Raw genomic sequence first — 72,089 nt, 5'->3', positions numbered from 1 at the left:
GCGTGTGCAAACAAGGAGGTAAGGCAATAAATAGGCCATAGTGATGAAATAATTACAATTTAGCAATTAAACACTGGAGTGATAGAGACTGGAGTGACAGATTAGCAGAAGATGAATGTGCAAGTAGAGATACTGGGGTGTAAAGGAGCAAAAAAATAACAGTATGGGGATGAGGTCGTTTGATGGGCTATTTACAGATGGGCTATGTACAGGTGTGTCACGCCTTGGTCTTAGAATTTTGTGTTTTCTTTAATTATTTGTTCAGGCCAGGGTGTGACATGGGGTTATTGTATTGTCTTATTGGGGTTTTTGTAGGCATTGGGATTGTGGTTGATTAGGGGTGTGTCTAGTATAGGCTTGGCTGCCTGAGGCGGTTCTCAATCAGAGTCAGGTGATTCTCGTTGTCTCGGATTGGGAACCGTATTTAGGTAGCCTGAGTTTCACTTTGTATTTCGTGGGTGATTGTTCCTGTCTCTGTGTAGTTTCACCAGATAGGCTGTAATTAGGTTTCACGTTCCGTTTGTTGTTTTGTATTTATCAGTTATTTCATGTATCGTTCCGTTTTTCTTCATTAAAGATCATGATTAACCACCACGCTGCATTTCGGTCCGACTCTCTTTCGACAAACGAAGAACGCCGTTACAGAATCACCCACCACACACGGACCGAGTGGCGTGGTTACAGGCAGCGACAACAGGAGCGAAAGGAGGTACTTACGAGACGCTGTTATGAGGACGTTATGGACAGCAGAAGCATGGAGTATATGACGTGGGATGAAATAGACAGGTGGGCGGCCGACCCAGAGAGAGTGCCTGAGCCCGCCTGGGATTCGCTAGAGCAGTGCGAAGAGGGCTATAGGCGAATGGAGTTGGAGAAACAGACACGGCGGCGCAGAGCGAAACCCGAAAGTCACCCCAAAAAATGTATTGGGGGGGGGGCTCAGAGGGAGAGTGGCTGAGTCAGGAGATAGACCTGAGCCAACTCTCCTTGTTTATCGTGAGGAGCCAAGGAGGAGACCAGAACCAGAGCCGGTGTTAGAGGTGAGCGAAGCAGAGACTGTGAAGGAGTTAATGGGGAAAGTGGAGTGGAGAGTAATGAGGGAGTTGCTAGCTTGGTGCTATAGATACCATATTCGTCCGACGGATCGTGTCGGGGATTTGATGGCACCTGAGTTAGCGCTCCATACTCGTCCTGAGGTGCGTGTTAGTCGGCTGGTGAAGTTGGTGCCAGCCTCACGCACCAGGCCTCCTGTGCACATCCCTAGCCTTGCACGTCCTGTGCCAACACTACTCTCAAGATCTCCAGTACGCCTTCACGGTCTAGCCCATCCTGAGCCACCTCCACACTCCAGTCCTCCAGTGGCAGCTCCCCGCACCAGGCTTCCTGTGCGTGTCCTCGATCCAGTATCACCAGTGCCAGCACCACGCATCAGGCCTACAGTGCGCCTCGCCTCTCCTGCGCTGTCGGAGTCTCCCGCCTGTTCAGCGCTATCAGAGCCTTCCTCCTCTACAGCGCTGCCGGAGCCTCCTGCCTGTTCGGAGCAGCCTGTGCTGTCAGTCTGCAAGGAGCTGCCAGTCTGCAAGGTGCTGCCAGCCTGCATGGAGCAATCAGAGCTGTCAGCCTGCATGGAGCAGTCAGAGCTGTCAGTCTGCATGAAGCAGCCTGAGCTGCCAGTCTGCAGGGAGCTGTCAGTATGCATGAAGCAGCCAGAGCTGTCAGTCTGCAAAGAGCTGTCAGTCTGCAAGGAGCTGTCAGTCTGCAAGGAGCTGCCAGTCTGCAGGGTGCTGTCAGCCTGCATGGAGCAGTCAGAGCTGTCAGTCTGCATGAAGCAGCCAGAGATGTCAGTCTGCAAAGAGCAGCCAGTCTGCAAGGAGCTGTCAGTCTGCAAGGAACTGTCAGCCTGCATGGAGCAGTCAGAGCTGTCAGTCTGCAAGGAGCTGCCAGTCTGCAGGGAGCTGTCAGTCTGCAAGGAGCTGTCAGTCTGCAAGGAGCTGCCAGTCTGCAGGGTGCTGTCAGCCTGCATGGAGCAGTCAGAGCTGTCAGTCTGCATAGAGCAGCTAGATCCGCCAGTCAACCAGAATCTTCCAGATCTGCTAGTCAACCAGAATCTTCCAGATCTGCTAGTCAACCTGAATCTTCCAGATCCGCCAGCCAGCCAGGATCTACCGGAGCCTACTACCTACCTGAGCTTCATCTCAGTACTGGGCTTCCTCTCAGTACTGGGCTTCCTCTCAGTACTGGGCTTCCTCTCAGTACTGGGCTGCCCCTCAGTTCCGGGCTGCCCCTCAGTCCCGAGCTGCCCCTCAGTCCCGAGCTGCCCCTCAGTCCCGAGATGCCCCTCAGTCACGAGCTGCTCCTCAGTTCTGTGGGGTTCTGGGTGAGGACTATTAGGCCATGGTCGGCGGCGAGGGTGGATTATCCCAGGACGCGAAGGGGAGGAACTATGACATTTATGGAGTGGGGTCCACGTCCCGAGCCGGAGTCGCCACCATGGACAGACGCCCACCCGGACCCTCCCTATGGTTTTGAGGTGCGTCCGGGAGTCCGCACCTTGGGGGGGGGGGGGGTTCTGTCACGCCTTGGTCTTAGTATTTTGTGTTTTCTTTAATTATTTGTTCAGGCCAGGGTGTGACATGGGCTTATTGTATTGTCTTATTGGGGTTTTTGTAGGCATTGGGATTGTGGTTGATTAGGGATGTGTCTAGTATAGGCTTGGCTGCCTGAGGCGGTTCTCAATCAGAGTCAGGTGATTCTCGTTGTCTCGGATTGGGAACCGTATTTAGGTAGCCTGAGTTTCACTTTGTATTTCGTGGGTGATTGTTCCTGTCTCTGTGTAGTTTCACCAGATAGGCTGTAATTAGGTTTCACGTTCCGTTTGTTGTTTTGTATTTATCAGTTATTTCATGTATCGTTCCGTTTTTCTTCATTAAAGATCATGATTAACCACCACGCTGCATTTCGGTCCGACTCTCTTTCGACAAACGAAGAACGCCGTTACAGAATCACCCACCACACACGGACCGAGTGGCGTGGTTACAGGCAGCGACAACAGGAGCGAAAGGAGGTACTTACGAGACGCTGTTATGAGGACGTTATGGACAGCAGAAGCATGGAGTATATGACGTGGGATGAAATAGACAGGTGGGCGGCCGACCCAGAGAGAGTGCCTGAGCCCGCCTGGGATTCGCTAGAGCAGTGCGAAGAGGGCTATAGGCGAATGGAGTTGGAGAAACAGACACGGCGGCGCAGAGCGAAACCCGAAAGTCACCCCAAAAAATGTATTGGGGGGGGGGGCTCAGAGGGAGAGTGGCTGAGTCAGGAGATAGACCTGAGCCAACTCTCCTTGTTTATCGTGAGGAGCCAAGGAGGAGACCAGAACCAGAGCCGGTGTTAGAGGTGAGCGAAGCAGAGACTGTGAAGGAGTTAATGGGGAAAGTGGAGTGGAGAGTAATGAGGGAGTTGCTAGCTTGGTGCTATAGAGACCATATTCGTCCGACGGATCGTGTCGGGGATTTGATGGCACCTGAGTTAGCGCTCCATACTCGTCCTGAGGTGCGTGTTAGTCGGCTGGTGAAGTTGGTGCCAGCCTCACGCACCAGGCCTCCTGTGCACATCCCTAGCCTTGCACGTCCTGTGCCAACACTACTCTCAAGATCTCCAGTACGCCTTCACGGTCTAGCCCATCCTGAGCCACCTCCACACTCCAGTCCTCCAGTGGCAGCTCCCCGCACCAGGCTTCCTGTGCGTGTCCTCGATCCAGTATCACCAGTGCCAGCACCACGCATCAGGCCTACAGTGCGCCTCGCCTCTCCTGCGCTGTCGGAGTCTCCCGCCTCTCCAGCGCTGTCGGAGCCTTTCTCCTCTCCTGCGCTACCGGAGTCTCCTGTCTGTTCAGCGCTATCAGGGCCTTCCTTCCCTCCTGCGCTGTCGGAGTCTCCCGCCTGTTTAGCGCAGCCGGAGCCTTTCTCCTCTCCTGCGCTACCGGAGTCTCCTGTCTGTTCAGCGCTATCAGAGCCTTCCTTCCCTCCTGCGCTGTCGGAGTCTCCCGCCTGTTCAGCGCTATCAGAGCCTTCCTCCTCTACAGCGCTGCCGGAGCCTCCTGCCTGTTCGGAGCAGCCTGTGCTGTCAGTCTGCAAGGAGCTGCCAGTCTGCAAGGTGCTGCCAGCCTGCATGGAGCAATCAGAGCTGTCAGCCTGCATGGAGCAGTCAGAGCTGTCAGTCTGCATGAAGCAGCCTGAGCTGCCAGTCTGTAGGGAGCTGTCAGTATGCATGAAGCAGCCAGAGCTGTCAGTCTGCAAAGAGCTGTCAGTCTGCAAGGAGCTGTCAGTCTGCAAGGAGCTGCCAGTCTGCAGGGTGCTGTCAGCCTGCATGGAGCAGTCAGAGCTGTCAGTCTGCATGAAGCAGCCAGAGATGTCAGTCTGCAAAGAGCAGCCAGTCTGCAAGGAGCTGTCAGTCTGCAAGGAACTGTCAGCCTGCATGGAGCAGTCAGAGCTGTCAGTCTGCAAGGAGCTGCCAGTCTGCAGGGAGCTGTCAGTCTGCAAGGAGCTGTCAGTCTGCAAGGAGCTGCCAGTCTGCAGGGTGCTGTCAGCCTGCATGGAGCAGTCAGAGCTGTCAGTCTGCATAGAGCAGCTAGATCCGCCAGTCAACCAGAATCTTCCAGATCTGCTAGTCAACCAGAATCTTCCAGATCTGCTAGTCAACCTGAATCTTCCAGATCCGCCAGCCAGCCAGGATCTACCGGAGCCTACTACCTACCTGAGCTTCATCTCAGTACTGGGCTTCCTCTCAGTACTGGGCTTCCTCTCAGTACTGGGCTTCCTCTCAGTACTGGGCTGCCCCTCAGTTCCGGGCTGCCCCTCAGTCCCGAGCTGCCCCTCAGTCCCGAGCTGCCCCTCAGTCCCGAGCTGCCCCTCAGTCCCGAGATGCCCCTCAGTCACGAGCTGCTCCTCAGTTCTGTGGGGTTCTGGGTGAGGACTATTAGGCCATGGTCGGCGGCGAGGGTGGATTATCCCAGGACGCGAAGGGGAGGAACTATGACATTTATGGAGTGGGGTCCACGTCCCGAGCCGGAGTCGCCACCATGGACAGACGCCCACCCGGACCCTCCCTATGGTTTTGAGGTGCGTCCGGGAGTCCGCACCTTGGGGGGGGGGGGTTCTGTCACGCCTTGGTCTTAGTATTTTGTGTTTTCTTTAATTATTTGTTCAGGCCAGGGTGTGACATGGGCTTATTGTATTGTCTTATTGGGGTTTTTGTAGGCATTGGGATTGTGGTTGATTAGGGATGTGTCTAGTATAGGCTTGGCTGCCTGAGGCGGTTCTCAATCAGAGTCAGGTGATTCTCGTTGTCTCGGATTGGGAACCGTATTTAGGTAGCCTGAGTTTCACTTTGTATTTCGTGGGTGATTGTTCCTGTCTCTGTGTAGTTTCACCAGATAGGCTGTAATTAGGTTTCACGTTCCGTTTGTTGTTTTGTATTTATCAGTTATTTCATGTATCGTTCCGTTTTTCTTCATTAAAGATCATGATTAACCACCACGCTGCATTTCGGTCCGACTCTCTTTCGACAAACGAAGAACGCCGTTACAGAATCACCCACCACACACGGACCGAGTGGCGTGGTTACAGGCAGCGACAACAGGAGCGAAAGGAGGTACTTACGAGACGCTGTTATGAGGACGTTATGGACAGCAGAAGCATGGAGTATATGACGTGGGATGAAATAGACAGGTGGGCGGCCGACCCAGAGAGAGTGCCTGAGCCCGCCTGGGATTCGCTAGAGCAGTGCGAAGAGGGCTATAGGCGAATGGAGTTGGAGAAACAGACACGGCGGCGCAGAGCGAAACCCGAAAGTCACCCCAAAAAATGTATTGGGGGGGGGGGGGCTCAGAGGGAGAGTGGCTGAGTCAGGAGATAGACCTGAGCCAACTCTCCTTGTTTATCGTGAGGAGCCAAGGAGGAGACCAGAACCAGAGCCGGTGTTAGAGGTGAGCGAAGCAGAGACTGTGAAGGAGTTAATGGGGAAAGTGGAGTGGAGAGTAATGAGGGAGTTGCTAGCTTGGTGCTATAGATACCATATTCGTCCGACGGATCGTGTCGGGGATTTGATGGCACCTGAGTTAGCGCTCCATACTCGTCCTGAGGTGCGTGTTAGTCGGCTGGTGAAGTTGGTGCCAGCCTCACGCACCAGGCCTCCTGTGCACATCCCTAGCCTTGCACGTCCTGTGCCAACACTACTCTCAAGATCTCCAGTACGCCTTCACGGTCTAGCCCATCCTGAGCCACCTCCACACTCCAGTCCTCCAGTGGCAGCTCCCCGCACCAGGCTTCCTGTGCGTGTCCTCGATCCAGTATCACCAGTGCCAGCACCACGCATCAGGCCTACAGTGCGCCTCGCCTCTCCTGCGCTGTCGGAGTCTCCCGCCTCTCCAGCGCTGTCGGAGCCTTTCTCCTCTCCTGCGCTACCGGAGTCTCCTGTCTGTTCAGCGCTATCAGGGCCTTCCTTCCCTCCTGCGCTGTCGGAGTCTCCCGCCTGTTTAGCGCAGCCGGAGCCTTTCTCCTCTCCTGCGCTACCGGAGTCTCCTGTCTGTTCAGCGCTATCAGAGCCTTCCTTCCCTCCTGCGCTGTCGGAGTCTCCCGCCTGTTCAGCGCTATCAGAGCCTTCCTCCTCTACAGCGCTGCCGGAGCCTCCTGCCTGTTCGGAGCAGCCTGTGCTGTCAGTCTGCAAGGAGCTGCCAGTCTGCAAGGTGCTGCCAGCCTGCATGGAGCAATCAGAGCTGTCAGCCTGCATGGAGCAGTCAGAGCTGTCAGTCTGCATGAAGCAGCCTGAGCTGCCAGTCTGCAGGGAGCTGTCAGTATGCATGAAGCAGCCAGAGCTGTCAGTCTGCAAAGAGCTGTCAGTCTGCAAGGAGCTGTCAGTCTGCAAGGAGCTGCCAGTCTGCAGGGTGCTGTCAGCCTGCATGGAGCAGTCAGAGCTGTCAGTCTGCATGAAGCAGCCAGAGATGTCAGTCTGCAAAGAGCAGCCAGTCTGCAAGGAGCTGTCAGTCTGCAAGGAACTGTCAGCCTGCATGGAGCAGTCAGAGCTGTCAGTCTGCAAGGAGCTGCCAGTCTGCAGGGAGCTGTCAGTCTGCAAGGAGCTGTCAGTCTGCAAGGAGCTGCCAGTCTGCAGGGTGCTGTCAGCCTGCATGGAGCAGTCAGAGCTGTCAGTCTGCATAGAGCAGCTAGATCCACCAGTCAACCAGAATCTTCCAGATCTGCTAGTCAACCAGAATCTTCCAGATCTGCTAGTCAACCTGAATCTTACTGGGCTTCCTCTCAGTACTGGGCTGCCCCTCAGTTCCGGGCTGCCCCTCAGTCCCGAGCTGCCCCTCAGTCCCGAGCTGCCCCTCAGTCCCGAGCTGCCCCTCAGTCCCGAGCTGCCCCTCAGTCCCGAGATGCCCCTCAGTCACGAGCTGCTCCTCAGTTCTGTGGGGTTCTGGGTGAGGACTATTAGGCCATGGTCGGCGGCGAGGGTGGATTATCCCAGGACGCGAAGGGGAGGAACTATGACATTTATGGAGTGGGGTCCACGTCCCGAGCCGGAGTCGCCACCATGGACAGACGCCCACCCGGACCCTCCCTATGGTTTTGAGGTGCGTCCGGGAGTCCGCACCTTGGGGGGGGGGGGGGTTCTGTCACGCCTTGGTCTTAGTATTTTGTGTTTTCTTTAATTATTTGTTCAGGCCAGGGTGTGACATGGGCTTATTGTATTGTCTTATTGGGGTTTTTGTAGGCATTGGGATTGTGGTTGATTAGGGATGTGTCTAGTATAGGCTTGGCTGCCTGAGGCGGTTCTCAATCAGAGTCAGGTGATTCTCGTTGTCTCGGATTGGGAACCGTATTTAGGTAGCCTGAGTTTCACTTTGTATTTCGTGGGTGATTGTTCCTGTCTCTGTGTAGTTTCACCAGATAGGCTGTAATTAGGTTTCACGTTCCGTTTGTTGTTTTGTATTTATCAGTTATTTCATGTATCGTTCCGTTTTTCTTCATTAAAGATCATGATTAACCACCACGCTGCATTTCGGTCCGACTCTCTTTCGACAAACGAAGAACGCCGTTACAGAATCACCCACCACACACGGACCGAGTGGCGTGGTTACAGGCAGCGACAACAGGAGCGAAAGGAGGTACTTACGAGACGCTGTTATGAGGACGTTATGGACAGCAGAAGCATGGAGTATATGACGTGGGATGAAATAGACAGGTGGGCGGCCGACCCAGAGAGAGTGCCTGAGCCCGCCTGGGATTCGCTAGAGCAGTGCGAAGAGGGCTATAGGCGAATGGAGTTGGAGAAACAGACACGGCGGCGCAGAGCGAAACCCGAAAGTCACCCCAAAAAATGTATTGGGGGGGGGGGCTCAGAGGGAGAGTGGCTGAGTCAGGAGATAGACCTGAGCCAACTCTCCTTGTTTATCGTGAGGAGCCAAGGAGGAGACCAGAACCAGAGCCGGTGTTAGAGGTGAGCGAAGCAGAGACTGTGAAGGAGTTAATGGGGAAAGTGGAGTGGAGAGTAATGAGGGAGTTGCTAGCTTGGTGCTATAGAGACCATATTCGTCCGACGGATCGTGTCGGGGATTTGATGGCACCTGAGTTAGCGCTCCATACTCGTCCTGAGGTGCGTGTTAGTCGGCTGGTGAAGTTGGTGCCAGCCTCACGCACCAGGCCTCCTGTGCACATCCCTAGCCTTGCACGTCCTGTGCCAACACTACTCTCAAGATCTCCAGTACGCCTTCACGGTCTAGCCCATCCTGAGCCACCTCCACACTCCAGTCCTCCAGTGGCAGCTCCCCGCACCAGGCTTCCTGTGCGTGTCCTCGATCCAGTATCACCAGTGCCAGCACCACGCATCAGGCCTACAGTGCGCCTCGCCTCTCCTGCGCTGTCGGAGTCTCCCGCCTCTCCAGCGCTGTCGGAGCCTTTCTCCTCTCCTGCGCTACCGGAGTCTCCTGTCTGTTCAGCGCTATCAGGGCCTTCCTTCCCTCCTGCGCTGTCGGAGTCTCCCGCCTGTTTAGCGCAGCCGGAGCCTTTCTCCTCTCCTGCGCTACCGGAGTCTCCTGTCTGTTCAGCGCTATCAGAGCCTTCCTTCCCTCCTGCGCTGTCGGAGTCTCCCGCCTGTTCAGCGCTATCAGAGCCTTCCTCCTCTACAGCGCTGCCGGAGCCTCCTGCCTGTTCGGAGCAGCCTGTGCTGTCAGTCTGCAAGGAGCTGCCAGTCTGCAAGGTGCTGCCAGCCTGCATGGAGCAATCAGAGCTGTCAGCCTGCATGGAGCAGTCAGAGCTGTCAGTCTGCATGAAGCAGCCTGAGCTGCCAGTCTGTAGGGAGCTGTCAGTATGCATGAAGCAGCCAGAGCTGTCAGTCTGCAAAGAGCTGTCAGTCTGCAAGGAGCTGTCAGTCTGCAAGGAGCTGCCAGTCTGCAGGGTGCTGTCAGCCTGCATGGAGCAGTCAGAGCTGTCAGTCTGCATGAAGCAGCCAGAGATGTCAGTCTGCAAAGAGCAGCCAGTCTGCAAGGAGCTGTCAGTCTGCAAGGAACTGTCAGCCTGCATGGAGCAGTCAGAGCTGTCAGTCTGCAAGGAGCTGCCAGTCTGCAGGGAGCTGTCAGTCTGCAAGGAGCTGTCAGTCTGCAAGGAGCTGCCAGTCTGCAGGGTGCTGTCAGCCTGCATGGAGCAGTCAGAGCTGTCAGTCTGCATAGAGCAGCTAGATCCGCCAGTCAACCAGAATCTTCCAGATCTGCTAGTCAACCAGAATCTTCCAGATCTGCTAGTCAACCTGAATCTTCCAGATCCGCCAGCCAGCCAGGATCTACCGGAGCCTACTACCTACCTGAGCTTCATCTCAGTACTGGGCTTCCTCTCAGTACTGGGCTTCCTCTCAGTACTGGGCTTCCTCTCAGTACTGGGCTGCCCCTCAGTTCCGGGCTGCCCCTCAGTCCCGAGCTGCCCCTCAGTCCCGAGCTGCCCCTCAGTCCCGAGCTGCCCCTCAGTCCCGAGCTGCCCCTCAGTCCCGAGATGCCCCTCAGTCACGAGCTGCTCCTCAGTTCTGTGGGGTTCTGGGTGAGGACTATTAGGCCATGGTCGGCGGCGAGGGTGGATTATCCCAGGACGCGAAGGGGAGGAACTATGACATTTATGGAGTGGGGTCCACGTCCCGAGCCGGAGTCGCCACCATGGACAGACGCCCACCCGGACCCTCCCTATGGTTTTGAGGTGCGTCCGGGAGTCCGCACCTTGGGGGGGGGGGTTCTGTCACGCCTTGGTCTTAGTATTTTGTGTTTTCTTTAATTATTTGTTCAGGCCAGGGTGTGACATGGGCTTATTGTATTGTCTTATTGGGGTTTTTGTAGGCATTGGGATTGTGGTTGATTAGGGATGTGTCTAGTATAGGCTTGGCTGCCTGAGGCGGTTCTCAATCAGAGTCAGGTGATTCTCGTTGTCTCGGATTGGGAACCGTATTTAGGTAGCCTGAGTTTCACTTTGTATTTCGTGGGTGATTGTTCCTGTCTCTGTGTAGTTTCACCAGATAGGCTGTAATTAGGTTTCACGTTCCGTTTGTTGTTTTGTATTTATCAGTTATTTCATGTATCGTTCCGTTTTTCTTCATTAAAGATCATGATTAACCACCACGCTGCATTTCGGTCCGACTCTCTTTCGACAAACGAAGAACGCCGTTACAGAATCACCCACCACACACGGACCGAGTGGCGTGGTTACAGGCAGCGACAACAGGAGCGAAAGGAGGTACTTACGAGACGCTGTTATGAGGACGTTATGGACAGCAGAAGCATGGAGTATATGACGTGGGATGAAATAGACAGGTGGGCGGCCGACCCAGAGAGAGTGCCTGAGCCCGCCTGGGATTCGCTAGAGCAGTGCGAAGAGGGCTATAGGCGAATGGAGTTGGAGAAACAGACACGGCGGCGCAGAGCGAAACCCGAAAGTCACCCCAAAAAATGTATTGGGGGGGGGGGGGCTCAGAGGGAGAGTGGCTGAGTCAGGAGATAGACCTGAGCCAACTCTCCTTGTTTATCGTGAGGAGCCAAGGAGGAGACCAGAACCAGAGCCGGTGTTAGAGGTGAGCGAAGCAGAGACTGTGAAGGAGTTAATGGGGAAAGTGGAGTGGAGAGTAATGAGGGAGTTGCTAGCTTGGTGCTATAGATACCATATTCGTCCGACGGATCGTGTCGGGGATTTGATGGCACCTGAGTTAGCGCTCCATACTCGTCCTGAGGTGCGTGTTAGTCGGCTGGTGAAGTTGGTGCCAGCCTCACGCACCAGGCCTCCTGTGCACATCCCTAGCCTTGCACGTCCTGTGCCAACACTACTCTCAAGATCTCCAGTACGCCTTCACGGTCTAGCCCATCCTGAGCCACCTCCACACTCCAGTCCTCCAGTGGCAGCTCCCCGCACCAGGCTTCCTGTGCGTGTCCTCGATCCAGTATCACCAGTGCCAGCACCACGCATCAGGCCTACAGTGCGCCTCGCCTCTCCTGCGCTGTCGGAGTCTCCCGCCTCTCCAGCGCTGTCGGAGCCTTTCTCCTCTCCTGCGCTACCGGAGTCTCCTGTCTGTTCAGCGCTATCAGGGCCTTCCTTCCCTCCTGCGCTGTCGGAGTCTCCCGCCTGTTTAGCGCAGCCGGAGCCTTTCTCCTCTCCTGCGCTACCGGAGTCTCCTGTCTGTTCAGCGCTATCAGAGCCTTCCTTCCCTCCTGCGCTGTCGGAGTCTCCCGCCTGTTCAGCGCTATCAGAGCCTTCCTCCTCTACAGCGCTGCCGGAGCCTCCTGCCTGTTCGGAGCAGCCTGTGCTGTCAGTCTGCAAGGAGCTGCCAGTCTGCAAGGTGCTGCCAGCCTGCATGGAGCAATCAGAGCTGTCAGCCTGCATGGAGCAGTCAGAGCTGTCAGTCTGCATGAAGCAGCCTGAGCTGCCAGTCTGCAGGGAGCTGTCAGTATGCATGAAGCAGCCAGAGCTGTCAGTCTGCAAAGAGCTGTCAGTCTGCAAGGAGCTGTCAGTCTGCAAGGAGCTGCCAGTCTGCAGGGTGCTGTCAGCCTGCATGGAGCAGTCAGAGCTGTCAGTCTGCATGAAGCAGCCAGAGATGTCAGTCTGCAAAGAGCAGCCAGTCTGCAAGGAGCTGTCAGTCTGCAAGGAACTGTCAGCCTGCATGGAGCAGTCAGAGCTGTCAGTCTGCAAGGAGCTGCCAGTCTGCAGGGAGCTGTCAGTCTGCAAGGAGCTGTCAGTCTGCAAGGAGCTGCCAGTCTGCAGGGTGCTGTCAGCCTGCATGGAGCAGTCAGAGCTGTCAGTCTGCATAGAGCAGCTAGATCCACCAGTCAACCAGAATCTTCCAGATCTGCTAGTCAACCAGAATCTTCCAGATCTGCTAGTCAACCTGAATCTTACTGGGCTTCCTCTCAGTACTGGGCTGCCCCTCAGTTCCGGGCTGCCCCTCAGTCCCGAGCTGCCCCTCAGTCCCGAGCTGCCCCTCAGTCCCGAGCTGCCCCTCAGTCCCGAGCTGCCCCTCAGTCCCGAGATGCCCCTCAGTCACGAGCTGCTCCTCAGTTCTGTGGGGTTCTGGGTGAGGACTATTAGGCCATGGTCGGCGGCGAGGGTGGATTATCCCAGGACGCGAAGGGGAGGAACTATGACATTTATGGAGTGGGGTCCACGTCCCGAGCCGGAGTCGCCACCATGGACAGACGCCCACCCGGACCCTCCCTATGGTTTTGAGGTGCGTCCGGGAGTCCGCACCTTGGGGGGGGGGGGGGTTCTGTCACGCCTTGGTCTTAGTATTTTGTGTTTTCTTTAATTATTTGTTCAGGCCAGGGTGTGACATGGGCTTATTGTATTGTCTTATTGGGGTTTTTGTAGGCATTGGGATTGTGGTTGATTAGGGATGTGTCTAGTATAGGCTTGGCTGCCTGAGGCGGTTCTCAATCAGAGTCAGGTGATTCTCGTTGTCTCGGATTGGGAACCGTATTTAGGTAGCCTGAGTTTCACTTTGTATTTCGTGGGTGATTGTTCCTGTCTCTGTGTAGTTTCACCAGATAGGCTGTAATTAGGTTTCACGTTCCGTTTGTTGTTTTGTATTTATCAGTTATTTCATGTATCGTTCCGTTTTTCTTCATTAAAGATCATGATTAACCACCACGCTGCATTTCGGTCCGACTCTCTTTCGACAAACGAAGAACGCCGTTACAAGGTGCAGTGATCGGTAAGCTGCTCTGACAGCTAGTGCTTAAAGTTAGTGAGGGAGATATGAGTCTCCAGCTTCTGTGATTTTTGAAATTCATTCCAGTCATTGGCAGCAGAGAACTGGAAGGAAAGGTGGGAAAAGTAGGAATTGGCTTTGGGGGTGACCAGTGAAATGTACCTGCTGGAAAGCGTGCTACGGGTGGGTGCTGCTATGGTGACCAGTGAGCTGAGATAAGGCGGGGCTTTACCTAGCAAAGACTTATAGATGACCTGGAGCCAGTTTGGCGACAAATATGAAGCGAGGGCCAGCCAACGAGAGCATACAGGTCCCAGTGGTGGGTAGTATATGGGGTTTTGGTGACAAAATGGATGGCTCTCGCTTCATATAGCTGTGATAGACTGCATCCAATTTGCTGAGTAGAGTGTTGGAGGCTATTATTTAAATGACATCGCTAAAGTCAAGAATCGGTAGTGTTACGAGGGTATGTTTGGTGGCATGAGTGAAGTATGCTTTATTGCGAAATAGGAAGCCGATTCTAGATTTAATTTTGGAATGTAGATGCTTAATATGAGTCTGGAAGGAGAGTTTAGTCTAACCAGACACCTAGGTATTTGCAGTTGTCCACATATTCTAGGTCAGAACTGTCCAGAGTAGTGATGCTGGACGGGCGGGCAGGTGATGGTAGCGATCGGTTAAAATTTTAATTGCATTTAAGAGCAGTTGGAGGCCACGGAAGGAGAGTTGTACAGCATTGAAGCTTGTCTGGAGGTTAGTTAACACAGTGTCCAAAGGGCCAGAAGTATACAGAATGGTGTCTGAATAGAGGTGGATCATAGAATCCCCAGCAGCAAGACGACATCATTGATGTATACAGAGAAAAGAGTCGGCCCGAGAATTGAACCCTGCGGCACACCAATAGAGACTGCCAGAGGTCCGGACAACAGGCCTTCCGATTTGACACACTGAACTCTGTCTGAGAAGTAGTTGGTGAACCAGGCGAGGCAGTCATTTGAGAAACCAAGGCTGTTGAGTCTGCCGATAAGAATGTAGTGATTGACAGAGTCTAAAGCCTTGGCCAGGTCTTTGAATACAGCTGCACAGTACTGTCTCTTATCGATGGAGGTTATATCGTTTAGGACCTTGAGCGTGTCTGCGGTGCACCCATGACCATCTCAGAAACCAGATTGCATAGCTGAAATGGTTGGTGATCTGTTTGTTAACTTGGCTTTCGAAGACCTTAGAAAAGCAGGGTAGGATATCTATAGGTCTGTAGCAGTTTGGGTCTAGAGTGTATCCCCCTTTGAAGAGGGGGATGCCCACGGAAGCTTTCCAATCTTTGGGGATCTCAGACGATACAAAAGAGAGGTTGAACAGGCTAGTAATAGGGGTTGCAACAATTTTGGCTGATAATTTTAGAAAGAGAGGGTCCAGAATATGTGCTAAATTTCCACATGATTTATTACACGATTTAGTGGATGTTTAGGGTTTAGTGAATGATTTGTCCCAAAAACAATGCTTTTAGTTTTAAAAATACGACCAACCTATTCCTTGCCACCCACTCTGTAACTAACTGCAGCTCTTTGTTAAGTTTTGCATTCATTTCAGTCGCTGTAGTAGCTGACATGTATAGTGTTGCAGTCATTTCAGTCGCTGTAGTAGCTGACATGTATAGTGTTGCAGTCATTTCAGTCGCTTTAGTAGCTGACATGTACAGTGTTGCAATCATTTCAGTCGCTGTAGTAGCTGACATGTATAGTGTTGCAGTCATTTCAGTCGCTGTAGTAGCTGACATGTATAGTGTTGCAATCATTTCAGTCGCTGTAGTAGCTGACATGTATAGTGTTGCAGTCATTTCAGTCGCTGTAGTAGCTGACATGTATAGTGTTATCATGACCGTCCTTTGGGGAGGATCATCCTCTCTCTCTCCACAGTTTTATCACTTAGCGACAGGTTGTAAAGTCCTTGCAGAGTCCCTCTCCCCCTTTGGACATGCAGTATGGGGAGAGAGGACTTCCCAGTGAGACAAAGGATCTTCTGTCAAATCCCCCAAAAACAAATAAACAATTAACTAACAACGAACCGTGACTTTAGAGATGCTACGTGCACTAACTCAAAACAATATCCAATAAAACAAGTGGGAAAAACGCTACTTAAATATGATCCCCAATTAGAGACAACGATTACCAGCTGCCTCTAACTGGGAATCATACCAATCACCAACATAGAAAACAAAACTAGAACCCCACATAGAAAATATAAACTAGACTAACCCCCCAGTCACGCCCTGACCTACTCTACCATAGAAAATAAAGGCTCTCTATGGTCATGACGTGACAGTGGAACCAGTCCGTGGACACTTAAGGAACAGTCATGTCGGGTTTGTTTCATTTGGTGACTTCATGAAGGACAGGAAACACACATTACTGTATCTTTGTTTGCATACACTTCTCAATTATGGGGTTTGCATCTGAATGTTGTATAAAATGAGTGATTAAGCAGAAGAATACTTTTGGTTAGGATAATGTGATCTTAGTCTTCTGAAGGAGAATACTTTTAATTTGAGGTCTTGACCAAGTCAGTGGCCATGCACACGTGAGCAGAGACATTACATCAGGCGTCATGGAGCTCCCTTTTCCCATAAGTGCATCAAACCACTCGTGACAAAATGTACATTAGACCAGAAAGCATGGAGCTGTGTTACGCTCGTTGATTGAATGATCGGACCAAGGTGCAGCGTGGTAGGCGAACATCTTACATTTATTAAAATGAACACCGAAAAAACTACAAAATACAAAACTAACGTAACATTCTGCAGGCTATACAGCAACTATACAAAGTCAAGATCCCACAATCTAAGGTTGGAAAAAGGGCTGCCTAGGTATGATCCCAATCAGAGACAATGATAGACAGCTGCCTCTGATTTTGGAACCATACCAGGCCAACAAATAAATAGAAAAACTAGAATGCCCAAATCACACCCTGACCAAACTAAATAGAGAAATAAAAAGGCTCTAAGGTCAGGGTGTGACAAGCTGGTGCTACATGTTGAAGTGGTTTGCTATTTATGATAATCCAGCCAATCTCAATTGATTGGATATCATCGTCTCATTCAATTTAACTCGAGTTAAAATTGCCAGTTACCTTTTTCAAATAGGCATTTTGAATAATATCCAAATTGATTGGCTTCTACAAATGAGACAATTTCAACATTAACCTTGATACTGCTACGCTTTCAGGTTAATCAAAGTTTAATTCCCAAATAGCCTATACAGGTTTGATTTATCATTAACATTGATTAATCAGTCAAATTTGCTTTTGCAAAGCTCATTGAGTACAACACCCAGTACTGACGGAAGCCCCGCCTTCACGGGAATCCCATGTAGCTTCAGCCTTCGGGATAAGTGACCCTGGTGGTGAATGTACCCTCACATTTGATTTACTGGTTACACTTATGATAATCCAGCCAATCTCAATTGATTGGATATCATCTCAATCAATTTAATAAGAAATTGTCTAACATACCTTTCAGGTTCTTCCAATTAAAATGAGATATTTTAAACTTTCCCATATTAACCTTGATCAGTGGTTCCCAACCTTTTTACTGTCCCGTACCCCTTCAAACATTCAACCTCCAGCTGCATACCCCCCTCTAACACCAGGGTCAGCTCACTCTCAAATGTTATTTTTTCCCATTATTGGAAGCCTGCCACACACTATACGATACATTTATAATACATAACGAGTGTGAGTTGTCACAACCCAGCTTGTGGGAAGTGACAGAGCTCTTATAGGACCAGGGCACAAATAATAATCAATACATTTGCTATTCATTTAACCATCTTACATATAAAACCTTATTTGTACATTGAAAATTGTGAATAACTCATGTTAATGAGAAGGGTGTGCTTGAAAGGATGCACATAACTCTGTAATGTTGGGTTGTATTGGACAGAGTCCGTCTTAAATCATTTTCCACACAGTCTGTGCTTGTATTTAGTTTTCCTGCTAGTGAGGGCTGAGAATCCATTCTCACATAGGTACCTGGTTGCAAAGGGCATCAGTGTCTTAACAGCATGATTTGCCAAGGCAGGATACTCGGAGCACAGCCCGATTCAGAAATCTGGCAGTGGCTACTGATTACATTCAATTTTCACAGAACCACTTCTTGCAATTTCAATGAGCCTCTCTTGTTCAGATATCTGTAAGTGGACTGGAGGCAGTGCATGAAAGGGATAACGAATCCAGTTGTTTGTATTATCGGTTTTGGAAAAGTACCTGCATAATTGCGTACCCAACTCACTCAGGTGCTACGCTATATTCCATTTGACATCGTCCGTAAGCTTGAGTTCATTTGCGCACAACAACAAAAAAAATCATACAATGATGGAAAGACCTGCGTGTTGTCCTTGTTAATGCAGACATAGAAGAGCTCCAACTTCTTAATCATAGCCTAATTCTTGTCCCGCACATCAAATATAATTGCGGAGAGCGCCTGTAATCCTAGATTCAGATCATTCAGGTAGGCCAGTCGTGTGATTAACTCGTTATCATGGAAGCGGTCAGACAAGTGAAAATTATGGTCAGTAAAGACAAATTTAAGCTCGTCTCTCAATTATAAAAAAAAACATGTCAATACTTTGCCCCTTCGTAACCAGCGCACTTCTGTATGTTGTAAAAGCGTTACATGGGGCAATGTTCTAAGGCACTGCATCGCAGTGCAGCTGTGTCACTAGAGATTCTGGGTTTGAGTCCAGGCTCTGTTGCAGCCGTCCGTGGCACCCAAGGGGTGGTGCACAATTGGCCCAGCATCGTCCGGGGTTAGGGGATTGTTTGGCCGGCAGGGATGTCCTTGGGGATGTCCATCGTGCACTAGCAACTCCTGTGGCGGGTTTATGCAGTGCACCCAATCACCAGTCAGTCGCCAGGAGAATCCTCCGAAACTTTGGTGTGGCTGGCTTCCGGGTTAAGTGGGCATTGTGTCAAGAAGCAGTTGGGTTGTGTTTCGGACTGTCGCCTCTCCGGAGTATGTACGGGAGTTGCAGTGATGGGACAAGACTAACTACCAATTGGATACTGTTACATACACTTCCTGGAGGGGGGAACGCAACATCCTGCTACAACTCAATCAACTCCCCGTGGAGTGAAAAAAAAGGTATGATTGTAGGTGCAGGTAATGATGACAAAGGCAGAGAATATTACCGTTTACAGATCATTTATTCTTCCTTCACACGGTAAGGTGGGGAAAAGGGGCTGGACAGAACCAAAGCAAAGAAAGTCAAAGTTAAAGTTCCCCCTCGTCTACCTTACCTGCCTACCCAGTGGTTACCTATTCTTAATGCCACCTGGCGCGCTGACCAAAATACAAGGGGTGGTCCGCCCAGGTCTTACCTAGTCTGCATAGACAGTAATTACTACGGGTGTATGTATGCCTGCAGCCCTCTTGCCTAAACTCTCCCAAGGTGCCGTCCCCTGGGAACAAATGAAACAGAATAATTTAATCTTAGTGAACAATTTGAATAAACCAAAAACACTAGGTACTATGGTATACACATACCTTTTGCAGGAGCAGCTATAAAATACTTTACAAATTTACCAGACCAACAACCAACACAGGACATACAAAGAAACTCCCTCTCCTAACAAAGGAACACTTGCATTTCAAGCTGCAGAAGGAGTCGGTAATTGCAGACAGCTGTATCCCCTGACGAGAGGGCGGGGTCAGTGCTCTAATTAGTAATGGGCCGACCAATCAGCTGCTTTGGAATCCAGGAAGCCATCCTGAAATACACACATACAAACCCACAACAACACCGAAACTGTGGACCGTAACAGATACCACGAAATTGAGGAGAAAAAAGTGCTAAAGAAATGTATATATACATTAAAAAAATATATAATAATATATATTTTTTGAAAGCATTACATGGTCGCTGCCCATGTCTTTGCATAGTGCAGAAAATACATGAGAGTTCAGGGGCCTTGCTTTAGCAAAGTGAACCATTTTCACTGTAGTGTCCAAAATGTCTTTCAAGCTATGAGGCATCCCCTTGGCAGCAAGAGCCTCTCGGTGGACACTGCAGTGTACCCAAGTGGCATCGGGAGCAACTGCTTGCACGCGCGTTACCACTCCACTATGTCTCCCTGTCATGGCTTTTGCGCCATCAGTACAGATACCAACATGAGCAGCAGCAACGTTTGGTTACATGCGGAACGTTAGTGGATTTCCCATGAGATGGTTAATGTGATTGGATGAGTAACGGTTAATGTGATTGAATGAGTAACGGTTAATGTGATTGGATGAGTAACGGTTAATGTGATTGGATGAGTAACGGTTAATGTGATTGGATGTTAATTATTTGACTAGGCTACCTGTATGTGACGTGTTGTTATTTCTCTTCCTGTATTTGACTTTTTCTAGATGGTATAATTGTATTTTTGGCAGTGAAACGAGGCTACTAAAACTTGTTGAAACGAGGCTACTAAAACTCACCCAAATGTAAAGCCCCGTTGGAAAATATAAATGGACTGAGTAATCTTGTTTTTATTTTTATGTGAATCACGATTTTATTTTGCAAATTCATTCACGTCCAACTCCCGCATTGCTGATAGTATTGATGGTTTATTAACGTCTATAAATAGATAAAAATTGTTTTTGCAGCTTTCAATAAATCCAAACCCAAACTTTGAAATCATAGGGACATTTTTCCTCTCAAATGTTCTAAGAATGTGCAAGCTATCAGAAGGGGTGGTCCATACTCCCCCGCTAATTAGTGACCCTCACCACTAAAAGGATTGATCACTGACCTCAGCAGCAATTCAAACCCTAATTATGACATTAGCGGAACAATAGCAGGAATTGCGAACAACGCTCTCCAAAATCAACCAACGAACACAGGCTTTGTACGGTTCTCTCCACTTTAGCCCTGATGTATCACCATCAAAGATTGGCATCGGTCCAGTACCGCAGTGCTCAGCAGAAGCAGGTGCAAGACATGGCTGACATGAAGGGACAGGTGGAGACAAAAGCAGGAAATGAAAACATTCTGCTAGCCGAGGAACTGTGTTTCAAATCTGAACAATTAAAAGTAATTGCAAATACTTATGATGATGAATGAGCACAAACGCTAAAACAAAATAAATAGTTTTCTACAGGAACAACTCGATTTAGCCAAAACTAATACGATGTAGTCCACTTCAAACGTGCAATTTGATAACATGCAAGCAGTTTTGTTGAATGTTTCTCAAAGTAACATTGCTGCAGACCAAAGACGATCAGTTAATGAACACAATGACGAAGTTGATGACAAATCAGCAGAACTTTGTTGTTGACCTAATGAATGATGAGAGAACTCAAGTGATGAAGATGGAAGTATTGATTTTCTAAGCAAGTGGAGGGAATCTCATCACTGAATCTCTCACTCCATACTGAAGACCTCTATCTGCAAACCATGACAGATAAGTATGATACCGAACGGAGCAAGTGCAACACTCACATGTCCAAAATCAGTTCTCTAAGCACTCAAGTTGACTCTGCTAGGCAGCAGAATATCACCCTTAGGTACCATCTGAAGGAATTTCAGAACGGTCATGCGCTACAGCGTGACTACCCAACCAAGCAACTGGAGCTCGGTACTCAAAGGAGTAAAGACGATAGAAGGTTTCAGACTTTGTCTCCCTCATGTGTCCCTCAGTCTTATCCTCTTGGACTTTCGGCCTCAATTTCCCCACATGATGAAGCCAATCCTCTCCGCCCACTTGACACGGAGCGTCTTGACAAACTTGTCAAAAATGTCCCCACCTTTGACCCCATTCCAGGTCAGCCAAATGATACTGAGGCGTTCCTAGCTGACATAGAGGACGCATTGGATGGCTACCCGAACGCTATGGATTCTGACAGGGTTACCTGTTGAAACGAACTTCAAATAGACAGGTGACAAGGTTAATTGTCTACAACAGCAACACATGCTAAACAACAACTGTCACAGGCGTCGTAAGTAGCGGACCAAAGTGCAGCGTTGTGAGCGTACATATTCCTTTTATTTATAGAAAATGTAGCCAACAAAACAAGACACGACCGTGATGCTTAACTTCGGCTATAATAACTCTAACAAAGTCAACTACCCACAAAACAACAGGGAAAGAAGGCTGCCTAAGTTTGATTCCCAATCAGAGACAACAATAGACAGCTGTCCCTGATTGAGAACCATGCCCGGCCAAAACATAGAAGCACAAACCTAGAAAACAAAACATAGAATGCCCACCCAAATCACACCCTGACCAAACCAAAATAGACAATAAAAGGCTCTCTCAGGTCAGGGCGTGACAACAACGCTAAACTTGCAACAGCTTTGATATTAGAATTCAGTGGTTCTGCGACTTGCACACACATCAGCTCACTGGCTAACAATGTCAAATAAGCTCAGAATGAACACAAATGAGATTACTTACATAGCCTTCGTTCATCTTACTGTGGCCTACTCACTGAGGAATGGAAGAGCTGTTACCATTCAAAGAAATGTTTCTGTCGAACATGTATCCCAATTTCATTATCCTACTTGAGACCTACAGCCCATGTTGGCTTGCCTATCTTACAACTCAGAGAGCTTGCAAGCACAGCTTTTGAAGCATCAAAAGCACACAACTCTAAGAGCCCTGACGTCTCAGTTTTGAAGTTTGACCAGGAGCACTCACTCCAGTTAGAGGGTGCATTATCAGGTATTGGAGTGTTGAGAGATGACGCACAACAGCGGTTTCTACCACGGAATCACGACTCCAATAACCACAGCGGTCGAAATAACTGTAAAGTACGTCGCCATCAACATGACTACCGCTACACTTGACCTGTTCACTACGTTCCTGCACCCAACCCACACAAAGGGTCAGAGCACAAGGGTAACAAAACGTTAAAGGATGATCAAAACATAGACCTATGTTCTCTAGAAGTTCCACTACGTGAAGAACTAAAGCGAGAAAATGTGAGAAAAGGTTCAAAGATAAGTCACAAGGACTAGACGGGGAATTGCCGGACATCAGGTCTGCAGGAATTAACACCCTTAGCAAGGACGTTAAAAGTCAAATTTCTCCCTCTCTCACTCGAGACCCTATCCAGGGCCCGCTCGATCAAGAAACAAGCCCACAGGCTTTGTCTATAGACTCTGATACAAACGTTGTGAAGAAAAAGGTCTAAAGCTTCACTAAAGCCAAGCCCACTCAGCATCCGAAAAGTTGATCTGCTTTCATCTTGAACAGATATGGCACATCACATCGTTGCGAACGACCACTCCACTTTGTGGGGAATATGTTCACTAAATGCAACTCTAAATGGCCATACCTGGAAACAGTCCTGGAGGACTGCTTAACCTCTCTAGGATAGGGGACAAAAGCCAGGGGAAAAGCCAGGGGAAATGCAGCGTGGCAAATTCAAATAAAATGATCTAAAAATCAAACTTTCATTAAATCACACATGTAAGATACTCAATTAAAGCTACACTTGTTGTGAATCCAGCCAACATGTCAGATTTTAAAAAGGCTTTTCGGCAGAAAGTATAAGAAGCTATTATCTGATGATAGCACAACAGTAAACAAAGATAGTAGCATATTTCAACCCTGCAGGCACTACACAAAACGCAGAAGTAAATATAAATCATGCCTTACCTTTGACGAGCTTCTTTTGTTGGCACTCCAATATGTCCCATAAACATCACAATTGGTCCTTTTGTTTGATTAATTCCGTCCATATAAAATGTTAATTTATTTGGCGCGTTTGATCCAGAAAAAAACAGCTTCCAATTAACTCAAATGTTACCTGTAAACTTTGCCAAAACATTTCAAACGACTTTTGTAATACAACTTTAGGTATTTTTAAATGTTAATAATCGATTAAATTGAAGACGGGTCTATCTGTGTTCAATACAGGAAGACAACAAACCAACACTACTTTTCAAGTCTTGTGCAACTCTCAACAGTGTTACCCAGTTCCTAGATGGCCGTACTTCTTCATTGCACAAAGGAATAACCTCAACCAAATTCCAAAGACTGGTGACATCCAGTGGAAGCGGTAGGAACAGCAAACAAGTGCCTAAGAAATATCGTTTCCCAATGAGAACTCACTGAACAGACAGACCTCAAAAAAAGAAAAGCTGAATGGTTAGTCCTCTGGGTTTTGCCTGCTACATAAGTTCTGTTATACACAGACATGATTCAAACAGTTTTAGAAACTTCAGAGTGTTTTCTATCCAAATCTACTAATAATATGCATATCTTATATTTTTGGCATGAGTAGCAGGAAGTTGAAATTGGGCACGCTATTTATCCAAAAGTGAAAATGCTGCCCCCTATACCTTAAGAAGTTAACTTGTCATGCGCTAATTAATTCGGGCACAAAAATATTGGTCATCTCTCAAACATTGTTTAACGATCTCAAAATGAACTCAATTCTCTATGTAATTTAATTATGCTATTAAACTAATCATGTAACGTGAATTAACAAAGAAGTTGGGGTACCACAGGAAAATGTTTAAAAAGTTTCTATTTCCGAACTAACTTTCCAGATATTTTCATATCTTATCGATTACAGTCACTTATGAATGTAATATTACCTCATCGGTCAAATTCTGAATGTCGCAAACCCTTAGATATCTGCACGAACCCATAGATCATGAATCAGCAAAATATACAAATATACAGATCTATTGTGATATATTCTACTACATTCCTTTCACATTTCCATAAACATCAAAGTGTTTCCTTTCAAATGGTACCAACAATGTGCATATCCTTGCTTCAGGGCCTGAGCTACAGGCAGTCACATTTGGGTATGTCATTGTAGGCAAAAATGTTTGTTTTTTTAAAGGGCTAATCCTTATTAAGGAACAAAATATAAAACTCACTTTGAGAATGCACTCCATTCCACAAGTCCAGAGATAGGAGTGAGTCCAGTTGTTGATGGGCAGAGACGTTGCTCTCTGCCACTGCTTGAGGGACATTGACTATTGTAGAGACAAAGACGTTGCTCTCTGACACTCCTTGAGGGACATTGACTATTGTAGAGACAAAGACGTTGCTCTCTGCCACTCCTTGAGGGACATTGACTATTGTAGAGACAAAGATGTTGCTCTCAGCCACTGCTTGAGGGACATTGACTATTGTAGAGACAAAGATGTTGCTCTCTGCCACTCCTTGAGGGACATTGACTATTGTAGAGACAAAGACGTTGCTCTCTGCCACTCCTTGAGGGACATTGAATATTGTAGAGACAAAGATGTTGCTCTCAGTCACTCCTTGAGGGACATTGACTATTGTAGAGACAAAGATGTTGCTCTCAGTCACTCCTTGAGGGACATTGACTATTGTAGAGACAAAGATGTTGCTCTCAGTCACTCCTTGAGGGACATTGACTATTGTAGAGACAAAGATGTTGCTCTCAGTCACTCCTTGAGGGACATTGACTATTGTAGAGACAAAGATGTTGCTCTCAGTCACTCCTTGAGGGACACTGACACTATTGTAGAGACAAAGATGTTGCTCTCAGTCACTCCTTGAGGGACACTGACACTATTGTAGAGACAAAGATGTTGCCCTCAGTCACTCCTTGAGGGACATTGACTATTGTAGAGACAAAGATGTTGCTCTCAGTCACTCCTTGAGGGACACTGACACTATTGAAGAGACAGATGTTGCTCTCTGCCCTGCTTGAGGGACATTGACTATTGTAGAGACAAAGATGTTGCTCTCAGTCACTCCTTGAGGGACACTGACACTATTGAAGAGACAGATGTTGCTCTCTGCCCTGCTTGAGGGACACTGACAGTATTGTGTGACCTGTATGTTCCAGAGGATGGGCAGATGTCCGGCCCCCTAGTAACACCCCTAGCAACCTATCGGGGCACAGGTGACACAGGTCAGAGTTTGAGAGGCAGGTTTATAGTACCCCTAGACTCTCAGGCTCCAGTCGTGGGGTATGGGGAGTGGAGTGTGCAGCTCAGGTTTGTGAGGTGCTGATAACAATAACCGGCAGGGAATTTGTGACAGGGAGGGTCACCTCGAGGTGAAAATGGATCTTGTTCACAATGGATATTTAAGCGCTGGTACATCTCACACCAGGCAAAGATATTTGTCCTATGCTAAGCAAGAGATTTAGACCAAAACATTCCCCTCGTCTGTAGTTACCAGTTAAATAACATGTTACTACTGTATAGATACAGGCACACACACACACATCCAATCATCATATAAGCTGCTGCTACTCCTGAGGCCGAGGTCACCTTACCCCTATACATATTTAGCCCTTCCTCTCCAGTACCCCTGCACATTGTAAATATGGTTTTGGAACGGACCCTGTATTTAGCTTACTTACATTCTCATGTTCTTCTTATTTCTATTTCCCATGTGTTTTTCTTCTACTTTACTTTATAGTACTATACTGTATATTGATATTTATACTGTTACTGGGAAAAGAGCTGATGTCACAACTTCCACCGAAGTTGGTCCCTCTCCTTGTTCGGGCGGCGTTCGGCGGTCGAAGTTGCCGACCTTCTAGCCATCGCTGATCCTCTTTTCATTTTCCTTTGGTTTTGTCAAGTCTTGTATCACACCTGGTTCCAATCCCATTCATTACATGTTGTGTATTTAACCCTCTGTTCCCCCTCATTGTCCTTGTCGGGGATTGTTTGTTTGTAAGCATTGTGTAAGATGTTCTGGTGTGCGACGGGTTTTGTACCCACTTTATTATTTTGTATTATTTTGGTTTTCAGAGTTTTTGAGCACTTATTAAACTGCTCCGTTTTATACCAAGTTCGATCTCCTGCGCCTGACTTCCCTGCCACCAGCACGCACCCTTACAGCTGACAAGAAAGGCATTGCACTGTACTGGTGCACGTGACAATAGAAACTTGATACCTGAAAATATTTGCATGTGGAAACAGTGCCAGAAACTAAACCAAAGCATGAATTGCTGTCATACCTTGTCCATAGACTACTTACAGGGTAAGGAAACCAATGTGTCATTTTGTAATTTGAGTGAACTATCCTTTTACCTGGTCTACCAATGGCACTGCTCTTGAAGAGTGTAACTAGGCTTACTGCTAAGGAATAACATTCACATACCAACACAAAACCGGAATGGGCACATTACTCTGTGACTAACTGGATTTGGCTAAGAGCGACAACACAGCTACTAGCTGGAATTCGTATCCACAACGATAACACTGTGGTCTGGTCTCTGTGGAGATGGCCTGGGGACTGTTTTCCATGACATTAAGGGGTCTGTTGTCTGGGGTCTGTTGTCTGGTGATTCTGCTGTGGACTGTCACATCCACAGATGGGGGAGGTGAGTAACAACCATCATCATTCTGTCTTAGTTCTTCTGTCTTTACCTTCTGTTTGTCTCAAAATATTACAGTGCAGACTCCAGACTCCATATCATATGATACCATATAACTGTAAAACAAGCTTCTCAGACACATGAATTACTTTAGATCATAAACATGTTGGTCATTACCGAAGACTGACAAATTAATTCAAGAGCAGAGTTTTCCTGTTGCGTGTAGTGATCTTTGGTCACTTCTACCCTAAGGCAAAGTGTTATACACTGATTATACCAATTTGGGCAGTAAACCACCATTTTGCCCTCAGGACAGCCTCAATTCATCGGGTCATGGACTCTACAAGGTGTCGACAGCATTCCAAAGGGATGCTGGCCCATGTTGAATCCAATGCCCACAATTCTGTCAAGTTGGCTGGATGTCCTTTGGGTGGTGGAAACCCAGCAGCTTTGCAATTCTTGACACAAACCGGTGCGCTTGGCACAAGTAGAACAAGTATTTGATACACTGCCGATTTTGCAGGTTTTCCTACTTGCAAAGCATGTAGAGGTCTGCAATTTTTATCATAGGTACACTTCAACTGTGAGAGACGGAATCTAAAACAAAAATCCAGAAAATCACATTCTATGATTTTTAAGTAATTAATTTGCATTTTATTAACAAGTGACATCAGTAAAGGATCAATAAGATTTCATCAATAAGCTCTCACCTGTACTCACCTGGTAAGTCTGTGACATGGAAAGAGCCAGTGTCTTTAATGTTTTGTGTAGTCAGTGTTGATGAATCTGTGTTCTGTGTTTATTCTCTTCCAGACGTCCATGTAACCTGTGTGTTCTCAGAGGATTGTGTCCTGCCCTGCAGCTTCCTACCTGGCAGTGAGGAAGTCATCCATTGGATGAAACCAGAAGACAAGGACCTGTCCGTCCACTCCTACTACTACAGTACAGATCAGCTCAAACAGCATAGCCAGCGTTTCAGAGGGAGAACAGCCCTGTTCAATGACCAGATCCCCAAAGGAAACGCTTCACTACTGCTGAGAGGGATCACACTCCAGGACCAGGGCAGATACAAGTGTTACACCAGCACTATTAAAGGCAACAAGGAGTCCTTCATTAACATAGCAGTGGAAGGTACGGAATGTCTATCTGTCTGTCTATGATGATCACTTCATCATAGATGAATAGATGCTCCATGTGTAATGTCTACTTTGTTGCAGCTCCAGTCCACTTGGTGGACATTCAGTTATCAGATGACATCATCACCTGCAGGTCTACAGGTATCTACCCTGAGCCTAAACTCACCTGGTCCACTGACCCCCCCTCTGACCTTTCATTTGACCCTGGAACCATCCAGAACTCCACCAGCATCAAGGTGGATGACCAGGGACTCTATGACATCACCAGCACAAAACAGTTTAGCGGAGACCGAACCAACATCTGTACCGTGACCTCTGGGACAGTAGAAAGGACAGCAACCCTGAAACAGCAAGGTAATCAATCAATTCATAAATCAATGAATAAATTCCTCAATATATTTATCTGGCTGAAAACTGTACAAACACAACACATCAATGTGAGACAGAATATGCAAAAACCATCCTAAAAAGGCTCTTTCTCATGACCTCATCTCAGCTCCTGTCCAGGGTTCTCTAAGCAGTGAGGTGTCCATCCCCTGCAGTGTTTCTCAGTCTGACATCCTGACCTTTAACCTCACCTGGAGGTTCAACCAGATAGACACCATCCTCACCTCCACCTACACCAACGGTACAGCTCAGATGTATATTGATGACCAGTGGAAGGAGCAGGTTCAGAGTTTATCTGACTCTGGCAGCCTTCAGCTCCACAAGTTAACCATGGTCCACCAGGGGACCTACAGCTGTGAACTCTCTACTGCCAGAGACACACACCTGATCCTCACCTACCTGCAGATCACACCTGATAAACTATCTGATGGTACAAAGTTTACTCTTACTGTTTCCCCTCACTGTAAGTCACAGGATCACATTCAACAATAAAACTGATACTCTGTATTTTCTCCTTCAGTTTCAGATGGACTGAGTCCAGGTTTAATCACTGGTATAATAATAGCTGCAGTGATTATAGCAGCAGTGATATGTTACCTGCTGAGAGGTAAGTTATGATGATGATGACATCATAATCTGTTGAACCATTTAACACAACCACCTCCTGATGAACCGAGAGGAGGGTTACATTGGTGGCTTTTGATGAACAGCTTTCAGTTTCTGCTATTTTTATGTCTCCTGTCTCAAGTTTTTCTGTGCAAATCCAAAAAGCCCACAAGGTCTCAAGAGATGAACACCATCTCACCTGAAGAGGAAGAGTCACTCTCTGCCGCAGGTAGACCTTCATGGAATATTCATATCCTTATGGTTACATGCAATTACTCATACTAGCTGTTTGTGTGTCTGAATCCTGCTAACTCACCCTAAACTCACCTATCCCCCTCCAGCAAATACAAATGATCCAAATGAAAATGATCAGAGTGGAAAACCACTTCAGAATGAAGAAGGAAGAGAGGAAGACAGAGAAAGACAACAACAAGGTCAAGAAGAAGAGGGATCAGTCACAGCAGACATACCAGTGCCTCAGACAGAGGGGGAGGATATTGATCCTGGGTAAGACAAAAAGGACATTCTAGAACTCTCTATGGTGTGTAAGCCAAAAGTCAAGAAGAATATGATAAGTAATGTGTCAGTGTTCTACAGGATGTGGTCATGGTGTCTCTTAATGGCTATTATTGATTAGCTAACACATTGATGACAAAACCACTACTGGTTTAGACACTAGAATCTTGTAGAGACTTGAATGAATTCAGTAACTATAACTATAAGCAATTTTGAAAATGTTTCCTACAGAAGACAAGGTGAATTTATAATCATAATCATTTAGGATCCATATGGAGTGGAAAGCAGGAGGGTAGCAGCTAGGGGTTATTTCTGGACCAGCACCATATTTGATTACAAAAAGCACTTTATATTTGCAAAACAAAATGTGCATTTACCAATGACTGTCTTCTGTATTCATAATACTTACTATTCAGTGACAGTATATTATCCCCTGCTTTGTCTCATTCAACTTCATTGTGTCTTCGAGAGGCCTGTCAGCCTTTACACACACTGAATGGACAGGACAGGACCTGTTCCATTATCAGAAGTAACTTGCTGGCATGTTAATCAATCAGTTACTATACATTATTAGGAGAGGTAGTTGATTGATTGTGGGACATCATTTTTTAAAGTATTGGTTTACTTTGTGTGCGTGTGCATGGTGCACATATATATTGCTACGGGAGGAGGAAGTAGCTACACTGTGATAGTGAGTTTATTTACTGTAGCATCACACCCACACCTTGATAAGTTAAGTACCTATAATTGTAATGGTTTTAAAAGGTTTATTTGAGAGACAGAATAACAACAAATAAATCCAGAAAAACACATGTCAAAAATGTTATAAATTGATTAGCATTTTAATGAGGGAAATAAGTATTTGACCCCTCTGCAAAACATGACTTAGTACTTGGTGGGAAAACCCTTGTTGGCAATCACAGAGGTCAGACGTTTCTTGTAGTTGGCCACCAGGTTTGCACACATCTCAGGAGGGATTTTGTCCCACTCCACTTTGCAGATCTTCACCAAGTCATTAAGGTTTCGAGGCTGACGTTTGGCAACTCGAACCTTCAGCTCCCTCCACAGATTTTCTATGGGATTAAGGTCTGGAGACTGGCTAGGCCACTCCAGGACCTTATTAATGTGCTTCTTCTTGAGCCACTCCTTTGTTGCCTTGGCCGTGTGTTTTAGGTCATTGTCATGCTGAAATACCCTTCCAGGGCCCATTTTCAATGCCCTGGCTGAGGGAAGGAGGTTCTCACCCAAGATTTGACGGTACATGGCCCCGTCCATCATCCCTTTGATGCGGTGAGGTTGTCCTGTCCCCTTTGCAGAAAAACACCCCCAAAGCATAATTTTTCCACCTCCATGTTTGACGGTGGGGGATGGTGTTCTTGGGGTCATAGGCAGCATTCCTCCTCCTCCAAACACGGCGAGTTGATGCCAAAGTGCTCCATTTTGGTCTCATCTGACCACAACACTTTCACCCAGTTGTCCTCTGAATCATTCAGATGTTCATTGGCAAACTTCAGACGGGCATGTATATGTGCTTTCTTGAGCAGGGGGACCTTGCGGGCGCTGGAGGATTTCAGTCCTACACGGCATAGTGTGTTACCAATTGTTTTCTTGGTGACTATGGTCCCAGCTGTCTTGAGATCATTGACAAGATCCTCCCGTGTAGTTCTGGGCTGATTCCTCACCGTTCTCATGATCATTGCAACTCTACGAGGTGAGATCTTACATGAAGCCCCAGGCCGAGGGAGATCGCACCAACTGCGAAATCGCACCAACTGTTGTCTACTTCTCACCAAGCTGCTTGGCGATGGTCTTGTAGCCCATTCCAGCCTTGTGTAGGTCTACAATCTTGTCCCTGACATCCTTGGAGAGCTCTTTGGTCTAGGCCATGGTGGAGAGTTTGGAATCTGATTGATTGATTGCTTCTGTGGACTCCCTTAAAGAGTGTGCTCCTAATCTCAGCTCGTTACCTGTATAAAAGGCACCTGGGGGCCAGAAATCTTTCTGATTGAGAGGGGGTCAAATACTTATTTCCCTCATTAAAATACAAATCAATTTATAACATTTTTAGACATGCGTTTTTCTGGATTTTTTGGTTGTTATTCTGTCACTCACTGTTCAAATAAACCTACCATTAAAATTATAGACCGATCATTTCTTTGTCAGTGGGAAAATGTACAAAATCAGCAGGGGAACGAATACTTTTTTCCCTCACTGTAACAACCATAGTTAGCCTCTATTGAGCCATTTAACAAATCAAAATGTTCTGAATTTAGAATGATAGTGACTAATGGTTTTGATTGGGTTGTCATGCGTAGGTGTAATAGGTGGCAGGGAAGTCAGGCGCAGGAGAGTCAAATGGAGTGTAAAATGGAGTCTTTTAATAAAGTCCACGGAGTATGCTCCATAACACTAAATGTACATAAACACACAAACATGGGTACGAGGACCCGACGCGCACCTATACAACAATCACACTACACTGACAATAAAACAATCTCTGACAAAGACATGAGGGGAAACAGAGGGTTAAATACACAACAGGTAATGAATGGGATTGAAAACAGGTGTGTGGGAAGACAAGACAAAACCAATGGAAAATGAAAAAAGGATCAATGATGGCTAGAAGACCGGTGACGTCGAACGCCGAGCACTGCCCGAACAAAGAGAGGCAACGACTTCGGCAGAAGTCGTGACAGTACCCCCCCCCCCCTGACGCGCGGCTCCAGCTGCGCGTCGTCACTGGCCTCGGGGACGACCCGGAAGGCGAGGTGCAGGGCGATCCGGATGGAGACGGTGGAATTCTGATAACATGGAAGGATCTAACACGTCCTCCACCGGAACCCAGCATCTCTCCTCCGGCCCGTACCCCTCCCAGTCCACGAGGTACTGAAGGCCCCTCGCCCGACGTCTCGAATCCAAAATGGATCGAACAGAGTACGCCGGAACCCCCTCAATGTCTAGAGGAGGCGGAGGAACATTACGCACTTCAGCCTCCTGGAGCGGGCCAGCCACCATCGGCCTGAGGAGAGACACATGGAACGAGGGGTTAATACGGTAATGAGTGGGTAGTTGTAACCTATAACATATCTCGTTCACTCTCCTCAGGACTTTAAACGGCCCCACAAACCGCGGACCCAACTTCCGGCAGAGCAGGCGATGGGGCAGGTTTCGGGTCGAGAGCCAGACCCTGTCCCCTGGTGCAAACACTGGGGCCTCACTGCGGTGACGGTCTGCGCCAATTTTCTGGCGCCTTATGGCACGCTGAAGGTGGACGTGGGCTGCCTCCCAGGTCTCCTCAGCGTGCTGAAACCAATTGTCCACCGCAGGGGCCTCGGTCTGGCTCTGATGCCAAGGAGCCAGAACCGGCTGATACCCTAATACACATTGAAAGGGAGTAAGGTTAGTGGAGGAGTGACGTAGCGAGTTCTGAGCCATCTCTGCCCAGGGCACGAACTTCGCCCACTCCCCCGGCTGATCCTGGCAATAAGACCGCAGAAACCTACCCACATCCTGGTTAACTCTCTCCACCTGCCCATTACTCTCGGGGTGAAAACCTGAGGTAAGACTAACCGAGATCCCCAGACGCTCCATGTACGCCTTCCAGACCCTTGATGTGAACTGGGGACCCCGATCAGACACTATATCCTCAGGCACCCCATAGTGCCGGAAAACGTGTGTAAACAGGGGATACACGTGACTCTTGGGATATGCAGCGTCTACCAGGAGAGCTATCGCACAATCCCCCAGTCGATGGGGTGGTAATTGAGTCGCCTTCTTTTTACAGAAGGCGAGAGCCAAATCGGCATATTCGGGGGGAATGCGCACGGTGGAGGCCTGGTCTGGACTTTCCACCGTAGTAGCACCAACGGAAACCCCTAAACACCTACCTGAGCATTCTCGCGACCACCCCGTGAGAGCCCTCTGTGGCCAAGAAACAGTGGGGTTATGACAAACTAACCAGGGTAGGCCTAGCACCACAGAATACGCAGGAGAATCAATAAGGAAAATACTAATCTTCTCCTTGTGACCCTCCTGCGTTATCATACACAAAGGTGCGGTTACCTCCCTGATAAACCCTGACCCTAATGGTCGACTATCTAAGGCATGAATAGGGAAAGGCATATCCACAGGAACAATAGGGATCCCTAAACTATGAGCTAGACTTTTATTAATGAAATTCCCAGCCGCACCTGAATCTACTAGCGCCTTATACTGGGAATGCAGTGAAAAATCAGGAAAAGAGACAGAGACAAACATTAGTGCAGCAGAGGGCTCTGGATGAGAATGGTGCCTACTCACCTGGGGTGACGCCAGAATGCCCTGCCTGCCCTCTCTATTCCCAGAGGAACCAACCCGGCACCGACGAGCAGTGTGCTCTCTGCAACCTTGAATGGTGCTCGAGCGGGAACCCCCTCCGGTCTCCCTGCGCACCATCCCTCCCAATTCCATAGGTTCGGGAGAGAGGGTGCAGGAGGATGGAACAACCAGACCCCGATCTAGACGTCCACGAGTAGCCAGCATGTTTTCCAGCTTGATGGACATGTCCACCAGCTGGTCGAAGGTGAGGGTGGTGTCTCTACAGGCCAGCTCCCGACGGACGTCCTCGCGTAGACTACAACGGTAATGGTCGATCAGGGCCCTGTCGCTCCATCCAGCGCCGGCAGCCAAGGTCCTAAACTCCAAAGATATGAGGAGATAACTCATCTCCTGCCTCAGATGATAGAGAAGCTCACCCGCTGCTTTGCCTTCAGGTGGGTGATCGAATACTATCCGGAATTGGCGGGTGAACTCCTCAAAATGGTCAAACGCCGCATCCTCCCTTCTACACACAGCGCTGGCCCATTCCAGGGCTTTCCCGGTGAGGCATGAGATGAGGGCGTAACTCTTCTCACGGTCAGATGGTACTGGGGAGGCCGTGGCTAGATACAAGTTCAGTTTAAGGAGGAAACCCTGGCAGCCGGCAGTATCTCCGTTGTATCCCGTAGGTAGGGATAAATGGATCCTCGATTCCGGAGAGGAAAAAACGTTCACGGGAGATTCCGGTTGTGGTGGTGGTGGCGCTGGAGAAACTCCCTGTCTCTCCCAGCGATCCATTTTCATGACAATGTGATCCATGATGGAGCTGATAACGTCAAGCTCCCTCGCTTGTTCCTGAACGCGTTCCTCCAGCTCCATGAGCATAGTGTCCTCTCCTGCTGACTTCATATATTGGTCAGAGATTCTGTCATGCGTAGGTGTAATAGGTGGCAGGGAAGTCAGGCGCAGGAGAGTCAAATGGAGTGTAAAATGGAGTCTTTTAATAAAGTCCACGGAGTATGCTCCATAACACAAAATGTACATAAACACACAAACATGGGTACGAGGACCCGACGCGCACCTATACAACAATCACACTACACTGACAATAAAACAATCTCTGACAAAGACATGAGGGGAATCAGAGGGTTAAATACACAACAGGTAATGAATGGGATTGAAAACAGGTGTGTGGGAAGACAAGACAAAACCAATGGAAAATAAAAAAAGGATCAATGATGGCTAGAAGACCGGTGACGTCGAACGCCGAGCACCGCCCGAACAAGGAGAGGCAACGACTTCGGCAGAAGTCATGACATGGGTTCTACAGAGAAAGTCACCAGCAGCTGAATGTGAGATGACTGCCTCCACCACAGGTACTGTAGGACTGTTGTCTGTATACAGTGATATAAAACTCTGTTCGTGGGATGAAATTAAACCGACTTATCCACCTCTCTTTCTCTGTGCAGCTAATGAAAACGGTCCATTTGGAAAACAACTTCTGAATCAGGGATAAAAAGGGGGAGATATTTTGATGAACACCAAGGTGAAGTGCTAACATAGCAGCAATACTGTTGCAGTGTCTCAAGAATTAAGAAGAGGTTGACCTAGAGGTGAAAATGGACCTTATTCACAGTGGACATTCAAACATCTCACAGCAGGCAAATATATGTTTCCTATGCTAACCAACAGAGACTTTTAAAAACCAACAGAAGATTCACCTAGGCTGGAGTTACCAGTCAAATAACACATTCTGATTGGTTTCTTTACTTTGGTTGATTATATTATATTGTGATTTTAAAGGCTGTCCTAATGTCCTAATGAGAAAAGATTCATACAAGCCTTATCATTCCACGTAATACTATGAACAATGTTATTAAATATGTTAACTTCACTATACTTTGTTTGCTTCTAGTTCACGTTGCCTGCTCAACCCCAAACCAAACCTCTGTTTTTCACCTCTTAACATGTGGATCAGTGAGTAGAGGCCTTGTCAATAATGCCTGGTCTGCCCCAGTGTCTGAAAGGTTGTTGATGCATTACAGAGCCTGAATGGTATTCATGGGAACTGTCCACAGGTGAATGCAACCATTCTCCTGATCTCTTTTGTCCACATCAACCTGCCAGTAACCAGAAGACACTGGTCTTATACCATTGGTCCTGCTTGAGACTGGTCAGTGACTCCTGGATTCTGGGAGGAGGCTTGCAACCTTGCAGGATCATGTGCTGAACTTGTGTTCATGTTGGAGTAAGATAAAGGTCCCTCTAGAGAATCTGAGGTCAGTTTTGTATTCTCATTCAGGGTTTAGAATAAGACTTTAGGAAGGGAAATCTGATTGTAGATCTGTGCCTCAGGGCAACTCCTACCCAGAGATGGATCAGGTCAAAGACAGCCGAACATCGCCATCTAGTGGCCTTACAGCCTCGACACCATATGCCTACACCTGATTGAACACAGATACATTAGGCCAGTGGTTCCCAAACGTATTCCCATTCTGATAACTGAAAATCCTCACGACCCCAACCATGTAAGAAAAGAAATATGTAATTAACAGAATGTTATTTTTTTTTTGGGGGGGGGGCTATGGCAGTCGATTGAGGAACATTGTAACAGTATTTCTAATTGTCTTCTCACCTCACCATCACATAATTGTAATGTGGGACTATGACAGTCAATTACAAAGTAGTCTGACATGTTTCTTATCTCACCACCACTAATGAGTTAGGTGTGCCTGATGCATGTTGTGTAGGAGATTCTCAAAGTCAGGGGGCGTGGTCGACGTTGAGCACCTCATCTCTGCTGTCACATGAAACCTGGATCGATATTTGGTTTTAATGGAGACAAGAGCACTGATGGTTCGTTCAAGACTCCTGGGAACTCAGAAAAATCATAACGTCAGTGGTCTTCAGGTTGGAAAGTTGGAAAGTTGGAGCTCTAGAAACAGGCCTGAGTTCCCGAGTTGGAATTCCGAGTCAAAACTATTTATTTTCCCAGTTCCCATTTGCCTTGGATGCACTGAAGTTGGAAGTCAGAGATTTCCAAGTTCCCAGTTCCCAGTTAATTAAGGACAGACCCTCAACAAACTGTCGTATCCAGGACAGACCCTCAACTAACTGTCGTATCCAGGACAGACCATCAACTAACTGTTGTATCCAGGACAGACCCTCAACTAACTGTCGTATCCAGGACAGACCCTCAACTAACTGTCGTATCCAGGACAGACCCTCAACTAACTGCCGTATCCAGGACAGACCCTCAACTAACTGTCGTATCCAGGACAGACCCTCAACTAACTGTCGTATCCAGGACAGACCCTCAACAATAGTTACTCACCATCAGCTGGCCTGGAAGTGATCCAGTTACAGCAGTGAACTGTAATATTTAGGACACATACGTGCCTTGCGAAAGTATTCGGCCCCCTTGAACTTTTCAACCTTTTGCCACATTTCAGGCTTCAAACATAAAGATATAAAACTGTATTTTTTTGTGAAGAATCAACAACAAGTGGGACACAATCATGAAGTGGAACGACATTTATTGGATATTTCAAACTTTTTTAACAAATCAAAAACTGAAAAATTGGGTGTGCAAAATTATTCAGCCCCCTTAAGTTAATACTTTGTAGCGCCGCCTTTTGCTGCGATTACAGCTGTAAGTCGCTTGGGGTATGTCTCTATCAGTTTTGCACATCGAGAGACTGACATTTTTTCAAATTCCTCCTAGCAAAACAGCTCGAGCTCAGTGAGGTTGGATGGAGAGCATTTGTGAACAGCAGTTTTCAGTTCTTTCCACAGATTCTCGATTGGATTCAGGTCTGGACTTTGACTTGGCCATTCTAACACCTGGATATGTTTATTTTTGAACCATTCCATTGTAGATTTTGCTTTATGTTTTGGATCATTGTCTTGTTGGAAGACAAATCTCCGTCCCAGTCTCAGGTCTTTTGCAGACTCCATCAGGTTTTCTTCCAGAATGGTCCTGTATTTGGCTCCATCCATCTTCCCATCAAATTTTAACCATCTTCCCAGTCCCTGCTGAAGAAAAGCAGGCCCAAACCATGATGCTGCCACCACCATGTTTGACAGTGGGGATGGTGTGTTCAGGGTGATGAGCTGTGTTGCTTTTACGCCAAACATAACGTTTTGCATTGTTGCCAAAAAGTTCAATTTTGGTTTCATCTGACCAGAGCACCTTCTTCCACATGTTTGGTGTGTCTCCCAGGTGGCTTGTGGCAAACTTTAAACAACACTTTTTATGTATATCTTTAAGAAATGACTTTCTTCTTGCCACTCTTCCATAAAGGCCAGATTTGTGCAATATACGACTGATTGTTGTCCTATGGACAGAGTCTCCCACCTCAGCTGTAGATCTCTGCAGTTCATCCAGAGTGATCATGGGCCTCTTGGCTGCATCTCTGATCAGTCTTCTCCTTGTATGAGCTGAAAGTTTAGAGGGACGGCCAGGTCTTGGTAGATTTGCAGTGGTCTGATACTCCTTCCATTTCAATATTATCGCTTGCACAGTGCTCCTTGGGATGTTTAAAACTTGGGAAATATTTTTGTATCCAAATCCGGCTTTAAACTTCTTCACAACAGTATCTCGGACCTGCCTGGTGTGTTCCTTGTTCTTCATGATGCTCTCTGCGCTTTTAACAGACCTCTCAGACTATCACAGTGCAGGTGCATTTATACGGAGACTTGATTACACACAGGTGGATTGTATTTATCATCATTAGTCATTTAGGTCAACATTGGATCATTCAGAGATCCTCACTGAACTTCTGGAGAGTGTTTGCTGCACTGAAAGTAAAGGGGCTGAATAATTTTGCACGCCCAATTTTTCCGTTTTTGATTTGTTAAAAAAGGTTTGAAATATCCAATAAATGTTGTTCCACTTCATGATTGTGTCCCACTTGTTGTTGATTCTTTCTCAAAAAAATACAGTTTTATATCTTTATGTTTGAAGCCTGAAATGTGGCAAAAGGTCGCAAAGTTCAAAGGGGCCGAATACTTTCGCAAGGCACTGTAACTGCAAGGGACTTCCTTCACCTGGAGTCTGCTGATATTGGCCTTTTAGAGTTTGTCTCTGTTTTTACCTTAATAAATGTTGAAGAACATGAAGTATATCCAGGAATTAGTTGTCAAGACTTAGTCTTTTCTAATCGTTTGGCTCCGAACAGAAGCCTTATTTTTGTTGTTGTTGTTCCATTTCACTATTCCGACCAGCTAAATGAAGTTCTGAAGTTCAAACCCTAAAAAGTAACGGTTTATGTAGTTTATTTCTGTTCATTATTAAACCTCTGAAAACAGTTTTTTTTAAACATTTAGCAGAACATTAAATGACTTCACCATTCAGTGAGGAAATAGTTACATGAAGCGATAGTTACATGAAGCTTGGATTGAAGCGCTGGACATCTTGTCATGACATGCATTCTCTGAATTAGACCCACAGAATTATACCTACATAGGAGCGGCATCTATGAAGGAACCTTTAATGTCTTTGAACATCAGAGAGTTGGCTTAATGTTGATGCTAGCTAGCTTGTGTGCAGAGGGGCACAAGAATTCAAGTCTAGCAGTACGGACATTTTGCTTTAACACAGTCGCTGCCCTGTCTTGCATACCAAGCCCAGTCACAACTTCACAATGGGTGGAGGGGTCATTTGTCTAGGGAGGAAAGTCCATATCCACTCTGTAAATATTTCACAGTGCACTAATCTTTGCCCTACACTCATTCGGTAAATAGTTAAAGCACTTGTGTAAGGAGCAGCACACTCCTCACTTCACAACCTGAATAATCAGTAACAAAACTGGAATGACAAGCACAGGATTCTTTACAATCCATTAAGAGGGATAGGACTTCATTTCCACAACAATAACCCTGTGGTCTGATCTCTGTGGAGATGGCCTGGGGTCTGGTTTCCATGACATTAAGGGGTCTGTTGTCAGTGGTGATTCTACTGTGGACTGCCACATCCACAGATGGGAGAGGTGAGAGACAACCTTCTTAGTTAATCGATCTTTGAATTATACCTCTATTTACCTAAGCAAGTCAGTTAAGAACAAATTCTTATTTACAATGATGCCCTACCCCGGCTAAACCCGGACCAATTGTGCGCAGCCCTATGGGACTCCCAATCACAGCTGGATTTGAACCAGGTACTGCAGTGACACCTCTTGCAGCGATAGGCAGTGTCTTAGACCACTGCACCACTCGGGAGCAACTCTGTGTGACTCAAAATATTACATTCCAAAATATCTCCAACAGATGTAAGATCTTAATTTGATCACTCTTTTGTTGCTGTGAATTATCCTGCACAGTAGGAAAATAAAAGTTCTAGTCTATTCAAGTTTAAAGGCTTCTAAAGATTGTGATTTCCACTTTAAAATGGCAGACATGATTTGCCCTAACGAAAAATGTATCAATATATGAATGTATCATGTCCATTAATTACAATCCACATAATAATTCACATTTCCTGCTGCTGCAGGATTATTTTCCTTCTGTAGCAAACAGGCTCAAGGTGGATCCTATATTTGTAGTCCTAGGTCTGTTTGACAGTAAGTGCTAAGCTAGCAGCACCTGGGAGGAGGGAAGTTGTTATCACACAGGACAGACAGGGTTTTACTGATATAAACTCACTGGAATCACCTCACATCAGTTTAACTGTAAAACAAGCTTCTCTGTAACATGAATGACTTACTTCAAGAGCAGACCTGTTGTGAGTAGTTATCTTTGTCCACTTCCACGCTAAGTCAAAGTGATATACAGATGAATCATCATGTGATAATGTGATTGACAGTGAGGTCTCAAGAAAGTCTCCCTGTGATTATGTTTGAACAACTAATGGAAGATCAGTGATTCAATTTAACACACAGGACAGGCTAAGCTGGTTTAACAATGAAAATGATTGCTGAATGGGTGTGTGGTATGATTAGAGGCATGAAGGAAGTGTAGTCATTCAGGTCTGTCTTTACTTTAGATTGTGATTTTAGTTAGAGGTTAGGTGCTGTGGGTGTGGAAAGGGGCAGGTGGAGGACCGAGTAAGACAACAATGAGAGAATATTAACAATAATAACAGGTTACTCATTTTACCAAGGTATCTGACTATTGGGGAGAATAGGAGTCTGTGTTTGAATCCCTTCTCGTTCAGATGCTAATTTAATGTGTGTGTTTATTCTCTTCCAGACGTCCATGTAACCTGTGTGTTCTCAGAGGATTGTGGCCTGCCCTGCAGCTTCCTGCCTGGCAGTGAGGAAGTCATCCATTGGATGAAACCAGAAGACAAGGACCTGTCCGTCCACTCCTACTACTACAGTACAGATCAGCTCAAACAGCAGAGCCAGCGTTTCAGAGGGAGAACAGCCCTGTTCAATGACCAGATCCCCAAAGGAAACGCTTCACTACTGCTGAGAGGGATCACACTCCAGGACCAGGGCAGATACAAGTGTTACACCAGCACTATTAAAGGCAACATGGAGTCCTTCATTAACATAGCAGTGGAAGGTACGGAATGTCTATCTGTCTGTCTATGATGATCACTTCATGCTGCTCCATGTGTAATGTCTACTTTGTTGCAGCTCCAGTCCACTTGGTGGACATTCAGTTATCAGATGACATCATCACCTGCAGGTCTACAGGTATCTACCCTGAGCCTAAACTCACCTGGTCCACTGACCCCCCCTCTGACCTTTCATTTGACCCTGGAATCATCCAGAACTCCACCAGCATCAAGGTGGATGACCAGGGCCTCTATAACATCACCAGCACAAAACAGTTTATCAGAAACCAAACCAACATCTGTACCGTGACCTCTGGGACAGTAGGAAGGACAGCAACCCTGAAACAGCAAGGTTATCAATTGATCAAACTATTAATCAAACAATCCATAAATCAATGAATAAATTAATCTATATATTTATCTGGCTGCAAAATGTACAACAACAACACAACATTGTGAGACAGAATGCAAAGATCAAGCTAAAAAGGCTCTTTCTCATGACCTCATCTCAGCTCCTGTCCAGGGTTCTCCAAGCAGTGAGGTGTCCATCCCCTGCAGTGTTTCTCAGTCTGACATCCTGACCTTTAACCTCACCTGGAGGTTCAACCAGATAGACACTATCCTCACCTCCACCTACACCAAGGAGACATCTCAGATGTATATTGTTGACAAGTGGAAGGAGCAGGTTCAGAGTTTATCTGACTCTGGCAGCCTTCAGCTCCACAAGTTAACCATGGTCCACCAGGGGACCTACAGCTGTGAACTCTCTACTGCCAGAGACACACACCTGATCCTCACCTACCTGCAGATCACACCTGATAAACTATCTGATGGTACAAAGTTTACTCTTACTGTTTCCCCTCACTGTAAGTCACAGGATCACATTCAACAATAAAACTGATACTCTGTATTTTCTCCTTCAGTTTCAGATGGACTGAGTCCAGGTTCAATCACTGGTATAATAATAGCTGCAGTGATTATAGCAGCAGTGATATGTTACCTGCTGAGAGGTAAGATTATGATGATGTTGTGTCTTTACTATCTTTACTATCAGTTTGTTTCTGTTGGAGAGTTTCGTCCTCTCTCTCTGTCTTGGTTAGAGGGGATAGTTCAGAGTGACATTCATTAATTTGTTATAGAATGAATGTTTCGGCGGTTGTCGTTCTTCACATTCAATGATACCGAATTCCTAGCTGCAGACTAGTAATTAATATCAAAGACTTGTTCTTATTCTGTCGGTATCGATAGTCTAAGAGTTTAACCACGTGTTATGGTTAAAAGATTCAGCAATGGTCCACAACCTTTGTCCTCCCCTAATGGAGAAAAACATGGTCTGCTGATAATTTCTCAAAGTTGGGTTTTATTCGGAATGGCAGAAAAGGGCTGTCCCAGGACGCCTGACCCTAACTGAGCTCAGGGGCGGTCCTCTGATTTAGTTAACACCAATCCCCTTTTTGAGTTTTCCTTCATTAAACAGTCCAAAATCATATTACACAATTTTACAAACAGTATCATACTCACTCATTCATCTTATACAACAATTAGATGTAAACCTCATATCTGAGGCTATTATATAAACAGCGTTGTGGTAATGTGGCCACACCGTCTCCCATGAGCTTCCCCAAGTTGTGACAAAAGGACCAGTTCGTAGCTGGATTCTTCACCGATCTTTTATACTTTCTCCGGAACATGAAATTTGTTCGTACCTCAAGTTCTGTGAGGTTGAAGGAATTGCTTTGTTCTCTATGAAAATGTACTCTCTATACTTTGTCCATGAGGAGATCCTGAGGAATTTACGACGTCTCTCTGACCACAGCAGAATAGTTGAAGGAGGAAGGGGGGGGGGGGGGGGGCAGGGAGAGGGGGATGTGGCTTGCTATACCCAAAGAGGCCAACGTCATGACAATGATGATGACATCATAATCTGTTGAACCATTTAACACAACCACCTCCTGATGAACAGAGAGGAGGGTTACATTGGTGGCTTTTGATGAACAGCTTTCAGTTTCTGATATTTTTATGTCTCCTGTCTCAAGTTTTTCTGTGCAAATCCAAAAAGCCCACAAGGTCTCAAGAGATGAACACCATCTCACCTGAAGAGGAAGAGTCCCTCTCTGCCGCAGGTAGACCTCCATGGAATATTCATGTCTTTATGGTTACATGCATTTACCCATACTAGCTGTTTGTGTGTCTGAATTCTGCTAACTCACCCTAAACTCACCTATCCCCCTCCAGAAAATACAAATGGTCCAAATGAAAACGATCAGAGTGGAAAACCACTTCAGAATGAAGAAGAAAGAGAGGAAGACAGAGAAAGACAACAACAAGGTCAAGGATAAGAGGGGTCAGCCATATCAACTTTAGTAATTCCTTGAATCAAGGAGAGAACATTGACCCAGGGGAGGACAAAGAGGAAAGTTGAAATTGGGTTAATTGTCCAATTGCATACAGTAAATCAAATCAAATCAAATGTATTTATATAGCCCTTCGTACATCAGCTGATATCTCAAAGTGCTGTACAGAAACCCAGCCTAAAACCCCAAACAGCAAGCAATGCAGGTGTAGAAGCACGGTGGCTAGGAAAAACTCCCTAGAAAGGCCAAAACCTAGGAAGAAACCTAGAGAGGAACCAGGCTATGTGGGGTGGCCAGTCCTCTTCTGGCTGTGCCGGGTGGAGATTATAACAGAACATGGCCAAGATGTTCAAATGTTCATAAATGACCAGCATGGTCGAATAATAATAAGGCAGAACAGTTGAAACTGGAGCAGCAGCACGGCCAGGTGGACTGGGGACAGCAAGGAGTCATCATGTCAGGTAGTCCTGGGGCATGGCCCTAGGGCTCAGGTCCTCCGAGAGAGAGAGAGAGAGAAAGAGAGAAGGAGAGAATTAGAGAACGCACACTTAGATTCACACAGGACACCGAATAGGACAGGAGAAGTACTCCACATATAACAAACTGACCCTAGCCCCCCGACACATAAACTACTGCAGCATAAATACTGGAGGCTGAGACAGGAGGGATCAGGAGACACTGTGGACCCATCCAAGGACACCCCCGGACAGGGCCAAACAGGAAGGATATAATCCCACCCACTTTGCCAAAGCACAGCCCCCACACCACTAGAGGGATATCTTCAACCACCAACTTACCATCCTGAGACAAGGCTGAGTATAGCCCACAAAGATCTCCGCCATGGCACAACCCAAGGGGGGGCACCAACCCAGACAGGATGACCACATCAGTGAATCAATCCACTCAGGTGACGCACCCCTTCTAGGGACGGCATGAGAGAGCCCCAGTAAGCCAGTGACTCAGCCCCTGTAATAGGGTTAGAGGCAGAGAATCCCAGTGGAAAGAGGGGAACTGGCCAGGCAGAGACAGCAAGGGCGGTTCGTTGCTCCAGAGCCTTTCCGTTCACCTTCCCACTCCTGGGCCAGACTACACTCAATCATATGACCCACTGAAGAGATGAGTCTTCAGTAAAGACTTAAAGGTTGAGACCGAGTTTGCGTCTCTCTGACATGGGTAGGCAGACCGTTCCATAAAAATGGAGCTCTATAGGAGAAAACCCTGCCTCCAGCTGTTTGCTTAGAAATTCTATGGACAATTAGGAGGCCTGCGTCTTGTGACCGTAGCGTACGTGTAGGTATGTACGGCAGGACCAAATCAGAGAGATAGGTAGGAGCAAGCCCATGTAATGCTTTGTAGGTTAGCAGTAACACCTTGAAATCAGCCCTTGCTTTGACAGGAAGCCAGTGTAGGGAGGCTAGCACTGGAGTAATATGATCAAATTCTTTGGTTCTAGTCAGGATTCTAGCAGCCGTATTTAGCCCTAACTGAAGTTTATTTAGTGCTTTATCCGGGTAGCCAGAAAGTAGAGCATTGCAGTAGTCTAACCTAGAAGTGACAAAAGCATGGATTAATTTTTCTGCATCATTTTTGGACAGAAAGTTTCTATTTTTGCAATGTTACGTAGATGGAAAAAAGCTGTCCTTGAAATGGTCTTGATATGTTCTTCACAGTTTTATTTGAGACGACTGTACAACCATTAAGATTAATTGTCAGATTCAACAGAAGATCTCTTTGTTTCTTGGGACCTAGAACAAGCATCTCTGTTTTGTCCGAATTTAAAAGTAGAAAGTTTGCAGCCATCCACTTCCTTATGTCTGAAACACATGCTTGTGTGATTTGTCAGAGGACAAACCATTCACAGAGACAAACTGATATCTTTCCGACAGATAAGATCTAAACCAGGCCAGAACTTGTCCGTGTAGACCAATTTGGGTTTCCAATCTCTCCAAAAGAATGTGGTGATCGATGGTATCAAAAGCAGCACTAAGGTCTAGGAGCACGAGGACAGATGCAGAGCCTCGGTCCGATGCCATTAAAATGTAATTTACCACCTTCACAAGTGCAGTCTCAGTGCTATGATGGGGTCTAAAACCAGACTGAAGCATTTCGTATACATTGTTTGTCTTCAGGACGGCAGTGAGTTGCTGCGCAACAGCCTTTTCTAAAAAATTTGAGAGGAATGGAAGATTCGATATAGGCCGATAGTTTTTATATTTTCTGGGTCAAGGTTTGGCTTTTTCAAGAGAGGCTTTATTACTGCCACTTTTAGTGAGTTTGGTACACATCCGGTGGACAGAGAGACGTTTATTATGTTCCACATAGGAGGGCCAAGCACAGGAAGCAGCTCTTTCAGTAGTTTAGTTGGAATAGGGTCCAGTATGCAGCTTGAAGGTTTAGAGGCCATGATTATTTTCATCATTGTGTCAAGAGATATAGTACTAAAACACTTGAGCGTCTCTCTTGATCCTAGGTCCTGGCAGAGTTGTGCAGACTCAGGACATCTGAGCTTTGAAGGAATACACAGATTTAAAGAGGAGTCTGTAATTTGCTTTCTAATAATCATGATCTTTTCCTCAAAGAAGTTCATGAATTTATCACTGCTAAAGTGAAAGTCATCCTCTCTTGAGGAATGCTGCTTTTAGTTAGCTTTGCGACAGTATCAAAAAGGAATTTCGGATTGTTCTTATTTTCCTCAATTAAGTTAGAAAAATAGGATGATCAAGCAGCAGTAAGGGCTCTTCGGTCCTGCACGGTACTGTCTTTCCAAGCTAGTCGGAAGACTTCCAGTTTGGTGTGGCGCCATTTCCGTTCCAATTTTCTGGAAGCTTGCTTCAGAGCTCGGGTATTTTCTGTGTACCAGGGAGCTAGTTTCTTATGATAATTTGTTTTTGTTTTTAGGGGTGCAACTGCATCTAGGGTATTGCGCAAGGTTAAATTGAGTTCCTCAGTTAGGTGGTTAACTGATTTTTGTCCTCTGGCGTCCTTGGGTAGACAGAGGGAATCTGGAAGGACATCAAGGAATCTTTGTGTGGTCTGTGAATTTATAGCACAACTTTTGATGTTCCTTGGTTGGGGTCTGAGCAGATTATTTGTTGCAATTGCAAACGTAATAAAATGGTGGTCAGATAGTCCAGGATTATGAGGAAAAACATTAAGATCCACAACATTTATTCCATGGGACAAAACTAGGTCCAGAGTATGACTGTGACAGTGATTGGGTCCAGAGACATGTTGGACAAAACCCACTGAGTCGATGATGGCTCCGAAAGCCTTTTGGAGTGGGTCTGTGGACTTTTCCATGTGAATATTAAAGTCACCAAAGATTAGAATATTATCTGCTATGACTACAAGGTCCGATAGGAATTCAGGGAACTCAATGAGGAACGCTGTATATGGCCCAGGAGGCCTGTAAACAGTAGCTATAAAAAGTGATTGAGTAGGCTGCATAGATTTCATGACTAGAAGCTCAAAAGACGAAAACATACCAGTCAAAAGTTTGGACACACCTACACATTCAAGGATTTTTCTTTATTTTGACTATTTCCTACATTGTTCAATAATAGTGAATATCGAAACTATGAAATAACACATATGGAATCATGTAGTAACCAAAAAAGTGTTATACAAATCTTGCCTTGATGACAGCTTTGCACACTCTTGGCATTCTCTCAACCATCTTCAACTGGAATGCTTTTCCGACACTCTTGAAGGTGTTCACACATGCTGAGCACTTGTTGGCTGCTTTTCTTTCACTCTGCAGTCCAACTCAACCCAAACCATCTCAATTGGGTGGAGGTAAGGTGATTAGGGATGCCAGGTCATCTGATGCAGCACTCTATCACTCTCCTTCTTGGTCAAATAGCCCCTACACAGCCTGGAGGTGTGTTGGATCATTGTCCTGTTGAAAACAAATTGATAATCCCACTAAGCGTAAACCAGATGAGATTGCGTATTGCTGCAGAATGCTGTGGTAGTCATGCTGGTTAAGTGTGCCTTGAATTCAAAATAAATCACTGACTGTGTCACCAGCAAAGCACCCACACACCATCACGCCTCCTCCTCCATGCTTCACGTTGGGAACCACACATACTGAGATCATCCGTTCACCTACTCTGTGTCTCACAAAGACACAGCGGTTGGAACAGAAAATCTCAAATTTAGACTCATCAGACCAAAGGACAGATTTCCACCGGTCTAATGTCCATTGCTTGTGTTTCTTGGCCCAAGCAAGTCTCTTCTTCTTATTGGTGTCCTTTAGTAATGGTTACTTTGCAGCAATTTGACCATGAAGGCCTGATTCACACAGTCCCCTCTAAACAGTTGATGTTGAGATGTGTCTTTTACTTGAACTCTGTGAAGCATTTCTTTAGGCTGCAATCTGAGGTGGAGTTAACTCTAATGAACATAGCCTCTGCAGCAGAGGTAACTCTGGGTCTTCCTTTCCTGTGGCGGTCTTCATGAGAGCCAGTTTCATCACAGTGCCTGATGGTTTTTGCAACTGCACTTGAAGAAAAGTTCTTGAAATTTTCCGGATTGACTGACCTTCATGTCTTAAAGTAATGATGGACTTTTGTTTCTCTTTGCTTGTTTGAGCTATTCTTGCCATAATATGGACTTGGTCTTTTACCAAATAGAGCAATCTTCTGTATGCCACCCCTACCTTGTCACAACACAACACAACTGACTGGCTCAAACGGATTATTAAGGAGAAGTTTATCTAAAGTTCCATGCATAACACTTGAATTTTCATTTTTATCTTTATTTAACTAGGCAAGGCAGTTAAGAACAAATTCTTATTTTCAATGATGGCCTAGGAACAGTGGGTTAACTGCCTTGTTCAGGGGCAGAACGACAGATTTGTACCTTGTCAGCTCGGGGATTTGAACTTGCAACCTTCTGGTTACTGTATAACACTTGTATTTTCATGAACGTTAAATATTTATATTTCTGTCATTTGAATTTCACGCTCTGCCATTTCACTGGATGTTGTCGAGGTGTGCCGCTAGCGGGACGCCTATCCTAAAAAGGTTTTAAGTGTGTTCAGGTGTGTTGGCTGAGCCCACAAATTGGTCACTCCTGATCGTAATGAGTGCCTGTTTCCTTTGAAATAGGGTTTGTTCGAATAGACACAAATTAACAGCTTTGTATGAGTTAAAAGAACATGGCATGGTAGCTCCATCCTGATGGCTCAGTGGACTAATTCCATGGATTAAGTTTTGAATCTCACCGACACCATGCCACAATAAGAAATTAATGTGTTAAGCAAATGAATTTCCATGTGTGCTTGGAGTTCACACAGATTCAAGCACATCTCTTCTTCTTTAAAAAACATCAACACAGTTGTAAATATTGAATCAAAGTAAATATGAACATATGTCAGAAACAATCAAGTCCAAATGTTCTTCAGCAAGTACACACAATAACACCCAATCTAGGGAAATGTCAAAGTAAAAACAGTCTAGGTAGCTAACTGAACGTCACACATTGAACCCAGGCCATCAAACTCGGAGTGAATGAGCCTCATTGGAAAGACAACAAGTGGTTTTGATGGGCTGTAGAATGACCTTTATACAGTAGGATTGGGTGTAGTGTTTGTGTGTGTGTTAGAGAGAGAACAAAGTCCATCCTCCTGGATGTTCATGACAAATAGATGTATGGAATGGGTCACAAGGTTAAGATTAGTATGAAAGATACTTAGAATTCACAGCAGACAGTTTGTCATTGTGGAGGGACCAGGGTCTGGCCCTGGTCTCATCTCTCCTTGGTACCTTATAGAGCAGAAACATTAACTCATGCTCTGGAATGAGGTAATCACCCAAAGACATTGTAAATCTCCTGTCAGTGTTATCTCACAGAGGCCCACTTTCAGTTGCATAAAACAACCATTTGATGCAATAGAAGTATTATTACATAATCTTGCAATGTTGCTCTCACAGTGTGTGTGCATGTCACATAGTGTCTGTGTGTATCAGACGTGTGTGATTTCCTCCAGCTCACCAATTGGTGATATATAACACCATGTTTCAGGTTATTGAATGTAATGAAGTCAACCAGCCCCTCAATATAGGAGGGAGGAGAGGAAGACAGAAGGACACAAGTAGCAGAGGGTAATGCAGTGACAGAAAATGGAGGAGAATTACAGTTAGGGGCCATTCACACACCACTGAACCAAAGTCCCCAAAGAAGACTGTGGTGGCTAAATTGTCCAATATAATTTTCCCAATGCAATTTCACAATGGAGAGTGTTGAAATGTTAGTCTTGAAGCATACAAATCCCATGAAGTTGAAAAATAATACTACATTTATTTGTTGTTTTTTTGGATACACAAATGTATAGAATTCTACCAAAACAAATTGAGATCAATAAACTAAAGAAACAAACAGCAAAGTGAACATGGTCAAAAGACTGTATGCTGCCATTCCAGTCACTCCCAGTAGGCCCAGTAGCATGTCTGCCTTTGAACAGTATTCTCCATTGGCCTGTAGAGGGGGGTACACACACTTGATAGGGTGTTCATGGCAAACACACACTGGACAGGAAGTGTCTCAGAGTTCTATAGAAATATATTATGGTCTCTGTTAGGGAGGGTCAGTATACAAGGACTCACACAGACACATTCCCAGTGGTGTAAAGTACTTACGTTTTTTTTTATGGGGTATATGTACTGTACTTTACTAATTATATTTATGACAACTTTTACTTTTACTCCACTACATTCCTAAAGAAAGGAATGTACTTTTTACTCTATATGTTTTCCCTGACACCCAAAAGTACTCGGAACATTTTGAATGCTTATCAGGACAGGAAAATTGTCTAATTCACGCACTTATCAGGATAACATCCCTGGTCATCCCTCCTGCCTCTGATCTGGCAGACCCACCAAACACAAATACTTTGTTTTTGTTGAACTGTGCCCCTGGCTATCCTTAAATTTAAACAAGACATTCCTGGGGTCTGGTTTGCTTAATACAAGAAATATTTACAAATTTATACTTTTACTTTTGATACTTAAGTACATTTAAAAACAAATACTTTTAGACTTTTACTCAAGTAGTATTTTACTAGGTGAATTTCCCTTTTACTTGAGCCAAATTCTTTACTTTTACTCAAGTATGAAAATGGGGTACTTTTCCACCACTTCAACTTGCAAAACGTGAATAATAATAATACATGATGGAAAATGTTGAATGGAGGAAAATTCCATCTGTAATGTCTCCTGTACAGATAGTACATCTACTGAGCCTGGACTCAGTGACGTCAGAGGTCACTGTATTTGTATTTTGCTTGTATTTGTGCTTTTTTTTACTAAGATGTGTGTCCAGAAGAGACTGTTTACAAGGAGTACTTGTTACTGGGACAAGGTCCCCATCTACTGGTTTTCATGTGTATCACAACTGGTGGATCCGCATTCATCAGGCAGCGTTCAGTGCAGCATGATCGTACTAGATTCTACACAGGACAATAAGGCAGGGAGGAGTTTTCATTCATGACAATAACCCTGGTGTCTGGTTTCCGGGGAGATGGCCAGAGTTCAGGTTCTCATGACATTAAGGGGTCTGGTGTCGGTAGTGATTCTGCTATGGACTGCCACACCCATGGAGGGGGGAGGTGAGCAACAACCATCATTACAGTCAGTGTTATTTTAACTGTCTTTACCTTCTGTCTATCTCTGTATGTCTCAAAAAACTAAATTCCATGGTGATCGCTAGCCACAATTTCTCTGGGCCCCACAAAGTAGACCACCGGCCGCTGTCCATAGTGCTGAAATTGCAACATGTCTATGCTGCTACATGTCTATCGAAACGATGATATGCTTTCTAAGGTGCAGGGCGTGGCTTTGCTTTAGCTAATGGACACATGTTTATAGGTAGGCCTATTTGGTCGTCACTTTCTTAGGTTAAGGCTAACATTTCACGAAGCTATAGAGCCTACACGGTGTCTCAATTGGCAATAATGTAATTACAATGATAGAAATGTACTGTACATTTTACAGTAAATTACTGGCAGTTAAGTTGCCAACAAAGTACTGTGAACTTACAGTATTTTATTGGCACTTTATTGCCAGTAAATTACTGTAAATGAGGCACCTGTAACTTACAGTAAATCAAATCAAATCCAATTTTATTTGTCACATACACATGCTTAGCAGATGTTAATGCGAGTGTAGCGAAATGCTTGTGCTTCTAGTTCCGACAATGCAGTAATAACCAACAAGTAATCTAGCTAACAATTCCAAAACTACTACCTTATAGACACAAGTGTAAGGGGATAAAGAATATGTACATAAAGATATATGAATGAGTGATGGTACAGAGCGGCATAGGCAAGATACAGTAGATGGTATTGAGTGCAGTATATACATATGAGATGAGTATGTAAACAAAGTGGCATAGTTAAAGTGGCTAGTGATACATGTATTACATAAAGATGCAGTAGATGATATAGAGTACAGTATATACATATACATATGAGATGAATAATGTAGGGTATGTAAACATTATATTAGGTAGCATTGTTTAAAGTGGCTAGTGATATATTTTACATAATTTCCCATCAATTCCCATTATTAAAGTGGCTGGAGTTGAGTCAGTGTGTTGGCAGCAGCCACTCAATGTTAGTGGTGGCTGTTTAACAGTCTGATGGCCTTGAGATAGAAGCTGTTTTTCAGTCTCTCGGTCCCAGCTTTGATGCACCTGTACTGACCTCGCCTTCTGGATGATAGCGGGGTGAACAGGCAGTGGCTCGCGTGGTTGTTGTCCTTGATGATCTTTATGGCCTTCCTGTGACTTCAGGTGGTGTAGGTGTCCTGGAGGGCAGGTAGTTTGCCCCCGGTGATGCGTTGTGCAGACCTCACTACCTTCTGGAGAGCCTTGCGGTTGTGGGCGGAGCAGTTGCCGTACCAGGCGGTGATACAGCCCGACAGGATGCTCTCGACTGTGCATCTGTAGAAGTTTGTGAGTGCTTTTGGTGACAAGCCGAATTTCTTCAGCTTCCTGAGGTTGAAGAGGCGCTGCTGCGCCTTCTTCACAATGCTGTCTGTGTGGGTGGACCAATTCAGTTTGTCTGTGATGTGTACGCCGAGGAACTTAAAACGTACTACCCTTTCCACTACTGTTCCATCAATGTGGATAGGGGGGTGTTCCCTCTGCTGTTTCCTGAAGTCCACAATCATCTCCTTAGTTTTGTTGACGTTGAGTGTGAGGTTATTTTCCTGACGCCACACTCCGAGGGCCCTCACCTCCTCCCTGTAGGCCGTCTCATCGTTGTTGGTAATCAAGCCTACCACTGTTGTGTCGTCCGCAAACTTGATGATTGAGTTGGAGGCGTGCATGGCCACGCAGTCGTGGGTGAACAGGGAGTACAGGAGAGGGCTCAGAACGCACCCTTGTGGGGCCCCAGTGTTGAGGATCAGCGGGGTGGAAATGTTGTTGCCTACCCTCACCACCTGGGGGCGGCCCGTCAGGAAGTCCAGTACCCAGTTGCACAGGGCGGGGTCTCGGGACCCAGGGTCTCGAGCTTGATGACGAGCTTGGAGGGCACTATATAAATATATTATAGTACCGTAAATGAACAGTAACTCACTGTAAATCAACATTATTACAGTACTTTATTGGCAACTTAATTGCTAGGAAATTACTGTAAATGGGATACCAGTAACTTACAGTAAATATGTATCATAGTACTGTAAATCAGATTCCAGAACCCAACTGTAAATACACATTTTGTTCCAGCATTTGATTGGCAACATAATTACCAGTAAATGTATGTAAATTGCTATTACAGTGTTGTAAATGAGAATCCAATGCCCTGTTGTACGTTGAGTAACATAATATGAATGTAAATTGCTATTACAGTGTTGTAAATGAGAATCCAATGCCCTGTTGTACGTTGAGTAACATAATATGAATGTAAATTGCTATTACAGTGTTGTAAATGAGAATCCAATGCCCTGTTGTACATTGAGTAACATAATATGAATGTAAATTGCTGTAACCATTCAAATGAAATAACTTTGTGTTCAGCAATAGAATAGAAGACAAGAAACGTAAGTACAGTTAAATTAACTTTAAGTGGACAGCAACAGCAGGTTTCCATAAAGATGACTTTCAAAGTGAGAGAGTGAGTGAGTGAGTGAGTGAGTGAGTGAGTGAGTGAGTGAGTGAGTGAGTGAGTGAGTGAGTGAGTGAGTGAGTGAGTGAGTGAGTGAGTGAGTGAGTGAGTGAGTGAGTGAGTGAGTGAGTGAGTGAGTGAGTGAGTGAGTGAGTGAGTGAGTGAGTGAGTGAGTGCAAGAAGGAAATAATACATACCCAGTAACATGAGTTGAGGAAATGCTCATTGATGTTATTCTCCCAGTCATGTCTGACATAGACCATTAGAATTGCATGGTTAGCCACATCTGTGGATTCATCCATCTGCAGTGCATAGTGGCCATTTGCCCTGATGTGTAATGTCTGGAGCGTTATGTCCTCAGACATGTCCTGGATTCTCCTCCTCGTGATGTCATTGGATCGGGGGATGGTTTTAAGTTCATTGGTGGCTTACTCCCAAGATTTCACTGCACACATTAATCACAGCAGGGAGTATGAGATCCCCTGCACTGGTGTGGGCTTTTTTTGCACTTAGCAATGCGCTGGGTCACAAGGTATGATGTGCAAAGGGCCTTTTCTTGTACGGTTGATACATTCTTCAATTAATCTTGTGAGGCCTCCAGATAATTTCAAATGGACTGTAGGTCTCTGACTTTGACGCTGTCTGTTTAAAAAAAATCAAATCCATAGTGATCACTAGCCACTGTGTCAGTAAACATCAGCAAGAAAAGCGTAAATAAATTGTTGCCAGCAGCACAGTTACAGTCACCAACACTCTGGATAACATGAGAACAGCCTAACCAGCTCTGCTAGGGCAAATAAAATGGTTAGAGTGATGTGTTCCCTCATTTCTGTCTGGAAGTAACTAGCAAGCTAGCTAACTTTATCCAGTTAGCTTGGGTGCTTGATTGCCATTGTGAGGTCAGAATGCTTGGATCAACCCTACTCCTCGGCCAGAGTGACCAGAATGGCTAAAATCTCTCTGGTGTAATCAATTAGTCAAGATAGGAAGAACATAATGACTCTTAACAATAAACTACTGATATGATCATGGATCAATTTGTTGATGATTTGTTGATGATGACATGCAACTAGATCCAGATTACAGACAGACATGTCTTCTTTGTATTACAAATAGTATCATATTTAAAATAAAAAACATATTGTCTACTTTATTACTAGAATGGGATGCTTGTACGGCTTATGTGATAAGAGTAAAGTGAGAGACAAACACACAGAACTTGAGCCCTTGTATCAGACAAGATAAATGACACATCTGAATGTGGTTTTTCATCCTCAACTTTCTTTATCCTTTTCCAGCCAGCCTTCTTAGCCTGCAGCAGGCTATTTACCCCTTGGCAAATGATAGCAGTATTCTCCTTCAGGCTTATTACCCCTTGGCAAATGATAGCAGTATTCTCCTTCAGGCTATTTACCCCTTGGCAAATGATAGCAGTATTCTCCTTCAGGCTATTTACCCTTGGCAAATGATAGCAGTATTCTCCTTCAGGCTATTTACCCCTTAGCAAATGATAGCAGTATTCTCCTTCAGGCTATTTACCCCTTGGCAAATGATAGCATTATGCTCCTTCAGGCTATTTACCCCTTGGCAAATGATAGCAGTATTCTCCTTCAGGCTATTTACCCCTTGGCAAATGATAGCAGTATTCTCCTTTAGGCTATTTACCCTTGGCAAATGATAGCAGTATTCTCCTTCAGGCTATTTACCCCTTGGCAAATGATAGCAGTATTCTCCTTCAGGCTATTTACCCCTTGGCAAATGATAGCATTATGCTCCTTCAGGCTATTTACCCCTTGGCAAATGATAGCAGTATTCTCCTTCAGGCCATTTACCCCTTGGCAAATGATAGCAGTATTCTCCTTCAGGCTATTTACCCTTGGCAAATGATAGCAGTATTCTCCTTCAGGCTATTTACCCCTTGGCAAATGATAGCAGTATTCTCCTTCAGGCTATTTACCCCTTGGCAAATGATAGCATTATGCTCCTTCAGGCTATTTACCCCTTGGCAAATGATAGCAGTATTCTCCTTCAGGCTATTTACCCCTTGGCAAATGATAGCGGTATTCTCCTTCAGGCTATTTACCCCTTGGCAAATGATAGCGGTATTCTCCTTCAGGCTATTTACCCCTTGGCAAATGATAGCGGTATTCTCCTTCAGGCTATTTACCCCTTGGCAAATGATAGCGGTATTCTCCTTCAGGCTATTTACCCCTTGGCAAATGATAGCGGTATTCTCCTTCAGGCTATTTACCCCTTGGCAAATGATAGCGGTATTCTCCTTCAGGCTATTTACCCCTTGGCAAATGATAGCGGTATTCTCCTTCAGGCTATTTACCCCTTGGCAAATGATAGCGGTATTCTCCTTCAGGATATTTACCCCTTGGCAAATGATAGCGGTATTCTCCTTCAGGATATTTACCCCTTGGCAAATGATAGCGGTATTCTCCTTCCGGCTATTTGTCCTTGGCCAATGATAGCAGTATGCTCCTACAGGCTATTTACCCCTTGGCAAATGTTAGCAGTATGCTCCTCCAGGCTTGCAACAAAAACAATAAACAAAAGTGACTAAACTGTACTAAACCACTCACTGAATTAAAGGTTCCACTTGAAGTCTCTCAACACCCGTCAAAGGAGTAATCTCAGGGAGGACAACGGATGTTCGGGTTGAATACCTGAAGAAAATTCCTATTGTGGTTGGTGCCCGGCATCTGACCCGATGGGTGAATGGAGAAAAAGAAGAAAGTCTGTCAGTCCTGTTGTTTTATGATAAAGAGCAAATACCTACGTACTGTACTTATTTTCCACCATAATTTGCAAATAAATTAAGTAAAAATCCTACAATGTGATTTTCTGGATTTTATTTTCTCATTTTGTCTGTCATAGTTGAAGTGTACCTATGATGAAAATTACAGGCCTCTCTCATCTTTTTAAGTGGGAGAACTTGCACAATTGGTGGCTGACTAAATACTTTTTTCCCCCACTATATGTGAAGCTTGGTTATGTACTGTAAGATACGCTGTTAGAGCTTTCGTTCCCAAACCATTACAGTGTCAGACTTGTAAAGGATTTGGTCATATTTCAAGTGTGTACTGATGGACAGAGTGTATTCCCTTCCTGTCAAGAGTCTCTTCCTGTCAAACTCACAGCAACACCTGTAGAGTGTATTCAGTAACATGCGGTTCGTAATATCACCACTGCTAGGTAGGGTTTCCACAAGTTGCCTCAGCCACAAAGTCAAATTTGGCTATATCGTTAAAATTAATGGAAACAAAACTGTCCCTTTTGGTCTTACTTTAAGGTTAGGCATAAGGTAAGCATTTGTTCTAAAAACATCTGGCCTACTTTAACAAACATTGATTTGCATAAAAAAATCTAGTGTTGATCGAAATAATCAAATCATATAAAAATGCATTTAAATCTCTTGTTCGCTATACATTTTGCATTGATTGTCATAGAAACATTAACACAAGTGCAAATTGACTCTGATATGAGCTTTTGAACACCTGAGGAAGCTCCACTCATTGCACTGGCACCGTCGTAGCCTTGACCATGGCATATGTTCACCGATATCTCCCTTATACTTTTCTTTTTCACAAGCTGTGGCACTTTTTCAGTCACTTTCCAGAAGCCCAAGATATAAAGCCTTATGGCTTGTGTTCACTAGCATGCGGTAAATTGGCGCGTGCCACTTATGCCACCAAGAGTGGCTTGCTTGTGGGCGTGCTGGCAGCATATGGCAGCATATAACAGCACATTCAATTGTGCATCAAGAATTCAGCATAGCAAGTTTGTATGAAGGTCTGGTTATTATTATTATTTTATTTCACCTTTATTTAACCAGGTAGGCAAGTTCTCATTTACAACTGCAACCTGACCAAGATAAAGCATAGCAGTGTGAACAGACAACAACACAAATGGGTAAATAGTTCAATAGTAATGTGCTCTAAAACGCTCTGGTGACAAACAAACCTTGCTGCCCTGTTTCCAATTGTCCACATAGCTGGGTGAACATATTCAAGTAAGTAAACAAAAGAGCTGCTAACGTAGCTCTAATAAAACATGTATTATTAGCTAACTAGCTACAGTGCAGGGTAAATCAAAATAGCTACTAACGTAGCTAGCTAGCTATCTAACCAACTTAACATACTCTATAGATAGCTAGCTAAGTTAATTAAATATCACCAGCTACCTAACTTCATATTAGCAGGCTATCTTGATGTATTTATCAATGTAAAAAAAAATGCATTTGTAGGTAGCTAGCTAACAGCCATGGAGGAGGGTGAAAGGATAGCAGCCCCAACTGTCAAAGTGAGAGAGTAGGCTGTTCTGGATAGGGCAGGTACTTTTGTGTAGTTCCAGTCACTAGAAGTGAGGACAAAGATAATAGTAACATAGTATTCAGTGGTGTCTAATTTGAGTATTATGAAGTCTGTGTCTTGTGATGTTTTCTGTCCTCAGATACAGAGTGTTGTGAAAGCCTGTCTATGGATGAAGGGGTCCCAAAGAAGAGCAGTGGTTCTCAGTCCTGGTCCTGAGGACTCAAAGGGGGGCACATTTTTGTTTTGCCTTAGTACTGCACAGCTGATTCAAATGATCAACTCATCATCAAGTTTAAAGTGTCATTTATGTATTAATTTGTCATGATATCCTTGATATGATCCTGCTATTGTCATATGCTACACATGCACATGTGTCCACATGCATCTATCTAAACTGGTACTGAAGCACGCACAGCGATGTGGTACGTAGCTTGATTTGGCCTCTGCACACCTCTGGAGGCCCCAAAATTACGTCACACCATCCATACCAAACCTCCGGACACATTTCCAGATCATGCATAATCAGCTTTGAAAGTGTGGCGAGGGAGCAACGGCACTGGAGTACCGGACACCCCCGCAGCCCCCACATTGCAGGGGGGCCCACGAACTCTGGGGGTTAATGTGCCTGTCATTGATGTCTATTTTATTTCAATGCAATAAATCAATTCCTTCGACCTCATGGCTTGGCTTTTGCTCTGATGTACACTGTCACAACTGTGGGACTTTATATAGACAGGTGTGTGCCTTTCCAAATCATGTCCATCAATTGAATTTACCACAGGTGGACTCCAATCAAGTTCTAGAAACATCTCACAGATGATAAATGGAAACAGGATGTACCTGAGCTCAATTTCTCATAGCAAAGGTAGCAAAGGTTAGCAAAGGTTCTGAATAATAATATTAATAAGGCATTTCTGTTTTCTTTTAATATATATTTGCTCAAATAAAAAAATATATATTTTGGGGGATTTGTCATTATGGGGTGTGTAGATTGAGGAAGAGGAAAACTAATTAATACATTTTAGAATAAGGCTGTAACATAACAAAATGTGAAAATTTTTGAGGGGTCTGAATATTTTCCAAATTGCAACATGCAACCATTTCAAAGATTTTACTGAGTTACAGTTCATATAAGGAAATCAGTCCATTGAAATGAATTCATTAGGCCCTAATCTATGGATTTAACATGACTGGGAATATAGATATGCATCTGTTGGTCACAGATACTTTAAAAAAGGTAAGGGAGTGGATCAGAAAACCAGTCAGCATCTGGTGTGACCACCATTTGCCTAATGTAGCACAACAAATCTCCTTCACATAGACTTGATCAGGGTGTTGATTGTGGCTTGTGAAATGTTGTGCCGCTCCTCTTCGATGGCTGTGCGAAGTTGCTGGATATTGGTGGGAACTGGAACACGTTGATCCAGAGCAGTGGTTCCCAAACGTTTTATTGTCCCTTACCCCTTCAAACATTCAACCTCCAGCTGCACCAGGGTCAGTGCACTCTCAAATGTTGTTTTTTGCCATCATTGTAAACCTGCCACACACACACACTATACGATACATTTATTAAACATAAGAATGAGTGTGAGCTTTTGTCAAGTGAGCTCGTGGGAAGTGACAGAGCTCTTATAGGACCAGGGCACAAATAATAATATAATAATAATCAATATCTTTATTTAGCCATCTTACATATAAAACCTTATTTGTTCATCAAAAATTGTGAATAACTCACCACAGGTTAATGAGAAGGGTGTGCTTGAAAGGATGCCCATAACTCTGCAGTATTGGGTTGTATTGGAGAGAGTCTCAGTTTTAAAGTCATTTTCCACACACAGTCTGTGCCTGTATTTATTAGTTTTCATGCTAGTGAGGGCAGAGAATCCACTCTCATATGGGTACGTGGTTGCAAAGGGCATCAGTGTTGATTTGCCAAGGCAAGAAACTCTGAGTGCAGCCCTTTCCAGAAATCTGGCAGTGGCCAGAGGCTGGAGGCTGGGCATTAAAGGGATAACGAGTCCAGTTGTTTGTGTTTACTGTTTCGGTAAAGTACCTGCGTAGTTGCGACCCCAGCTCACTCAGGTGCTTCGCTATATCACATTTGACATTGTCCGTAAGCTTGAGTGCATTTACACACAAAAAATCGTACCATTTTTTTCTGTGTAAATGTGTTGTCCTTGCTAATGCAGACAGAAAGAGCTCCAACTTCCTAATCATAACCTAAATTTTGTCCCGCACATTGAATGTAGTTGCCGAGAGTCCCTGTAATGCTAGATTCAGATCATTCAGGCGAGAAAAAAACAGATCAAAACCAGATCACCCAAATAGGTCCAGTCGTGTGAGAAATTTGTCATAATGCAAGTGGTTAGTGAAAATCAAAATGATGGTCAGTAAAGAAAAGTTTAAGCTCGTCTCTCAATGAAAAAAAAAGTGTCAATGCTTTGCCCCTTGATAAGCAGCGCACTTCTGTATGTTGTACAAGCATTACATGGTCGCTGGCCATATCATTGCATAGTGCAGAAAATACACAAGAGTTCAGGGACCTTGCTTTAACAAAGTTAACCATTTTCAATGTAATGTCCAAAATGTCTTTCAAGCTGTCAGGCATTCCTTTGGCAGCAAGAGCCTTTCGGTGGATGCTGCAGTGTACCCAACTGGCATCGGGAGCAACTGCTTGCACGCAGTTGGTAACCCACTCCACTATGTCTCCCTGTCATGGCTTTTGCGCCATCAGTACAGATACCAACACATCTTGACCACCAAAGTCCATTTTATGTGACAAAGCTGTCCAGTACTTTAGAAATATCCTCTCATGTCCTGGTTTCCAGTGGTTTGCAGGAGAGGATGTCTTCCTTAATTGACCCCCCGTAAACGTAATGGACATATACCAGGAGCTGTACCAGGCCCGCCACGTCTGTTGACTCATCCAACTGCAACACATATAATTCACTGGCTTGTTTGCGAAGCAGTAATTGTTTCAAAACATCTCCTGCCATGTCACTGACGTGTCGTGAAACAGTGTTGTTTGATGAAGTCATTGTCTGTATAGTTTTTGGGCCTTTTTCCCCGGCATCGTACTAGCCTTCAACATTCTACTAAGGGAAATGAATGTAGTCTATCACAGTGCCATCTGGTTTGTCACCAAAGCCTCATATACTACCCACCACTGCGATCTGTATGCTTTCGTTGGCTGGCCCTTACTACATATTCGTCGCCAAACCCACTGGCTCCAGGTCATCTATAAGTCTTTGCTCGATAAAGCCCCGTCTTACCTCTGCTCACTGGTCACCATAGCAACACCCACCCATAGCACACACTCCAGGAGGTATATTTCACTGGTCATCCCCAAAGCCAACACTTCCTTTGGCCGCCTTTCCTTCCAGTTCTCTGCTGCTAATGACTTGAACAAATTGCAAAAATCACTGAAGCTGGAGTCTTAAATCTCCCTCTCTAACTTTAAGCATCAGCTGTCCGAGCAGCTTACCGATCACTGTACCTGTACACAGCCAATCTGTAAATAACACACACTACTACCTCATCCCCTTATTGTTATTTATCCTCTTGCTCTTTTGCACCCCAGTATCTCTACTTGAACATCATCATCTGCACATCTACCACTCCAGTTGTAATGCTAAATTGTAATTATTTCTCCTCTATGGCCTATTTATTGCCTTACTTCCCTACTCTTCTACATTTGCACACACTGTACATAGATTTTTCTATTGTGTTATTGACTGTATGTTTGTTTATCCCATGTGTAATTCTGTGTTGTTGTTTCTGTCGCACTGCTTTGCTTTATCTTGGCCAGGTCGCAGTTGTAAATGAGAACTTGTTCTCAACTGGCCTACCTGGTTAAATAAAGGTATTTTTTTTAAGCCATATCGGGGGCTTATTTTTCAAAATGTCATGTTACGTTTCTAAATGTCTGCGCAAGAGTGAAAGTTTCCCGCGAGAGAGTAACGGTTAATGTGATTGGATGTTAAATATTTGACTAGGCTACCTGCTTGAAAATGTGAATAATTTTCTATAAAAAAAAGAAATGTGAAACACATTTTTATTTGGCGTACCCCCGACGGCATTGCGTGTACCCCAGTTTGGGAATACCTGATCCAGAGCATCCAAAACATGCTCAATGGGTGGCATGTCTTGTGGCTATGCAGGCCATGGAAGAACTGAGACATTTTCAGCTTTCAGGAATTATGAACAGATCCTTGCTACATGGGGCTGTGCATTATCATGCTGAAACATGAGGTGATAGTAGTGGATGAATGGCACGACAATGGGCCTCAGCATCTCGTCACGGTATTTCTGTGCATTAAAATTGACATTGATAAAATGTAATTGTTTTCGTTGTCCGTAGCTTATGCCTGCTCATACCAATGCCATTTGTATGCTCCCTCAAAACTTGACACATCTGTGGAATTGTGTTGTGTGACAAATCTGCACATTTTAGAGTGGCCTTTTATTGTCCCCAGCTCAAGGTGCAACTGTGAAATGAGCATGCAGTTTAATCAGCTTCTTGATATGCCACACCTGTCACATGGATGGAATATCTTGACAAAGGAGAAATGGTCACTAACAAGGATTTAAACAAATTTCTGCCCCCAAATTTTTGGGTTTGTGTGTGGAACATTTCTGGGATCTTTTATTTCAGCTTATGAAACAAATAGACCAACACTTTACATATTGCATTCATATCTTTGTTCAGTGTAGATTCATCATCATGTGATCATGTGAATGACAATGAGGTCTCAAGGAAGTCTCTCTGTGGTTATGTTTGAACGACTAATGGAAGATCAGTGATTCAACATACCAAACGGGACAGGCTAACTTGTCTTATCAATGTAAATGATTGCTGACTGGGTGTGGTATGATTAGAGGCATGAAGGAAGTGTAGTCATTCAGGTTTGACTGGAGTCTTTACTTGAGATTGTGATCTTAGTTAGAGGTTAGGTGCTGTGGGTGTGGAGGGGGGCAGGAGGCGGACCGAGGAAGACCACAATGACAGAATAGACTCAGGTCAATATTAACAATAATAACAATAATAACAGGTTAATATTAACAATAATAACAGGTTAATATTAACAATAATAACAGGTTAATATTAACAATAATAACAGGTTAATATTAACAATAATAACAGGTTAATATTAACAATAATAACAGGTTAATATTAACAATAATAACAGGTTAATATTAACAATAATAACAGGTTAATATTAACAATAATAACAGGTTAATATTAACAATAATAACAGGTTAATATTAACAATAATAACAGGTTAATATTAACAATAATAACAGGTTAATATTAACAATAATAACAGGTTAATAACACTCTGATATAAACAAAGGGCCTACTCACTTTCCCAGGGTATCTGACTATTGGGGAGAATAGGAGTCTGTGTTTGAATCCCTTCTCGTTCAGATACCCACTTAACGTGGGTTAATTCAATTGCAGACATCCATGTAACCTGTGTGTTCTCAGAGGATTGTGGCCTGCCCTGCAGCTTCCTGCCTGGCAGTGATGAAGTCATCCACTGGCTGAAACCAGAAGACAAGGACCTGTCCGTCCACTCCTACTACTACAGTACAGATCAGCTCAAACAGCAGAGCCAGCGTTTCAGAGGGAGAACAGCCCTGTTCAATGACCAGATCCCCAAAGGAAACGCTTCACTACTGCTGAGAGGGATCACACTCCAGGACCAGGGCAGATACAAGTGTTACACCAGCACTATTAAAGGCAACATGGAGTCCTTCATTAACATAGCAGTGGAGGGTACGGAATGTCTGTCTGTATGTCTGTCTATGATGATCACTTTATGGCTGCTCCATGTGTAATGTCTACTTTGTTGCAGCTCCAGTCCACTTGGTGGACATTCAGTTATCAGATGACATCATCACCTGCAGTTCTACAGGTATCTACCCTGAGCCTAAACTCACCTGGTCAACTGACCCCCCCTCTGACCTTTCATTTGACCCTGGAACCATCCAGAACTCCACCAGCATCAAGGTGGATGACCAGGGCCTCTATAACATCACCAGCACAAAACAGTTTATCAGAAACCAAACCAACATCTGTACCGTGACCTCTGGGACAGTAGAAAGGACAGCAACCCTGAAACAGCAAGGTAATCAATCAATTCATAAATCAATGAATAAATTCCTCAATATATTTATCTGGCTGCAAACTGTACAAAAACAACACAACATTGTGAGACAGAATGCAAAGATTAGGCTAAAAAGGCACTTTCTCGTGACATAATTTCAGATCCGGTCCAAGGATCTCCAAGCAGTGAGGTGTCCATCCCCTGCAGTATCTCTCAGTCTGACCTCCTGAACTTTGACCTCACCTGGACATTCAACCAGATAGTCACCATCCTTACCTCCACCTACACCAACGGTACAGCTCAGATGTATGTTGTTGACAAGTGGAAGGAGCAGGTTCAGAATTTGTCTGACTCTGGCAGCCTTCAGCTCCACAAGTTAACCATGGTCCACCAGGGGACCTACAGCTGTGAACTCTCTACTGCCAGAGACACACACCTGATCCTCACCTACCTGCAGATCACACCTGATAAACTATCTGATGGTACAAAGTTTACTCTTACTGTTTCCCCTCACTGTAAGTCACAGGATCACATTCAACAATAAAACTGATACTCTGTATTTTCTCCTTCAGTTTCAGATGGACTGAGTCCAGGTTCAATCACTGGTATAATAATAGCTGCAGTGATTATAGCAGCAGTGATATGTTACCTGCTGAGAGGTAAGTTATGATGATGATGACATCATAATCTGTTGAACCATTTAACACAACCACCTCCTGATGAACCGAGAGGAGATTTACATTGGTGGCTTTTGATGAACAGCTTTCAGCTTCTGATATTTTGAAGTCTCCCAACTCAAGGTTTTCTGGCCAAATACAAAAGTAACATGGCCATCTGAAGAGGGAGAGTCACTCTCTGCTACAGGTAGATGTCCTTATGGTTAAATACATTTACTCATACTAGCTGTTTGTATGTCTGAATCCTGCTAACTCACCCTAAACTCACCTATCCCCCTCCAGCAAATACAAATGGTCCAAACGAAAACAGTCAGAGTGGAAAACCACTTCAGAATGAAGAAGGAAGAAAGGAATACATAGAAAGACAACAAGAATAAGGTCAAGAAGAAGAGGGTTCATCCACAGCAGACATAGTTATGCCTTCAATCAGCATGAAGAAAACTTTCCATAAAAACCACAAAACATTAGTAACAATTAGTAATTAGTAATTAGCACCTCCCTCAACCGCAGGGCTCTCCAGGACACCTACAGCACCCGATATCAGAGTAAAGCCAAGAAGATCCTCAAGGGTGTCATCAAAGCTCGGACTGAAAAACAGCTTCTATCTCAAGGCAATCAGACTGTTAAATAGCATTCAATAGCTGGCTTCCACTCGGTTGAGGGTGCTGCCCTATGTACACAGACTTGGAATCACTGGCCACTTTAATTATGGAACAGTAGTCAATTTAATAATGTTTAAATAATGTTTGCATGCTGCTTTACTCATCTCATAAGTATATACTGTATTATATTCTACTGTATTTCAGCCAATGCCACTCCGATATTGCTCAATATAATATTTAAATATTTCTTAAAACCTATTTGGGCTAATCGTCCCGCTAGCGGGAACATTTCTGGTGAAACTGGAGGGAGCGCAATTCAAATAAATGATCATAAAAATTATGGATATTAAACATTTATGTACATACAATTGTCTTCTATTGGTTGAAAGCTTAAGTTCTTGTTAATCTCACTGCACTTGCCAATTTACAGTAGCCGTTACAGCGATAGCATGCCATGCGATTGTTTGAGGACGGCGCCCAACATCAAAATATTTTTCTACCGGCACAGGTTTCATAAATTCACAAATAGCGGATAAATATTCACTTACTTTTGGAAATTCTTCCTCTGATTTGTCATCCAAAGGGTCCCAACTATAACATGTAGTGTCGTTTTGTTAGATAAAATCCCAAAAAGTCTGTTTAGATTGCGTCATCAATTTGAGCAATCCACTCGTTCAACAGCAGAGAAAGGAATCCAAAAATCTACCGCTAAACTTTGTTAAAACAAGTCCAAATACATTTCTATTGACTCCTCAGATACCCTAAAATGTAATCAAACTCTAATATTTCATACGGAAAGAAGTATGTTCAATAGGAAAACGATATTAGCAGGTGCGTCTCCTCTTCATCGCGTGCCCATACACAAAATTCCAAGACTGTGTCCCTGTAGTAAAACTCCTTATTCTTACTCGTTTTGGAAGAAACAAGCCTGAAACCTTGAACATTGAGTGCTGACACCCAGTGGAAGCCATAGGCATTGCATACTGGGAGCTAGATTTAATTATTTCCCTATACTTGCCATTGTAAGAGCATGGGCTCTCAAAAAAAACAATTCTGGTTGTTTTTTCTTTGGATTTTCTCCTACCATATCTATTGTGTCATAGTCTCCTACATTATTTTAACATTTCTACAAACTTCAAAGTGTCTTCTTTCCAATGGTACCAATTATATGCATACCCTGGCTTCAGGGCCTGAGCAACAGGCAGTCTACTTTGGGAACGTCAATCAGGCGGAAATTGAGAAAAAATTACCCTAGCCTGAAGAAGTTTTTGATTCCATTCTTTTACTTTAAATGTGTGTGTACTGTTGTGAATTGTTAGATACTACTGCACTGTTGGAGCTAGGAACACAAGCATTTCGCTACACCCGAATTTACATCTGCTAAATATGTGTATGTGACCAATAACATTTGATTTGATTTGAACAACATTCAAAGAATGTTATTTAAAAACATACACATTCCGTTCTCAGCATCAACAAAACTCTGTATATCCTCTATCTTGTTAAGTGGCCACTCCTGATCTTAATTGTTAATTGTGTTTGTTTCTTTTGAAATAGGGTCTGTTTGAATAGACTAAAATGAACAGCTTTGTATGAGTTTAAAAACAACATGGCAAGATAGCTCCATCCTGGTGGCTCAGTGGACAAATTCCATGGATAGAGACCAGAAGATCATATGTTTGAATCACACTGACACCATGCCACAATAAGAAATGAATGTGTTTGCAAATTAATTTCCACATGTACTTAGAGTCACACTGATACAAGTACATCTCTTCTTCTATAAAAACAACAGTGTGTCAGTTATACATATTTAATAAAATAATTAAATATGTACATATGTCAGAAACAATCAAGTTAGTCAAAATTGTCTTTAGCAAGCACACACAACCTAGGGAAATTTCAAAGTAAGAACAGTCTAGCTAGCTAACTGAACGTTACACATACTGAACCCAGGCAGAGAGAATATAGCATGGGTGTGTGTTAAAAAGTGATGAGCTGTCCCTGTGTCCTGTGTTTATGTCCTTTTAAGGACATCCTGTCCGGATGTCCTCATGCTATTTAGAGTGTGCTTATGTAATGCTTGATAGTGCAGCTGTTTCTGCGAAGTAAAGCAAATGTTTGCAATAAAAAGTAATGGCCTGATGATTGATGTGTACTGACCTTTTTGAACTGAAAGAAAATGTGTTTGAAAAATGTGAAACAGTTGGTCATTTTTGTAGTGAACTTATGGAGCTGCTGGGTAGTGAGCTTATGACCCCTTGTAGAATGAAAAAGTCATTTCCAGGATAGGTCTGCCTGAGTATAAGTAAGTGTTAGACTAGTGTAACACAGATACTAGTGTAACACAGATAAACCATAGAAAACTACAGAAAACATGTATTCTAGACCAATACTATGTGTTTTGTGTCCTTCATGTCTGGGCCACAATGACAAAACCATCGATTCCATTCTTTGTGATGTACATGATTGTTTTAATGGTGTGATTGATAGGAGTGACAGCCATATGGGTTACATTTCCAACCGGACGATTCAACAGTGAACATTTTCACACAGAGCTGCCTCAAAACTCTTTTTCAGCCAAAAAAATGGAGTTTTTCTCTTTCGTTAATATTTACGAAGATGGCCCCTTCTGTCCTCAAGACAAACTTGGGCTTAACGGTGAGAAGGTTGATCTATCACGGAAAAGAAAACATACGAAACCTGGAAGGCCCCGGAGATCCAGCGTGGAAGAGACATTGTTTGAGCCACTCACAGCTTGAAGACAGGGATTTGGAGACTGATGGGGGTGTTGGGTTACAATAGGCCCTTCCCAAGATCTTCTTTTTCTCTAACAAAGGAATAAAAAAAGAATTATGCATATAAACATGTATTGTGTAGTAATATGTATTATTGTTTAATAATAAAGTGTATGATTTATAAAAAGATTTAGAATAAAATAAAGGTATTTAAAAATAACATGTAATTTACTTTTTTGATTTAACCCTTATTTTACCAGGTAAGTTGACTGAGAACACATGAACATTTACAGCAATGAACTGGGGAATAGTTACAGGGGAGAGGAATAAGCTAATTGTAAGCTGGGGATGATTAGATGTCCATGATGGTATGAGAATTTAGCCAGGACATCAGGGTTAACACCCCTACTCTTGCAAAAAGTGCCATGGGATCTTTAGTGACCACCGAGAGACAGGACACCCGTTTAACACCCCATCCAAAAGACAACACACGGCAATGTCCCCAATCACTGCCGTGGGACCGTATTATAATTTTCTTATAATATTTTTTTTCCTAATGAAAGGGTGCCTCCTACTGGCCCTCCTATGTCCATTACATGAAATCCAAATTAAAATCCATTTAAATTGCAGGTTGTAATGCAACAAAATAGGAAAAATGCCAAGGGGGGGGAAACTTTTGCAAGGCACTGTAACTCATTTATAACCTGGGGCACCACGGAGAAGTTTATTTAAGGAGTTTCATCTTCTGAATTAACTCTAAGAGATCTAAAAATCTCTTACATTTCAGTCATCAATCAGTCATTAATTATTCTTTACCTTCTATCGGTCTCATCTGAATGTCGTAAAATTCTTCGAACCCTGGCCAACAAGTTGAATCAGCAATTCACAAATTGGCTTAATCATGTATTTACTAAATACCTAAATAATTACAAAGAATTAAATATATATACACACAAGATAGATCATACATTGATTACTAATCATGTCACGAAAAGTCCCTAGTGGGCTAACCCGATATGACGGCTGGTTACACAAAGGAAGGGGGTTGGGGTTGAATGAAGGAGCGGGAAGACCGAGGGACAAAGGAATTTGGTCTCTATCGGACCTCGAGAAGCTATGCTACCTTAAATACAGAATCTTATGCATTTTAACAACCACCCATTTGGAAAAGGAAAATGATAAATGATAAACATTTACTCTGAGCTGCATTTCGAAAGATGGGTTGAAGATGGAAGACTGGTTTGCCCAGCAGAGATCGCCATTGTCTTTTGAAGAATCTTTGTGGTCGAAGTACCCTGTCGTTCTTAGGAGAGTGTCTGTTCTTTCCTAGGCCACGTATGTTTACAGTTGCAGCTGATAACTCGACATCAGGATGTATCACTTCTTCTTTAGTGAAGAATAGTTCAAAGTTCAAACCAAGGTGCCATAATCAGTTCGTGACTAGACTCAGCTCTGACAGGTCTAGTTGAAATTCACCATTCCAGCGTGGTGATCATCACCTCCACGTGATCTGGCTCACGCCGGAGTTTGCTTAGTCTGATGTGAATTGGGTCACAGGGGCTTTTGTACTAGAGAAGAGAAGGGAGTGTTTCATCCCTCTCCAACCAAAGTCTGTTCACTTGGGCGTGGCCACTGAGTGAGCATAAGTTAACTTAAGAAAACAATTATCTTATTTAGATATCTCTATCTGAGAAGTAGTTGGTGAACCAGGCGAGGAAGTCATTTGAGAAACTAAGGCTGTTGAGTCTGCCGATAAGAATGCGGTGATTGACAGAGTCGAAAGCCTTGGCCAGGTCGATGAAGATGGCTGCACAGTACTGTCTATTATCGATGGCGGTTATGATATCATTTAGGACCTTGAGCGTGGCTGAGGTGCACCCAGGACCAGCTCGGGAAACCAGATTGCATAGCGGAGACGGTACGGTGGGATTCGAAATGGTTGGTGATCTGTTTGTTAACTTGACTTTCAAAGACTTTAGAAAGGCAGGGTAGGATAGATATAGGTCTGTAACAGTTTGTGTCTTGAGTGTCTCCCCCTTTGAAGAGGGGGATGACCGCGGCAGCTTTCCAATCTTTAGGGATCTCAGATGATACGAAAAATAATATCCCCCCAGTGTCCCCCACTGCGTCACAATGGGATTCGATAAACTATTAGCGTCCGTTTCTATATAAACGGTGTGATTACCTAATGACTAGAATTTTGGAGATCATTACAGCCTAAATTACGTTCTTTTCATAATCTCTATGCAAACAAGGCTGAGTTCCGCAACAATGTTGATGTTTAAACAAGTTTTGTTTAGCTAATAAAATGAAAACATTAATTTGAACTACTTTTGGGTACCTTGTTAACATTACAACATGAAATCCATGTCTTAAACAGTGCTACATTTCGGGAAATGTCAAAGAAAAGGTGTAATCTGCTTGACACAATAAAGTTACTTCCCTTACAGGTCACGAAGTCAGCTCATTTCCACTCCATTCATATGCAAATCCATTTGATTCATACACTGGTTTGTCTGGCTGTCATGTTTTCATTCAACCTGCCCTTCCATTATCTGCACTGAAATCATTTAATTTCAGTAGTACTCTATTATAATAGAAAAATCTATCTCTTGTGGTTGAATATATATGTATATATTGTAGGTTCTAGGATACAACAATGAATTATGTGGAACAAATAAATACCATCAAAGGAAACCTTACAATTTCCAATAATGAACACCTTGTGAAACAGATGTGAAAACCAACCTGGTAATATTTCAGATTTAAATACACAAACTTTGATTGTTTTTGGTAAAGTTGTGTCATTCATTTATTTTCACAGATTTTCTGTAGACTAACATGTTAATCATAGACTAAAATAGTGAATTCTGGTATGTTGAATATAGAAGAGGTGGATGCTGTGTGGGTAGGAGGTTCAGACTGTCACTTGTTCTCAACAGGCAGCCAGCCTCAGAAGGGGGACTTGAAGAGAGAGAACAGGCGCTGCTGCTCTCTTCGTTCTGAGTGTTTGCAGTGCTTGTGTTTTTAGTTCATCTGTGTATCTCACATGTTATGTGCCCAGTATGATAGAGCAAAAAAAACGTTCTTAGCAGATATTGACAACATGACAGCGACAGTAGCTGTGGATGATGTAATGAACAGTAGGAGGGCGGTTGTTTTTTATTTATATTTAATGGAACGTAAAAAAATTATAAACATTTAATGATTTGTATGATTATGTTATTATTTCTGCCGCACAAAATGTTGAAACATGTTCTCATGTTCTCATCTCAATAAATGTGACAATACAGAGGCGGATGCAAGATGCAAGCAACGATGGTTTAATGAATACAGTTTACAGCAGCAACAGGACAGACTGACTGTACTCAGACGGAATCCGACCCAGGGACTAGGGCGCATCTTCCGATGAAAGCGTGCTGAGAAATCCAGGGGAGTGTGTCCGGATGTGTAGGAGGGAGCACAGCAGATAATCCACACAAGGGCGGTGAGAGATGAGTACGGACACACGACACAAACTCAAAGAAGTAACAACGATCTGACAACAAGAAACACTGGTTACAGAACATATAAAGGGAAGATAAGTGATTCCAGCTGGCATTGGGAACCACGCCCACACAAACACGAGAGAGAGAGAGAGAGAGAGAGAGAGACAGGCAGTGGATTCATGAACCGTGACAATACCCCCCCCCCTAGGAACGCCTCTTGGCGTTCCCAGGCGAATTTACCTGTCGATTGAAATCATCGATAAGGGAGTGATCCAGAATGTCCCTAGCAGGTACCCAACTTCTCTCCTCCGGGCCGTAACCCTCCCAGTCCACCAGGTACTGGAATCCGCGTCCCCTCCTTCTAGAGTCCAAAATACGATTGACAGAAAAGGTGGGTTCCCCATCAACAAGTCGTGGCGGCGGGGGAACCGGGACCGGCGGGTTAATGCGTGCCTGAAACACAGGTTTTATTTTAGACACATGAAAGGTAGGATGAATTCTCCTATACGCCGGAGGAAGCTTGAGCCGGACCACCACCGGACTAATGATCCTGGTGACTTTGAACGGGCCGATAAATTTGGGGGCAAGCTTGTTCGAAACGGATCGGAGTGGAATGTTCTTAGTAGAAAGCCACACTCTTTGACCAACGACGTATACCGGAGGCTTCGACCGGTGGCGATCGGCCTTAGCCTTGGTGCGCGCCCCCACCCGGAGA

At 44.8% G+C, this 72,089-nt stretch overlaps 2 protein-coding genes across 2 annotated transcripts; both read left to right on the top strand.

Moving 5' to 3' along the window:
- Nucleotides 1–26,139: 26,139 nt before the first annotated feature.
- Nucleotides 26,140–29,602, top strand: LOC116376123 (V-set domain-containing T-cell activation inhibitor 1-like). The gene is made up of 7 exons (XM_031835112.1): nucleotides 26,140–26,539; nucleotides 27,347–27,664; nucleotides 27,751–28,023; nucleotides 28,166–28,486; nucleotides 28,577–28,663; nucleotides 28,805–28,891; nucleotides 29,004–29,602. Exons 1-7 carry the CDS (start codon nucleotides 26,440–26,442, stop codon nucleotides 29,171–29,173), a joined length of 1,356 nt encoding a protein of 451 aa, XP_031690972.1. The 5' UTR covers nucleotides 26,140–26,439; the 3' UTR covers nucleotides 29,174–29,602.
- A 33,422-nt stretch (nucleotides 29,603–63,024) lies between these two features.
- Nucleotides 63,025–67,296, top strand: LOC109883725 (uncharacterized). Its single transcript, XM_031835139.1, has 6 exons — nucleotides 63,025–63,538; nucleotides 63,618–63,890; nucleotides 64,031–64,351; nucleotides 64,442–64,528; nucleotides 64,670–64,733; nucleotides 64,829–67,296. Exons 1-5 carry the CDS (start codon nucleotides 63,508–63,510, stop codon nucleotides 64,705–64,707), a joined length of 750 nt encoding a protein of 249 aa, XP_031690999.1. The 5' UTR covers nucleotides 63,025–63,507; the 3' UTR covers nucleotides 64,708–64,733; nucleotides 64,829–67,296.
- Nucleotides 67,297–72,089: the final 4,793 nt, after the last annotated feature.

This window comes from Oncorhynchus kisutch, linkage group LG11, assembly GCF_002021735.2.
Source record: "Oncorhynchus kisutch isolate 150728-3 linkage group LG11, Okis_V2, whole genome shotgun sequence".
Lineage (NCBI taxonomy): Eukaryota > Metazoa > Chordata > Actinopteri > Salmoniformes > Salmonidae > Oncorhynchus > Oncorhynchus kisutch.
Note: the sequence above shows the minus strand (reverse complement) of the source record. Positions and strands in the feature narration are given on the sequence as shown.

Coding starts and splice junctions, on each gene's coding strand:
- LOC109883725 (XM_031835139.1), top strand. CDS start 63,508: ATGGAGTCCTTCATTAACATAGCAGTGGAGG. Junction 63,539..63,617: donor CATTAACATAGCAGTGGAGG/GTACGGAATGTC, acceptor ACTTTGTTGCAG/CTCCAGTCCACTTGGTGGAC. Junction 64,529..64,669: donor GATATGTTACCTGCTGAGAG/GTAAGTTATGAT, acceptor TCCCAACTCAAG/GTTTTCTGGCCAAATACAAA.
- LOC116376123 (XM_031835112.1), top strand. CDS start 26,440: ATGGCCTGGGGACTGTTTTCCATGACATTAAGGGGTCTGTTGTCTGGG. Junction 28,024..28,165: donor AGCAACCCTGAAACAGCAAG/GTAATCAATCAA, acceptor ACCTCATCTCAG/CTCCTGTCCAGGGTTCTCTA. Junction 28,892..29,003: donor AGAGTCACTCTCTGCCGCAG/GTAGACCTTCAT, acceptor ATCCCCCTCCAG/CAAATACAAATGATCCAAAT.